The sequence below is a fragment of the Meleagris gallopavo genome, chromosome 2 (genome assembly GCF_000146605.3).
Source record: "Meleagris gallopavo isolate NT-WF06-2002-E0010 breed Aviagen turkey brand Nicholas breeding stock chromosome 2, Turkey_5.1, whole genome shotgun sequence".
In the NCBI taxonomy this organism is placed as follows: domain Eukaryota; kingdom Metazoa; phylum Chordata; class Aves; order Galliformes; family Phasianidae; genus Meleagris; species Meleagris gallopavo.
Window position 1 is genome coordinate 58,214,724 of NC_015012.2, and position 63,956 is coordinate 58,278,679.

A 63,956-nucleotide genomic window follows, 5' to 3' on the forward strand; every position below is an offset into this window, starting at 1 on the left:
GGGCCCGGCCGCTTCTCCGCAGGCACGGCCCATTCCGCACCTGTGCTGGTGAACCTGCAGCTTGGGTGGGTGTGCAGGCACAAAACAGGAGCTGGCAGGCAGTGTTTACGGGGCAGAGTGGAGAATGTCGCTTCTCACTCAAGGCAACTTGGGGTTAGGTGTCTCAGCAGGCCACAGCAGCATTAGTGCGGTACCTGTGTACATACCTTCTAGGTACCCTTCTGCACACACCCTTCTATGTCTTGTGTTTCGAAGTACTCATCCATGGTTTGACCTCTCCCTTCCGATTCTCACTAACTCAGCCCTACTGTTTGATAAGAGAGAGGTGCACTGTTAGCTTTTTTTAATGGCCCTACTTGACAGCTTGCTCCAGGATTATAAATGTCTGTTTATTATCAGTTCCACATGGACTATGAGCTTACCAGTTGCCTGAAAGGTTCAGGGAATGCTTTGTTGGTCATTTCTCCAAGGAACATGGAAGTCTTCAGTAACATCAATAGTTGGAAAGTCTCTTTATGCTTAAAATTGCTAAAAATTAGCAGCTTGGCATAGGATGACCTGGATGTGTGTGGTGGACACCAAACAGAATAGGAGCCAGCAATGTTCCTTTGCTATGAAGAAGGCCAGTAGTACCCTGGGCTGTGTCAAGGCAATGTATTGCAAGCAGGTGGAGGAAGATCCCCTCTACCCAGCACCTGTGAGGTCACACCAGTAGGTCCTGTGCTGTGATCCCCCGCAGAAGAGATGTAGACATACTGGAGAAGATGCAGACTTCTGAGAAGGGCCATGAAGATAAGGAAGAGATTGGAGCACCTCTCCTGTGAGGAAAGGCTGAAAGATTTGAGACTGTTCAGCCTGGAGGCTAAACGGGGATTCAGGGATGATTTCATTAACATTTATGAATACCTGAAGAATGGGTGCAAAAGAGATAGAACCACTGCTATGATTCTTTGCAGTTGTTTCCAGCGGGCACTGAGAAATAAAATGAAATAGAGGAAGTTCCCACTGAAAATCAGGCAGCACTTCTGCGTTGTGTACGTGATGGAGCACTGACACAGGTTGTCCAGAGAAGCTGTGGTGTCTCCTCCACAGAGATCTTCAGAAGTTGCCTGTACATGATAATGGGCACAATCCTTTGAGTGTCTCTGCACGGCCAAGGATTTGAGCAGATGGACACTGAAGACTCCTCAGCCATCCTATGAAAGAACTCGTTTTCCATTATGACTTATACTTTATGTATAGATATATATATTGAAATTAGATTGTCTTTCATTCTAATGTGGTGATGGCTTTAAAATACAAGGACTTGAGAAGTCTGTAGCAGATTTTCTTGTGATTTTGTTCCCTTCCAAAATGTTACTACTCTGTTTTCTATTTCAGCTGAGTCTCATAATCAAACAGCCACTACAATTTCCAGGTTAAACAAAAATTGTAAAGATTTAGCATTTATTTAACATTTATAGAATTACTGCTATTACAGCTCCCAGCATGTTAAAGATCTGGGCAAGAGTGATTGCATATGCCTGTCATCACCTTCTGAACCACATTCTGGCATGGTGTCATCTTGAGCATTTCTGCACTAATTATTCACTTAGTGACAGAGAAAAGGAAAAAGCAAATGGGGCTGTGGCTATCAAACTTTTGAGTCTACAATAAGATTCTCCTTTTTTTCCATTAATACAGCATCTCAATCTATGAAACTAATTAACATACATATTTAAGAACTTTGACATCTATAAAAAAATGTAAATTTGAGATTGTCTGATAACTTTAAAAGACTCATAGAAACTAGAATAGCAGAAATAGCAGTTTTATTCATTGAATGTGATTTTTATAACTAGTGCAACAAAAGACAGTTACAACCTCTCTTTTTTTCCTGTAAAAATTAAAAGATATTGCAGTCATATGGTTTTCAGTTAAAATCTTCTTTTCCATTTCCAAACACTCTGGCAGGATTTTTTTTCGGTATGTTTGGACAATTAAAAGTTCTTGGCTAATTTTAAAGAATTAAAAATTCATTTTTCATCTTTTTTTTGTGTATTTTTCTGATTGCCTTTAAGAGTAAGTCAAGTAGAAATCTTTCTTGTACTGTGTAAGTCATCAACTCAAAAGTTCCAGCAACACAGGTTGTGCACTGGTGATTCAATGGAAATGATATATAACTAAATCACAGACAAAAATGTGGGTTTTTTTCCATCTAAAGAAGGGCTTTACTGCAGTTGCAGCTAACTCTCAAATCATTCATTGAGTAGCAATCCATTGACAAACTGTTTTTCTATGTACAAATATTTGTGAACACCCCCAATTTTATCATTTCTTTCTATATGTTGTATACATTTCTATATATTGTATGTATTCTATACAAACATTTGAGGTACTTCAGGCTAAGCATGGAAAATAATTAACCTGTGTAGAAAATAATTAACCCACCAGTGAGAAGAATGCTCATCTCAGCTGACTGGCAGTGTGTCTAAGGTACACTATACAAGAATGGAAAGGAACACCAAATATGATTAAGTTTTGACATAAATGAAATCACATGGGAAGTCTTTTCTGATGAATACTAGGAGAACAGATGGAACATTTCAAATGCTAAGCCTTCAGGAATCTACAGTTACTTCACTGCTTCAGAAGGAGATTGTGAAATACTGGTCAATACAGTTTTAATAAATATTTGACAAAATATATAACTGTAAAATTAATTAATTTCAATTGTTACTAAAATTGCAAATCTGAATTCCAAAAGACTTGGCTGTGACTTTTTCAGTTGACACAGGAAGCTTCAGAGGGAGCCAGGATTCCCAGCAGCCAGCACAAGTGTTGAGCAATTCATCTCCTCACCAAGTGTAAGGGGAGAACCTCATTAAAAACAGCCGTAGAATCAAAGAATCACCAAGGTTGCAAAAGATCTTCAAGACCATCTAGTCCAACTGTCCACCTACCACCAATATTTCCACACTAAACCACATCTGTTAGTACAACATCTAAACGTTTCTTGAACAGTTCTAGGGAAGATTACTCAACCACATCCCTAGACAACCCATTCCAGTGCCTCACCACTCTTTTGGAGAAAAAACTTTTCCTAATACCCAACTTGAACCTCAACTTGAGGCCATTGCCTCTAGTCCTATCATTAGTTATGCTAGAGAAGAAGCTGACTTCCCTTCAGATAATTGTGGAGAGCCTTGTGTTTCCAGGCCTCATCTGCAAAGGAATTCATCAGAGCAAGACAATTTTAATTTTTCCTCCAACCATGAGCTGCATCAGGGAAGAAAAGCGAACACAAACAATGCAGTGAGAGGCAAAGGCAAACACAGGAGTTCTACACGCTGCTACATACCAGTGTTCATGACATTTGCTGCTTGCATTTTTTATCTGGATGGGGTTGACAGTGGATGCCTCTTCAAAAGACTGCAGCAAACACCAAGTACCCATGAAGTCTCAGCTTGAACCCATTTTGTGAGCAGTCTGTAGCACAAAGGACATGCAGCTGGGTGGCAAGGTGTGCGCGGGGCACCTCATTACATAAGCAGACTACACCTGGGCTCCAGCCAGGGTACAGGGACCCTTCCTGAACTCTCAGTAGGCCGCAGGTTTAGCCTGTGGGCTAAGCAGTACCATGATGTGAGGCTGCCTGTAATAATCTGTGCTGGCTCAGTCTTGACACTTAAATTATAGCACGAAGCCCCTCCCAGTGGGTGGTTGCATCTGTGAGCTTCTTGTTGCTTTATCTAATCCTCAGAAAAATTTCTGTAGCTGCAAAAAAGACCAGAAACTCCAGATCAAGGACTTGCTTGTTAAAGATTATTACGTCTCAATGTAATGCTGGACTCTGCCCTTATGCGTGCTAGTGAAGCTGTGTTTCTCAGCTTCCCCCTATAAGGACTTCTCTGGCATTCTTGTATGAGACTGCCCTGTAAACTGTTCTGAGAAGCAACAAGCAAATCAAACTGACATAGTTTCTGAGTTGTCATTCTTGGGAGTTTTATTTAGTGCTCAAAGTAGGTATCCAACTTTACAAAAAAAAAAAAAAAGAAGAAGAAATCCCTACTAAATATAAATGAAACAGGAGCTTTCTTTTATTGTATCAGGCAGCAATGATTCAGTTGAAATCAGAAATCCCATAGCATTTATGGACACATTAAGCCATGTAGACTGTTCTGTGCTTTTCAGATTTGCATCTGTAAAACCAGCATGAACTTTGGCTGAACAAAGACACAATTACATGGTAAAATTTCAGGACTCAAATTGTCTCAGAATCTGAATTTTCTATCATGATATCTCTTTAATGGGATTTAAAAAAAAAAAATTAGCTTTTTGTAACTGCTTATTTCAGAAACTCTTAATTTTGCTCTCCAAAATGTCCCTTTTTTGATAACTACAAAAATAATATTTGCAAATAACTGCCCACTTTTTTGGCTGTTTTACTGTATTGAAGAAAAATAAAATCTGAGATAATAAACTGATCGCTAGTATTTTCTGTAACACTGAAAAATTGGGTAATCCTGCCCACTTAGTTTGTCTTAGTTTGGCATAGATTATTGCAAATTTAGTAACTGTTAATCCAATAGCTGTTATTGCAGGCAACAACACAAGCAATGGAAAACCTTTACTGTAGCCATTGTATTTGCTTTGCAGCAATTGTGTGTCTAAGCAACATAAAAATGTTCTTGATTTTAGAAAAAAGTGGCTTTATGGTGTAAAATCTTGACAGTGACAATAGTAGGCAGTCTTCAATGGGATGCACCAGTAATAACCTATGGAAATATCCAGAAGATGTTTGAATACTTTAACGCTACCCAGGCAAAAATTAATTGCAAGGCAGTTATGCTGTTATTATCAGACTAATCTCACCAGCAAGAATGGTTTTACTGTTGCTGGCCATGTCTAGGAGGTCTGCATATGCAAGCATATCACTTTTGGGAAGAAGACTTTTGTGGGTACATGGGAAAAATTGCAAGAAGTTTACAAACTAGAAGGAATAAAAATAACAATACTGTACTGGAGTAATTAGTCCAGCAGTTTCCTGAAGACCTGCCAGGTTAATTCAGGGCTTCTTCTAGTGAAAGCAGTGTTTATGAATCTGAGAGGAGTGTAGAGCCTTGATTGTTTGGCAATGACTCTCAGCAGTTTTGTATGTACAATAGTAGCCACTGCAACTAGCTGGAAATTTAAAGAAAATAGAAGATTCTTTCACAAGTTAAATGTTGTGTAACTAATAAAAATATATAAATAATTACAAGCAGAACTTCTGTCCCTTTCATGTTATCCTATGCATGATATAGACAAGCTACAAACTTCTTTCAGTTTCTGCCTAAAAATCAATATCTTTTAAGATATCTAGAAAATCAGTGAATCAGGAAACCATATAGAAAGATCACTGTGAAATCTCATTGACATTTTCTCCTTTGAATATGTTAAGTGTATTCTTAGGGCCCAGCTGCATGACTCAAAATCACATTGAGAAATCCCCTTATAGAAGAGAAGGCTCCAGGGAGACCTCATTATGGTACTTGAAGGGAGTGTATAAAGGAGGGGCAACAGCTGTTTACATGGGTGGATAATGAGATAATGACAGGATAAGGGGAAATGATTTTAGACTAAGACAGAGGAGATTTAGGTTAGATATTAGGAGGAAGTTTTTTTACCCAGAAGGTGGAACAGGTTTCCCAAGGAGGTTGTGGATGCCCCATCCCTGGAAGCATTCAAGGCCAGGGTGGATGTGGCGCTGGACAGCCTGCTCTGGTGATTGGTGACCCTGCCTATGGCACAGGGTTGAAACTGGATGATTTTTGAGGTCTTTTTTTCAACCCAGGCCACTGTATGATTCGATGATCTCATTGATATTTGATAGTGAACAGCAAAGCTCAATACAAACAGGAAAGGGGAAAATAAACAAATAAATAAATCAGCTTTCAAAACAAATGCACAAGTGGAGGCAGGGATTTGAAAAAGTGCCTAAGGAATTTAGGAATGCACACCCTGCATCTCCAGGCAGATTTGTATTCCTAAATCACTTTGAAATCCAGCATTACTTCATGCTAAGAGCACAACAACTGTATTAAGTCAGCTTCAACAGCAGTCAGAGATCTGCAGCTGAGAATAATTTTGAGCCAGAGGAAAGTTCTCCTGCTAAATACTATTTAAAAATGCTTTTTCATCATGTCTAGCCACTTTCTGAACACATACAAACATGTGGCATGTACTTCATTCTGCACTATGAAGTTTTACTGTTTCATTTTTGAAGAAAAACTCAATTTATTGTTTATTGTCATCATGCAAAATTATGTAGTCTAATGTAATTTCACAAAATTCTATGCCCTGTGGAGTAACGTTATGATTCAGGTGCTGCATGTCTCCTTTTCAGCAGCTACACTACTGGCATTCGTAACCCTTTTACTGGAAGCAAGTGCGTGGAATGCAAAGTTTGCAATTCGCTGCTGGAACAGCATCTATTTCATACGGACAAAAAGTGCCATCAAAACAAGACTGAAAAATTATCTTTCAGAAAGTACCCGGAAGGAAACTTTAAGACACGCTGTGCTGAATTATCGTTAAAAAAAAAGAAAAAGGGGGGGGAGGGGAGGAGGAAAAAAAACAAGAAAATACAGAAAACTTTTTGTGATTTTCATAATGCAAGTTGTTCCGGTGCTTAATGGCCTACAAATGATTCAGGAACTTGATGCACACTTAAGGAAACATCTGGTATTGAAAAATACAATGTTACAAAGAAACCTCACAAACAATTTTAAAAGTACCTGTAAAGATAATGAGAAAATTACCATTTGTTACAGTTAATTGTTTAAGGGGACAAAAAAAAAGCATAAGGGAGAAAAAGGCTTGACAAGGATAATGCTAAGCCCAAATGGAAAAATTGAGAGAGAAAACTCAAAGAGGAGAGGAGAGAGGAGGGTAGCAGAGGGGAGAGGAGAGTTCTACGTGTTTTTAATGCTGTAGATGCTGTTTCTCGATCATCTGAATTTCAGTGCTGTACATGTAAGCATTGAATCAGAACAAAACACCTAATGAAAACGTTTTGTTGTTGGGATCAAATTTCCTTTCCATAAATGGACATTTATAAAGCTTCCAAGTAAGTTGGTTAGCTGTGGGTTTTCTGTGCTCCAGAATAACACCAGTACCACCAACAAATGCTCGTTGACTGGACATCTGGTTTTGCAATCCTGACAGATCTGTAGAAGAGCACATGTGAAAGCTTAAACACTGTTTAAAAACGGCATCTGTACAAGAATTTTAATAAACCATGAGCTCTTAATAATCTCTAAATAGACTGACTAGAATGTTTTGGGGGTTTTTCTAAGAAGACAGTAACTATTTTTTGATGCAAATAAGCAACAAAATTTAGGGTTTTATGTGTTGTTACTGTCAGGAATAAATGTGTTTCATTACACTGCCACGTCAGCCTGAGTTTCTCTCTGGTCCACATCTTGCTTACTCTTTATGTTTCTGTTCTTCTGGCTTGCTGCACAGACAAAAAACAGGGAAACTCTGTCTCTTGTTCATTCTTGTCTCCAAAATGAGTCTACATCTAAGCAGAGGTGATCACCACCTGAGCTCACCCCAATTCTTCAACTCTACTTTGTCACACAGCTAACCTGTGGTTCTTCCTCTTGGAATTCCACAACCGAATACTACGCAGGGAAACTCATGGAGAGCACCTTAGTATTTTGGGGGGGCTCCATGGTTTGCCTCCTTTGCATTCATGAAAACAGATCTTTAGATATATTTATAAAAAGCTTAACAGGATGCACAACATTGTCTCTGGTAAAACTGCTTCGGAGTGTCAGAATGAGACCATTTTCTGGGACATGGCCTAGGCTAGAAGCCAGCCAGGAAAGGGAAATTATGCAATTCTATTATTTTTTAAAAAATCTTTCAGGATCTCAAATATGCAGTTAGATGTTCTAGAGCAGTGCATTGCACCTACCTCTCTTTTTGAGAATAAGCTTGAAATCTTTAGCAGAGTTCCTACTGCTAAAACTCATCTACTTTATCTGGCATAGACGCAGACATCTCCAAGAGACTTCCCAAAAAATTCTCCAGAGTTATGTGTCAGAAAAAATATCTAGTTCAGACTAGTGAAGAATGCCAGGAAGTACATTCTTCCAAGTTTGAACCAAAGCCTATGCAAGGTTCCTTCTAATTCTGAGAAGTAGAGCTTACTTTATAAGACTCCATATCATTCGTTTTTGTTTTTGTTTTTGTTTTTTTGTTTTTTGTTTTTTGTTTTTTCATATATCTATCTTAAACCAGTTCTGCAATTCCCTGGATATGCACAAGCAGATTATTTTAAGGTGTCAGAGACACTATTTTCCTTCCATGATAGGTTTCCTTGCCTACTCTTCGTTGTCTCCAGACTCTCAGTAGTTCAGCACTTAAAAGAAAGTTTGTGTCACGCAGTAAATCTTGGCTAAGCATCACTCACTGTAGAACACATAATGTGAAGACTCTGAGTGCAAGTGACAGGTGACCATATGAGGTCTCTGTGCTAGGACTAAGAAGCTGGAAAAGAGGAATGTATCTCAAATGATAAAGGTATAAAATTTGTGTAGCAAATAACTTGTCCAACAGAAAAGCTTAAAAGTTCACTATTTTTCTAATCATTTGTCTTTTTGTAAGAAGATATGAAGGCAAAAATAAATACATTTAGAGTCAACTCTAGTGGGGATGTTTCTTTGTACTGTCACCATCTAAAAACTAATACTTCCAAACAAGCCGAACTATGTATTTTAAAGGATGTTCAATTGACTCAACCAGGATGTTAGTGGTGTCTAAAAGTCATTTTATCTTCACTCAGAAAGAAACATGATATATTTTTAGTGAAGATTTATTTGTGTTTGGGTGTTTCTTTTCATGGAAAGTTCCAAGGGCTCTGTGTACAAGATTCCTTGGACACATAGTTTACAAGTTATTGGTAAATCAGATTATCTCATTCTAACCATTTCAACTTCTGCAGAATAGCTTGTCTTTAGAAGGTACCTTCCTATAATGCTTTGAGAGTGTAATTCACCACTGGGACCTTGCACTTGGTCACCCTTGTACTTACTCTTTCCTTGAATTCATAGAGCAAGCATCCGAAAATCAGTGAGGGTTGTCATTATGAAGATGGCAGAGCATTTATGTTAAGGCTCTTCTTTATTAGTTACCACTTGTCTAGTGTCAATAATGATTATAGTGTTCAGTGGCAACAAGTTCACTGATAGCAATGCCTTGTGAGATACAGTTAACCAGTCATCTAACAGCTAGGCAAGATCTTCACATATATTCAACCTGAAGTCATGTTTTAAATCTGGCCAACTTAAAAGAAGATCCAGAGATTACTTTGAATTGCTCTGCATATAGGACAGAGATTGGGCAAGCAATTTCATATGATGTGTTTTAATAGACAATCAGAAGTTATTTACTGCATTTTTCTGACTTAGCAATCTACCCTGCCCCCTGCGCTTTTGAAAAAAAAATATGCAAATAATTAGGAAAAAAGAAAAATTTTGGGCATATATCCATGTTCTTCTCAGTATTTTTAGAGAACAGTGGGAGTATCTAATGAGATTCTGTTGAAAATCTAATCTGCATTTACGGAATCCCATTAATCATCATAGACTATTTTAGACTAGTCACAGTTTCTTTTCCTAGTGCCTCACAGAGACCTTTCTCAGGCTTTTGGAACAATTCTTTATAACTAAATTTCCCCAGTGAGGGTCGAAGATATTGACTAACGTAGTGAATGGAGCCAGAGCCTCATACCTGTCCCATTTCAAGACTTGCTTCTCTCTAGCATGAAGAAATCCAACTCAGTAGCTCTGAGACCAATGTGGAGGATTGACCTGATAAGAAGGCCTACTTATACAGGATAAAATTGACACCTGGGGCTTCCACCATGGCCTGGTCTCTCATCAAAACCACCAGCCCCAGAAATACAATTGGCACTGGATAAGAAGGTATAATATTAGGTGAATCCCAAGCACCAGTGACCAGTTCCAGCAAAGCCAACTGTCCTCTGTTCAGACTGTACTTTGTCAAAATCCACTTGTACTTTGCTCATCTCATAGTTTGTTTACAAACAAAAACATATATGCTAGCAAATATTACTGTTGTGTGGCTTCTCCACTGGAAGCTAAATTATAATGGAATAGGATGAAAAGATGCAAGAAAAGTATTACTGTGTTCCTTTCTGCATATTATCTTAAAGTCTCAAAGTACATGCCAGACATCTGTCTTGTTAGACAGCAGCGAGAGATAAGCAAGCATTAATTGTACTCTGTGAACTACATAAATACTGAGCATTTGCAAGGCTTCTATGAAACATATTTGGAACAGTCTTTTTACAAAAGCAACAAGGCAGTAAATCTAGTTATTCTTCCCCTTTACAATGTAAAAATTCAAAGCTCCAGCATATAAGTTTTAGCTTATACATCAGGTCAAGCATGTAGAGCAGTTTACCTCTGATGTTCTTCACAAGGTCACTGGTAGATAACTGAGAGGTGAACAGAAAAGCAGAAAGCTATGTGGGTTTTTTTTCAACTATTATAGAAGTGTGCAAGCTCTCCTACAGACATGCTTTGCAACTGCCCAGCATCCCAGTATAACAGCTGGGTACCCTTCAGTAACTAGTGAAAAAATGCTGCTGATGAATAGTGACCAACAGCCGCATGCTGCAAGCACAACTACAAAGAAGCAGGGACTCACTTGTTATGATAGTCACATAATAGTCACTTAGTCAGTCAGCTCTCACACTAGATGATTTGAAATGATTTCCTTTGGTCTCCTGCTTTTCATCTCCATCTTCTGACTGACTCTGCTTTTAGTGAATATAAGTGGGTATGACCTGCAGGATAGCTTCTTCACAATTAAAGCTTCTGAGCACATTCAGTAACTACCACCACCTCCATCACGTGTCTGGGCTTTTTGCAGCCAGGCGGATTCACCACAGCCTCTGTATATGTTCCTATTAGTACTTATCTTATGAGGAGTTAGGATGTGATTGTGGAAAAGAAATTGAGGACAACTGCATGGGTTTCTGGACGAGCTGAAGAGGAAATTCATGGCAGAAATACTGTGCTGGAAATAAATTTCCTATCCTTGGAGAATTTTTAGGACTTCAGGCATTCTCACAGTCTGCACCAGCTCATAGCCATCTTTCAAATGAGGAGAGCAGTCAAATGGAAAAAAAGCAAGGCAGGTAGCAGATTGGTTGTTGAGACACTCAAGTTGTACAAAATCTAGCATCAAGTTTGTGCCTACAAGCTGGTCCAAACTACGGATTTTGTCATTTCAGCCATCAGTGCAGTGATGTGGCTGTCAGCTGTGATTCAGTGAGTTCAAGTTGTTTGCCTGCTCAAAGGAATCCTGAAAAAGGAGTCACAGGTATGTTATGTCAGCACCCAACCTTACTCTGAAAATTGTTTGGCTGGCAAGGCTGTGTTGGGATGCCACTTAAAGCAAAGTCAGACTCTGCAAAATGATTTAATTTCAGTGAGCTTACTAATTTAGGACAACAACAACATATAAAAGAACTAAGTTTTATTAGCTTCTACTGACCAACTCTATCTGTGCCCTTTTTCCCTAACTAGTCAAAGGCACTTTGTACAGGTATTTTCTCTGGCTAAGCATGAAATCTCCTGTCATCACATTTCAGAGAGACTCTCTTTGCACACAGTTTTTAGAGATGCTGTGCAAGTCACTAAATTCAATACTATAAGGAGACATTTATGAGCTGCATTGCAACTCCAACCTTGAAATTAAGGACACTCTCTCATCCTATCGCTCCAACTTTTCCTTCAGTCATTCACAAACATACTTTCTATCTCACAAACACAGCTGAAGGAAATCAAGAAGGAAACAGTATTCCTATCCAAGTGCTCAGAAGGATAATTCACATGCAATGAAGGCAGAAAGACAGTTTGAGCTGAAGTGGCAGCACGAGCAGTATTCACAGAAATCCTGGCAGCGTGGATACTTTTTTTTTAATTGCAATAAATTCAGATGAATTTCTCAAGTTTCTGGCCATCAGAAATCTTTATGTTATCTCCATTAATATCCTTGAGCTCTGTTTGGTAAGTCAAAATATCACATTAACTTTTTATGGTAAAAATGCTTTTTTACTCAATCATTATTCATTGAGGAAAAGAACACAGATCCAATCTGAGTCACTGAGGCAGCTCCCTGCTTTCACGGGTAATTTTGTAATTCAATCTGATTCATATATTGACTAAGCTCTTTCTTGTTTTTTTTCCTTGCAACTTCCAGAGAGTAGCTGTTCCAAAAGCTTACTGGTGAGAACCTTTCTTCTGATTTCCAGCTGGAATCTACTGCTAGTAAATTTGTATATAATTTTAATTACCAACATTGTTCTGTAGCATAGATAGTTCTTCTTTTCGTTACTCTGCTCTTCGTCACTATCACTCCTAGAAAAAATGGTTTATACCCTTTCTGTTTATGCATTTCCTCTGCTTAACAAGTCAAGCTTTTAAAAATATTTTATTGTTTAATAAGTCGTAAAAGTAAGAAAGAATGCAAGGACTTTATTTTCCATATCATAGCCAGGGTCTTCCTTTGCTTCAGTTCTAAATGAAGTCACCTCTTCACTAACTGGAATTACAATGTTCCCTTACAGTTTGAAGTCACCTTCACCTACTAAATAGCAACAAAAATCTATTATCACTGTGCATTAGCAAGTCTTGCATTGGCTCTGCTGTGTCTTTACTTACAACACTTACTTCTGGAGATCATGAGGACAAACATTTAACAGGCTGCTTAGCTTCTGACAACTACAAGCAGTACAGGATGGGGAGATGCCACCAATGACAGTCATGCAATTTTCCAGGCTGCTCTCTATCCATTCTCTGTCCAGTCTGTATTTGTGCTGGGATAAACATCAATGAACATGGAACATCTCATTTGTTTGAAAAGTGGTATGTAGAAGTTGAAAGCAATTTACAAATGACACTGAGCAATTAAAACACAGATGGATTATCAGAGGCCAAAGGAAATCACTGTTTTCTTCAGTATAACCTCAAACCTCAGTAAACAATCAAAAATGTCACACAGGAAAGTCCCTGGGCATAAATAACATACTGGTGTGCCATGTCCCAGATATCATTATCCCATGCTATAGCTGTCCAGAATGCTGTGCCACTTCATCAACAAGAAGTAGACTGTGGATTCAGTGATTCATAAAACAGAAGTCTTATCCAGAACATACAAAGCTTGTCAGTATTATTTTTCTCTGCAGTTGCTTTGCATCCATTACAGTATATAAACCTATTATAGAAAATACAAAATAATTCTCATGAAGAAATAAGATTTTTCTTACATCAGGCTTCATAAAGCTCCTAAGATATTCCAGAAATCAAACATTTTGACATCTCCTGTTGACTTTTATATCATTCATCAGTTGTGTTTCACTGGGATCAGATTTTCACAGCAATCAATCAGAATCACAGAATCACAGAATCACAGAACGGCCAGGGTTGGAAGGGATCTCAAGGATCATGAATCTCCAACTCCCTTGCCACAGGCAGAGCCACCAAGCTCCCCATTTAATACTAGACCAGGTTGGCCATCTAATCTGGCCTTGAACACCTCCAGAGATGGGGCATCCACAACCTCTCCAGGCAGCCTGTTCCAGCACCTCACCACTCTCTCTGTAAAGAACTTTCCCCTGACATCCAACCTAAATCTTCCCTCCCTCAATTTAAAACCATTTCCCCTTGTCCTGCTGTTATCTACCCTTTCAAAGAGTTGATTTCCCTCCTGTTTGTAGGCTCCCTTTAGGTATTGAAAGGCTGCAATGAAGTCACCCCATAGCCTTCTTTTCTCCAGGCTGAACAAGCCCAGCTCCCTGTCTTCATAGGGGAGGTGCTCCAATCCTCTGATCATCTTCATGGCTCTCCTCTGGACCCTCTCCAACAGCTCTTGGTCTTTCTTGTACTGGGAGCTCTAGACTTGGACACAGTACTCCAGATGGGTCTTTATGAGGGCAGAGTAGAGAGGGACAATCACCTCCCTGTCCCTGCTGGCCACCCCTCTTCTGATGGAGCCCAGGATACCATTTGCTTTCCGAGCTGCAAGAGCACACTGCTGGCTCATATTCAGTTTTTCATCCATCAGGATCCCCAGGTCCTTCTCTGCAGGGCTGAATACAATGCTTGCACTGAGTTGTTATCTCTGAAAAAGAGCTTCCACAACTACACTAACAGCAAGTAATGATTTCTGCCTTCTACCTCTAACTATACACAGCTTGTCTTGTGCAAGACACAAAAATCTTTTATTCCATTTTAATTTCTGTCTCTAGAAAGATTTCACATGCCTCTGTACAGGTATTCTAGTACATAGTAGACTTTAATAATTACAGCATTTGAGAGTTCTGACAATATTTTCACTGGGTTGTTTATCTTCTCTTCTGCTTGTAAGGAACATTTTAAAAGAAGGACCGTATACTTCTGTAACACATATACTACGTAAACATAGAAGTTTCATAGTACTTCTCATACAGTGACATTTACTTGTAAGTAACCATCATTCTTTGATAGAAGCCTCGCTGCCTCCTCTTTACTCATCTCCCAACTGATGGTGGTCAGTTTGTTGTCACTCCTTGTGGCTGTGACTTTAGGAGTGGAGATTATGGGCAATTAGTTGCAGCCAGGCTAACAGAAGCATGTTTGATACTCCAGGCAGAAATTGAAAGTTGTCAGCAAAGTTTTATTTCATAAATAAGGATGCCTTTTTAAAAAATAGTAGAACATATAATCTACATTTCCTAAGGGTATGCTGCTAAAACTAAGTGCTGCTTGTAAGATTAACTGAAATACCACAAAAACTGTGATCTAACGTATAATGGTGGAAAGAAAATGAGCCAGGATTTCTCATTCTGTGGAAATAATTTAATTAAGAACAGTTTGAAATCACCTTTCCCCTAAGTCTGCAGACCTTCTCCCTTGTAACTAGAAACTGACCTGAAATGCTTGGTAGTGCTATGGAAATATCAGGTATCCATAACCAAAAAAAACCCTAAGAAGAATTTGAACTGTCTAGTAGAAAAGATGTGGGCAATGTCCCTTAGTAAAGACTGAAAAGCAAGGCTGCAAACGAATCCTTTTGCAACATGCTGCTGCATAAAAAATATGTTCCTAGATACAGAAAATGCAAAAATTTGCCTAAAAGAGAATATAAATTTATAAGAAGGTAAGACCAGCAATCAATTCTGAAGCACCTTTGGCATGCACGGCTGATGGGAATATCCTTCAAATGTTCTTGAGAGAAAAGAAATGCTATTGACAGCTGTAGTTTTGTGGTTAGACACAAATCCATCAGCTTTTTTTTTCCCCTGAAAACAAAAAGCAATGGAAAAAACAAACAAACAAAACACCAAGAGGAACAGCTGAATGAATGGAAATTACATTCACTGGCTTGCTCACAAAGCAAAAGGAGCATTCTGAGAACTTCATTTTCTCAGCAATTCCCCATCCATGTTCTTTCATTCCCTAGAGAGCTGACTGTTATTTCTGAGCTTTAAGACAGTATTGTGTGTCATGTTCTGCATGTGTTTGTAAGAGAAGAGCAGGGAGGTTCAGGTTCCCAGAGCTATTATAAGGAGTATTTTGTTGGTCAAATGGAGCTGTTTATATTTTCATCTGACTGACACAGCTCAATTTGTGCTGGTAAACGTTAAATTGTCTTCATATGCACTGAAATCCTTCTGAATGACTACGGATAACCTGCTTGGAACCTACTGAGCAAAATACAAGTGGCTAACAGGCAAAATTAGGAAAAAAGCTGGGATGTTTTCTTTTAAGGAAATGGAAAAGCTTTTGTTTAGAAAGCTGTGAACAAAGTGAGGACACCGAGCAATAACTCGTTTCTCTTCAGCCGCACAGCAGGCTACTGCCTGGCACATCTGTTGCCAGGTCTCCTTCATGTGTATTCAAAAGTAATTTGGGTCATTGGCCGAAGACTCCACCAACTTCATGTCTGGGTGATTCCAAACCCCAAAATGCCCTATATCATACACCTGGCTGATAAAAAAAATCATGTTTTTCCCACCAAATTTTGTTTTTCTGAGGACAGCAATGTTATTTGATCACTGCTCCAGGGTCTAAGAAGGCTTCAGATTTCCTGCTCCTTCCAGACTATGATAGTAACGAAGGTTATCCCAGCTGTCTCCAGGGCAAGGAAGTGCTGCAGGGTTGAGGGGAGGCAGGTGCCTTTTCTTCTCCCATGACATCAGATCTGGATGCACAACAGATTTCCCACCTCCTCATTGACAGCAATCCAAAGGGGCAGGGACTCCTGTGCTGCACAGGAGTTACACAGTTAGGATGGAAAAAATCTATACTTATAAACACAGCTTTATGTTTCAAATATAAAAAAATATCCCATTACCCTATGTGCTGACACTGAGACACTGCAGGAGCACTGTGGGAGGTACTCTGAAAAACACAGCCCTGACTATTTTCCTTGAGGGAGATTGGCCAAGAAAGGAGTCAAGAGCGTTCTGTGCCATTTAAATGTCTGCATGTGACTTTGAAGGTGGCCTTCAGGGAGGTACTGACTAAAAGCCAGCAGACTCTTTAATAAATATCAAGGAGAAAGAAAAAAAAGTATTTTATATGGTGACAGTCTCTGAGAGCCAGGACGTAGAGCAGGGGAAACACCGTAGCCTTTGTTGAAGTGTTTGTTAAGCTTTTCCTTGCCCTGGCTGTGATTTTCTGGATTTTCTGGAGCCAAGTTGGCTGTGTTGCCCTTGCTTGTTCTCATTCACTATCACCCTGCCTTGCTGCAGCAACAACACTAGCTACATGTAGGGCCACATTTCTATATTTGCTCACAGGTTTTGTTCTAATACTGAAAATAAAAAGCAGCAGAAGAAAAGTAAACCACCAAATCCTCCCAAGTTCAGATTTTCAATGGCAATGGGAATGTTTAGTTCCTCTGCTCCCATAGTGGACTATGGAAAATCACGTTACAGATTTAACAGCTTTACTTCACACACATAAGTCAGCAATGAGAACTGGGTCTCAGCAATATCTGTTTTTATAGACAGCAGAATAATTTACATCTGTTCCACTCCAGCTTGATAATTAGATCTCTTAAAACTGGATGAAAGATACAGAAACAAAGGGCTTGTCATTTTTGGAAAGTTAGACCTACATCCCCCAGGAAAGAGGGCAAGTTTGAAACTTTCAGAAACAATATTGTTCCTTAGTTCACAGAACACACAGAGTTGCTATCCAAGGAGAAGACTGTTTTTAAGAGTAAAGTAAATATTTGCTGTATGCTGGTTTTAGTGTTAGTATCAATTTTTTGTTCCTCGTAGTGTTTCTGTGTTTTAATCTCTGCCTTGGTTAAAACAAATATATAAATCAGTTGTATAGATACATTATGTAGACCCCTACTTTGTCCTGCTTTCCTAAATTATGCCCATAGAGCATGACCTAAGTAGACTTCTGACAATATCATGCAGTTTCACAGCCTTTAAACTGCAAGATGGAATTTATTTCCTCCTACTCATTCACTGCTTTTGTAATGCTGTTAGAATGGGGCAGCACAACCAGGCTGTGACGGTCTTGAAATATAAGCAGCTTGAATATTATTTGAACTAATTTTTTTTTTTAAGATCAAATCACTGTGTTGCAGTTTGCAGCTTTCGTGGCATATGAATACTGTGTGAGGCAGCAATTAATTCCCATCTCCATGAAAATTGCAGAATTAATTCTTTTAGAAAAAGGAGAAGATCTACAAAATAATTTTGAATGAGCAAACATAATATTCATATGCCCGTAGTATGGAATGTTTTCTTATGAACTGGCAAAGGTTGTATTTTTTTATAAATTACTATCGATGGATAAGGCATTTCACTTACTTTCAAGTTCAAACAAAATGGCTTTTGCAAGCTTTTAACTCATTAAAATTTTTAAGGTCTGTGAAGCCTAAGCATCAATGATTTTCCCTTGCAGGTTTGAAGGTCTGCGTTTTCTCCCATGTGCAGCACTTTGCATGATGGAAGGGTGTTACAGAGGGCCAAATATATCTCCCTTCTTCATCATCATTCTACCAGCCTGATGTAAAGCTTGTTGAAGTCATTAGAAATCATAGAGGATTTTGAAATATTTTTTTTTGAAATATTTTTTTGAAGCAAGACAGTGAATTCATTATTTAGGTCCAGTACCTGTTGTGTGTGAGAAAATTGATAAAATTAATTTTCAGAAGTTTGGGTAATCTTTAATGACAATATTCCATTACTAATGTCACTACAGATAGACATAACTGAGACCTAACTGTCCATAAAGCCTGGAATTTTGCTTTCGTGATTGAACTAGAGTGGTCTGAAGCTTGTATCTGCCTTGGCTGGTGAGACAGTGGTTAATCTGGATTTAAACATATCAACTGACAACAATGTTACATCAAACTAGTTCTATTTAAACTGCTAATGCAGACATACCAAATATCGTTAACTTAAGAAAGTCTGTTTCTTTTCACCTCACAAATGTGCTCTATGACTCTAGGATAGTTACACTACATACCTCAATCATCATGGGTTATCTAGATTCATTCAGAATATGATTTACAGTGGAGTGAAAAATCAGTTGCAGTCTTCATTGTAGTTTAATAACAGCAGTCTCTGAATTGGTTGGACAGACCTAGATGTCTATGAATTGCTGAATGAAGTACAATTCCATATTAAAGATGGCGTAATGACTTAACCAAAAAGCTGGATTTTCAACTTGGTCCCAGATCTTGACATATTATTATTATTTTTTTTTTTTTATTGGCTTCTAAAACTTCTTTTAAGGATACATATTCAGTCTAGAATTAATTACAAATTGAAACACTCTTAACATGTTTCTTTAAAACTGCCCCATTGAGCCTATAAATCAGACAAATGGTCAATCACATACTGTTACTCACACCTGTATTTAGCAGCACTTTCAGTGAAGAAAATTAGCTCAAAATGCAAGTAATTCTGTAATAGCAGGATCTGGGAATTTCCACTGCCTTGTTCCATTTACTATCACACAGCATTAATTTGTGCACATTGCAGTCTGAGGTAGAGATTCTCTATCCATAATGTCACTGCAGAAAGGAACAATGATTATTTGTTGCATGTCACCATAATTTTGTGCTCTAGTCTCAGATTTAACTCTTTAAAAATAAACACAAATATCTTGTTATTGCTTGGAAGTCTACTCTGTAAATACAGATAGTAAATTGTAAATACAGATAGACATCCAGATAAAACCCTTCTGGCCAGAGCATTTCTTTTACCTTTTCTTGTTCTTTAAGATTTCTAAAGGGTAAAGAATGCACAGATCAATTGCACTAATTTCACTTCAGCTCTTACTAGTGTAATTCCACTTACTAACATGAGTGGAAAAGGCAGCGGATGATCATAGAAGATATTTTCATTACATATAGACTTTGTGTCAGTCTGAATGTTTTTTAAGTACATGGCAGTATCCATGTGGATTAATAGATGAGAAAAAGCAATTCAGAACATTCCAGAGCATACAAGCACGAGATAACCTTAACTTCACTGATAAACTCAAGGAAAAAAACACAAAAATTCCTCCCAAAGTGTTTCATTTTCCAATTCTATTATAGGAACATTTTCTACACAGTTGATGATTCTGGCATTACTACCATAAAATATGTTCCTGTTACAGTTTTTTGTTGTTGTTTTTCAAACCATTAAAATTCTATCTGTTTAGAAAATGTGGCTAAATAATGACACATGTTACACATGTTCATGCTACAGGCATTGGGTTGTTGGGGGTTTTTTTCACCATTCATTAACATTAAAATATTCTCTATTTTGAAAATTTGGCTTAGCAAGATGACTTAAGTAACTTCAGTTAATTTTTATTCAGTTTATACAAAACACTTGTCTGAAAGAACAGGAATGTGAAAAAAAAAAAGGAAAGAAATTGGCTGTGCATTGTGTCTTTTCTTGATGAGGTGCTGTAGTTACATTTCCCTCATATTTACTAAGGTAAAAGTTAAATCACTTTGATTTTCTTCCTTCCAAATAATGGCACTTTTTAAACAGAAATTCAGTTGATTTCAGTCTCAAATGTCGGCAAAAATGTCTTCAGCTGTAAGATCTCGGAGACAGATTCCTGTCTTTCCTGGTAAAAGTCAAGTCCAGTTAGCAGCTCCACATCCCGAACACGAGAGGAATGGGCCTGAACTCTTTCTTCAACCCATTCAGAAGGCGACCTGTTATCCTGCCAAAGCAAACAAGAACAATGTGCAAGCACTGGTTATTGTCGAGCAAAACCACCAAACAAGAGAGTGGCTTTCATGGCTTTAAATGACTTCAGTTTATAGAACTTTTTGGGGGGGGATTTCTTAGACATCTTTGCAGCCTTTTATTTAAATATGCAAATGGATGTCCCAGAATCTTTCATCTCCAGAGTAGCACAGAATTAAAACCATGCTGAAATGGCAAGTAGGACTTTCGACTACTTTAACTGCTTTCTGCCTAATTTTTTATATATGTGGAACAAAGGACTGAAGAAATTCCTCTAACTACTTTGAAAAAAGAAACACTTTAAGACCACTAAGACCAAGTTTGTAGCCTTCCATAGAGATGTCTCATCAAATGACCGGCTACGCTGCTGTTGTCAGCTCTTCTCACTCTCCTCTCAGGTGACAATATTTTCAAGTTTTCTAATCAAGCTCTCATTTCTTCAAACAACTCATATGTTTCCTGCTACCTTTTCTGGAGCTTCATCCCTAGTTATTAATTCATTCTCGGCTCATGGGAATGAATCAGTTAAATATTTAGACATCTAAAGATTTTCCAGATAATTGTATCACACTATGAAAATCAGTTCACAAAGCTCATTTGCACACAGAAATATAAAACTATACTTACAGCACAGCTTTCAGTATTGTCAGGTCGATGAGGAATGATGAAGGACAAGGCATCCAAGGAGCCTATACAGTTCAGTGGAGTATAGGACGTGTTCTTGCAGCTGGTCAGAATCACAAAGTAATGGGTTGGGACAGGGATTTGTGTGTTGTTTACATGCCTATAAAATAAACACTAGTTAAGAAATTTATTTAGATATCAACTATAAAAACCATTGATGCTGCTACTATTTTATAAAACCCATCTTAGCATAGATCTTTCACTATTTTATCACTTTTTTTCTTTTTTTTTTAATTTAAATTAACACCTGAAGGGACTCACAGTCTCGGTATGCGTTTCATGAACAGCCAAACATGCATGGATTAGTCTTTTTGCCACAAGCACTGTTTTCAATGTGAAAATGACAGAATTAGCTCAGCAGTCTATTTTGCCAAAGTCAGAGATCTCTACATCTGGATGGTGCACGATAAGGATGTCACGTGTGCCCTTCATTACATTAAGAATTACCACGCTAAACTAAACAGGAGAAGAGAGAAAAGATGAGCCTCAGGTTCTTGTCAGCAAGCAATGCCAAAATGATGACTTGTGACTATGTGACATATATACCAGTTTAGGATTCCTAATTCAGAACTTATTTGCTTCCATTTATTGGTTATTCTGTTGACATGGCCACTTTTGTGTATAAACTTATGAGGAGCTTCCTGAGTTTGCTGCATTTCTCCAAAATTTAACCAAACACCATCAGTGAAGCCATTATTCTGCTTAGTATGACTGACTAACATGCTGAATAAAACATGCTTGTTCAAAACTGTAGACAAAATTATGTGGTTGACTGGGTATTACAGCTTTCTGCTTGGAAGGAAGTTCCAGTCTCTCCTCCCTTACAGCCTCCTACTTCGTGGCAGAGTTGATTTTCCCATTCTCAAACCATTTTTGACAGATGTGGTATTAAGTCTAGCCTTGAATAAAACATTTCCAATGACAGATTCAGCAGTGCAGATTTCCCAGCAGTTGTCTACTGCTCAAGTGTTCTTACTGTCAAAAGACATATTCCCTATATTTGGCACAATTCAAATTGTTTGCTCTTATTCTGTTTTATTTGTTTGTTTTGTTTTTCCTCCTCCTGTCACCATTCACTAGCATAAATATTTGCTCTTTATATTTCTACTTCACAGAATTCTGCTTTACATAAGTCTTCCTTTAGCCCTATTTCTACACACTTTTGAATTTTTAAATGTGTTTTGTTATGCTATCAAAGCTCATTAAAAGCTATCTACAACTTGTTGGACCTCCAACTGCATAAGCTATGTAAAAATACCACTTAGGAATATTTTGTGTTACTTGCCCAGTGATATGATTCAGTGAATGCATCCAAGACACAAAACTGATCTTTGGTAAAACAGTTTGAGAAAACTGGGAGAAATTACAAACAGCTGAGACTACAGCAAGACAATTGTTCTTAGACGCACCTTCTGTTATTTACATATTCTCCCTGTGTTTGTGCTACAGAGGCCGAAAAATGTAGACATTATCTTGGGGAACAAATTACTGGCCTGCATCTGTGCAAATGTAGATTGCTACACATATAACTTCAATTTATTTTTTTTCTCTCTTTACTGGAACTTCAGTTTCTATAGTACTACTTCTGTTTGCAAGGTAATTTGCTATTATTGTATGAGTAACAGTGGATTTATCATTATAAAGGGAAGACTCAATTCTCCTTGAAACTTGCTTCTTTGTTCTTCATGAAAATATCTTGTTTGTGTATAGCAGGAAATAACTCATCATTTGAATTTTCCATGTACTTACTGTGTAATTTCATCAAGAGTATCAAAATGGCCATCATAATTGTAATCGAACACTGGTCCACTCATAACATTTACTCCATTCCTTTCTTTAGCATACTTCTGAAGAAGTACGTCATGGAAATAGTCCCATATGTCTGCAAATGAAAGAAAATACAAGCATATTTAATTTAAAATCAGTTACTTCACCACTAAGAAAAGAAGAAAAAAAAGGAACACTGAGCCTTTTTATTACTTATCTGTAACACAAAAAATTTTAAACAAAAATGCCTGTAAAAACAACTCCTTACACACAGTTTGGTTTTCATTAGAAAGTACGGACTGTACTCTCTCACCTTCTAAAGAGTAATGGTAAATACACCTGTGCAAGCTCCTGCACTGCCATAGCAAATGCATTTGATCTGAAGATAAAGATGCAATTCTGAAGCTGAGAGGCCATATATTTCTGGCCTATCTGCTATCACCCACAACTGCCAATTGATAGAATCCAAGATAATGGCTTTGAATAAGAAATATTTACCACCTGAGGGCCAGTCTAGCTCTACAGCACTCACATAAAATATCACTGGCAATTTAGCTTATTTTAAAACGTTATTTGAGCAAATACAACTTGCATGTTCTAAGCTAATGAAACTGAATAGTTATGAAGGCAAAACAAACAAACAAACAAAAAAAAAACATGAGTTTGGAGGGCTGGTAGGTTAATCTTATTGATTTATCTCTTGTTTTGGTCTAAGGTAAATTGTTTACAAACTTGTCTTCCCTTGAGACCTTGCAAAAGGAAAGAAAAGGTGTCATTTTCTTTCATCTTGAGCCTTTCACCAATAGGATCTTGTCATATGTATTCCACAGCTAGCATTTCATGTCATGACAACATGTAGGAAATAAGAGAAAATTCAAATGAAAATAGGTATACCTAAGTAAAGGCCAGACAGGATTATAAACATTAAAAAAAAATAGCTTACATAAGTGCATTTAAAATATTATAAATCTAATTTTTAAAGCTTTGTATACATTTGCACGAGACCTGGATATACTGAAGGCTAAAAATTAATGCTTTTAAGCCCTCGTCACAGCTATACAAAATCCAGAGCTACATTCACAGGCAATTAATCAAATTTAACCAAAATTTTGGATCCTACCTCTAAAAGCTCTATACATGGGAACAATATTGCTGGTGAGTAAGGCATCATATTGTTCAAGTGCAGATGAATTGAAATCTATGTAAAAGAGCAAAGTATACATTAATGAGATACTAGACAAAGACAAATCTGATACATATATCACTATAAATTGCAAGTACGTGTCATTCAATCATTATACATTTCATATACATATACATATAACATTTAAATTTCCTTCTATTCTGAAGAAAACAGAACATTCCCTGCTCAATGCAGGGAGTTGGACTAGGTGACCTTGGGGCTTCCTTCCAACTAAAATGATTCTATGATACTAAGCATGTGAAACCATATACAAATACATTTATGTCTGAAGCATATTGTGCTAGACTTCCATCATAATTATGACAAACACCAATGACAGTTAAACAAGAAATTTTCTTACATTTAATACCCCACAGAATAATTTTATTTGTTCACAGAGTAGGAACCATTAGAGCATAATATCCCTGTATTTATTGCTATTATAACTTCCAGGCTATTCTACTTTCATGTGATTAACTTTCTTTTAATTTCCTTTCCCTATGAAGTTAGTTCCCCAGAAAAAAAAGTATCTTCTGAAATATAACAAATGGTGCAGTACCTTTGTGATATGCTGGCTAAGGCTCTGTGCAAGGATTATCTGATTTCTATCAGTTTGTAATTAAATGGACATCTAAGCATGGTTGTATAATCCTTCTGCATATTTAGTATCTTCAAATTTTTTACATAGTCTATTCAATGCAGTCATTATCAAATTTGGCAATTGGAAAGGAATATTCATACAGGGAAAGACAGACAGCCTTTCATTCCAACCATTTACACCTTTCAAACCTGTTATCACAATCAAGCTGTTCCATTTTTTAAAGAAAAACCTAAATGCTCTAAGCCAAAAATATTTAGATGCAAGGAGCTGTTGTCTAGCTTTTGGTGAGTCTACAAACACTGGAAACATTTTTCTGCCCAACATGCTGATCCGAAGAAGTTTGCTTTCGTGTTTGGTTATATGTTTAAACATAAACCCACATCCAGCTGATTAAGACTTTCTAAACTCCAGCTATAAAAAGAACAGTGCTCACTGGGAGGGTAGAGGAAACCATAGGTCAAGTCCAGCCCTTCTGGGTAGTTGGAACAATTTTGGCTATGAGCAACGGGGATTCTAACATCAGCCCGCAGACAGTCTGAAACAGTGGGAGGAAGAGAAGATGTGCTTTCCTGTGAAAAGGGAAAAAAAGAAAAAGTATTACACCCACGGTTGTGGTTAACATAATGCTCCGTATGTTTTTAACTCTCTCAAATGGCCTTCATTGAATCTTCTGTTTTCATAATGAATCAGGTCAGGGTAAGCAATGGATGCTGATGTTCTCTGCCTTGTGTTTTTCCTCCTTTTCTGTTTTTAGGTAATTCCCTAAAATCTTCACGCAGCATGTAAAACTATAGCAGAAAGAGTAAAGTTTCACCTTAGGCAAAAACAAATGACAACTTTGGGTCATTCATCCCTTTTATGAAAATACAAACTTGATATCACATCCCGCTGAGAAGCAGTGAATATATAAAGATGACAATATCACCACGTTGTATTATCTGAGAACTCTGTCTTGATAATAAGAATCCGTGTTTCTGAAGAATTAAATAAAACCAGGGTAAATTTTACTGGCTAGCTTCACTAACTTCCACTGAGATTCGATAACATACACACAACCTAAGAATTGATAAAAAGTGATGCTGATCAGTATAACTGTTTCTAAAACATTATATTTTACAATAGCATCATATAAAATACCAGAACGTGTTCTGTATGTAATTGTGTTTTCTTTTTCATACTCAATTACCTGTTCTTTAATTTCTTTGTATTTTTACAGAAGTTAAACTCTCAGATTGAATTTTAGAACATTGCCCATTTTGATTGGTTCCAATAATAAAAAAAAAAATGGAAAGATCCTCTTGTGCCTCTTTGTAAGCCTTGTTTTAAATTTATTCTTTCATGTTCTTTCTATAGGAAACATGCATCATTGCATTAGTCTGCTTTTCAGAAATAAAGGCCTCAGTTGCATGATATCCACCAGTCTTTAACCAGAATTCCTCCTGAATGAATATTTTCAATCCACATTATTACACATTTATGAATTATAGTAATATCTGATAACCTACAGGCTTAGTCACAGTGTATGCAGTCCATAGTGGCATCCAGATATCATGACTGTATCCACTCACATACTGATGATGGGGAAGGAGGCAGTAGATATTTTCCTTCTGAAGAACTTGAGGTCTTCCATATGGCAAATTATATGAAGTTGCATTCTTTACTATAATTAAAAAAATATTTATTCATTCTCCTATAACATTTCTGATGGAACCAAGGTTTAAGGAAACAGAGAAAAGAGACAAAGAAAAATGTAAATTAAAGCATTAATAAATACAAATAGAAGTGACAATAAACACAAGTACATACTTTTAAGTTCGTAGCTCAGTAGAAAGAAGTGTATAAAATAGTTTTCATTCAAAGAAGTCAACATAGTATGACATCAGACATTCAAATTCTCATTTCTTTGTAATTTCATATATAAAACTTTGGAACTCAGTGAGTTCCAATTATCAGTGAAGTGAGTTCCAGTTATCAGTGAAGTGAGAACTATATCATATTGGGCTGGGAAATTTTGTAATGCCCCATAAAATTTCCAAAAGCTCCACAAAAAAAAAGTACCATGTGAGTTTTCACCAAAGAAAAGCTTGGGGTAGCAAAGTGGCAAAAAAGTTATGGCAATACAGTCCAGAAGTACACATGCTTTCCACTGAAACCTGTATAATTTTTCCCAATATTTTAATTGGATTCAGATTTAGCTCTTCCACACAAATGTTACTACAAAGCATCAATTACTATCTTTTATAGAAATGCAAAGAAACAAGGAAAAAAAGTTAAATTTCCGACTTGGCTCTCCTATTTCACATTAAATTGTAGTTAACATCGCCAAAGTTTCCACTGAAACCAATAAAATACAATCTAAAATAGTCATAAATTTAAAAATGTTGCTGTCCTTTTCATCTGTAACTACTTACTTTCATCTGTGGTGAGATTTAACCTCTCATTAATTACTGAAGCATTTGTCACCTGTAAAATATTATAGAATCCTTCAGAATGATTCTGCTGTTTACAAAATTAAAAGAGAACACACTTGACAAACATGATTAAAATATTCCCAAACTCTTACTTACACCCCTGCATGTGCATCCCAGTTCATCTATTGGAGTCAGATGGGAAACCGGACATGAAACAGGAGATGACTCTTCTTTTGCATATGAAGGGCTGTAAAAAGGTTTTTTTAGCAGATGATTTAAGCTACCATGTGTGCCATTGTTTGGTGCTGGTGTAATATGCAGCAGATCTGTTGGAAAATTTGAAAATTTGAAACATATTTTAAAGCTATTTTAAAGCTAAAATGATAGTTTTAACACGGAATCTCTGCAATTATATCCATTTTCTATGCATTTCTTCTAAATATAGAAAAAATAGCCTATTCAATTATTGAAACTATTGAGTTAATTATTATCATCATGCAGTTTTCTAGATAAAAAGGTTTACTGATATCTCCCACTGCATCTCTGTATTTGAATACTATTCACACAATTTTATACATTGCCATAACATTCATAAGGTTCTTCGATTTTATGCAGAGTACAAACTTGTTTGCAAATCATCACATTATGAAGTATATTAGCTTACTGCATTTTTGTGTGATCCTTTCTGAGGCTTATACTTCCTAACTGCTCACTGCCAGGGCTACAGTCATCCATCTCAAGATACAAGAGTTGTAACCCCCTACAAGGTTCGTAGCAGAAAATGGTTCTAGAGGTACCATCTCAACAGCAAGCCCAAGTGGCAGGAGCACTTCTCTGTTGTTCTTTATTGGACTCCTGCAATCAGGACAACATCCAAAGCAGAACAAGTTCTGGCAGTTAATGTTTCAGCATAGAGAAGGCAAGATGTCATGGCTTCTGCATTTTCTATTAAAAACCTTGCTTCTGGATAAGTTCATTATAGTTTTAGTTACCCTTTTATTAGCTCTCAGAGCACCTGTTTTTGAAAACACTGTTGGCTTATTGTTTTAAGCACTAGATGCTTTCTACTCACCACACATAAGGTTGTAAACCTCTATGTTTTCAAAAGCATCCACTTCTGTTTTTTCTTTAAAGCTTGGGCCATATCCTAGGAATATAGCCTGGATTGTAATAAAACAAAAGTTGTTATATAAAGAAACTCAAATTAAAAAGTAATTCATTTGTACTTTATTTGAACAGGGACACTGTTATAAAAGTTACAAAACAGGACTGCTCTGATCAAGAAGGCAAAATTTTGCCCGTTGCGTATAACTTGAAGAAGAATTGTTTTATTATCTGTTTTTTTTCTTTAACATTTTCATCTATATTTATGAAAATTATCTTTTGATGTGTTTCAAATTCACTTTTTTTCATAGTTTCATTGCAACAGCTGGTAAAAGTTTCAAGAAATGTAGAGTTATGGCACTCACACATCCCATTTAAAGGCTAACATCAAGCCATAAATAAAAGGGTTGGTTTTGTGGTGTTTTTTTTTTGTTTTGTTTTGTTTGTTTAAATGTATGTTACATTAGCAAAAGTCTTTGGGTAGCTTAGGAACCTATATTAGGTACCTACAGCAAGCAGCAGGGAACTGGGGAGACCCATCTCTCAAGCTTTGCAGAGACCTAAGTCAGTATCACCGATGGTACATGGCGGTACTGGGCAGCCCCTGCTGGGGTCCGCAAGCATTTTGACAGAGCACTAATACAACCTTCAGTCTCACATTAGTTTCTGTTAATTTATAAGCCTCCTGAGCTGCTTACCATGAAACACTGGAAAAATGACTAAACAGGACAATGATTTGTTTTAAAATAATATTCCTATGTTCTCATAGTAGGAAAAGAATCCTAAATTGATTTTAAAATACAACATAAAGACATTACTACTTTGAAAAATCATGTTTACTCAGTTATCGTGTTACCACCGTAAGACTATGATTACTGTTTCCAGAATTTTAACTTTTTTACCATGCAAACATTGAGCACGGTTCTTACTGGTATATAAACATGGTTTTAATACAGTTGTGAATGTCTGGAAGACTCTGGTTACTAAACACAGAATATGGGACAAGAAGTGGCACGCTCAACCTTGCTTAAGGAAAGTACATTAAGAAAAGTATCCTCTGAAGCTCAAAAGCCCAAGACTTCGATAATTTTTCACTGTAACCAGAAGTGAAAATGAGACAAAACTTCAATACAAGCTATACTAATACACAAGTTATACAAAAATGACTTTTTTTGCTCTGATAACATGTGCAGTGCTTGTAAGACAAGCAGAAAAAAATTAGATTATGCTAATTTGAGCACGCAGGCCTTCAGATGCTCTACTGAATTCCCAGAGCTTATGGAGCTGTTTCAGTCTTTGCTTAAGTAGAAAAGGAAAGAATTTATTGTTCCATATCTGAATAAGGATGCTTGATTTAATAGCTCCATGGAGTTAAGGTGAGACAAAATAAGTTTTACTACAGAGTCCAAAGTGCCAAGACATGTACGCATTGATGAAAAGCAATAGAAATCTGTGTATCTAGTATGTGTTCACAGTTTACATGTCTGGATGACATATAAGAAAAAGCACACTGCAAAAAGTCTCACATATTATCCTGGTTCATCTAGCACATTTTGATTTTCTACATGAGAAGATGCAAGACCTGAATTGAAATCATCTTATATCAGAAGATGCAAGACCTGAATTGAAATCATCTTACCTCCATACTTTTAAATTCATTGTCATAACCATGGTTACCCTGATCACAAAATGTGTAACTGTTGTCCCTAAGGAGAAACCATCATACACTGTAAATTAAGATGGCATAAATAAAGTTAGCTAATAATTATCAATCCAAATCACAGACCCTGTATAATGTTATTAGAACTGACTCTGAAATAATATTGCACTACTTCTGTTCATCCTGTGCTCAAGACTACATAGATCTCTCTGTCTGGTAATGCAGATTGTGATGAAAAGAAACATATTGTATCCTATACAGCTACTGAATCAATGTTTAAAAAGAAGAAGAAGAAGAAGAAGAAGAAGAAGAAGAAGAAGGAGAAGAAATGCCCATTTTTGAACTGAGACCTTTTCATGTCAAGAACTTTCAGAATAGTGTGATCTATGTAGAAAGAATTCTTCAGTTATATTCTGTGGTATCAAAATTTTAATATAAAAATCATAATGGGAAAACTCAGCTGTTATTAAAAAACTGCAAGGGATTATGCCTTACAAGGGAATGCTATTTCATCATATATTTTCAAGGCTGAAGGAGATAACTGTATTTGTGAGGGGGTTACAGAATTAATAATGTGCCAAAATAGTCTGACTTATGATGACTAACACTTGCTTAAATTTACCCGTTGCTGAGATACATGGAAAAATAAAGAGATAGTCATTCTATATTGATTCAACACACTTGTCATGCCCATGTATCCTGTTTTCAGAGGCACCAGGACATCAGTGAAAAGTTGAATATGAGGGATGTATCAGTGAGGGAAATGAAAAGGAAAAGAACATAATGATAAAAATGTTGGTACCTCACAGCCAGCCACTGTCGATCCACCAAAAGATGAACTTTATCAATACGAATGTTGTTAGCATAATGGAATCGTTTTGGTAAGTTAGGTGTCAGATAAGGCTTAAAATGTTGAGGTGACCTTTTGCACTGTATGACAGAAGAAAATCCAGTAGTGAATTTCATGCAGTATCAAAAATACACCATAATACGCGTAATACACATCATTATTATCACAAACATCCTAGTGACAGGAATATAAGTACAAAACACATTATTCGGAGTGTGCTTCTTCAATAACCTGCAGATCCCATTTCTGGCCCAAGAGGCAACAGAATGAAAAGTGACTTATTCTGGAACTGAAATACATTACTATAATATTTATTTATAATATTTATTGCTATAACGGTTAGCACACCAGTATTGTGGTAAAGGTAAATACTAAGACTGAAAGACAGTTAGTAGTAATGCTCACTCTATATGTCTGTACTAATGCCACTTTGTTATGTAAGTTCACAACCAAGAGGAGAATGTTCCCTAGCAGCTAATGATTTTCTGCCATCTTCTATCACTACACCATTCAATAAATAACAAAGAAAACCAAGTATAGATAACATAGTACAGTCTAGAGTTTTAGCTGGAAGATTGAACAGGTGATGTCTAGTGCTCAACTGTTAGATAAAGACTCACAGGCATGCCATTGTGAGTCTACTGACAGCAAAACAACATGCTGCAACAATTTAACTGTATGTGGTTATCAGGAACCACTCCAGCAGCCAGAAATCATCACAGTGATGTTTCAGAGACATCAATCCAGTTCACTAATCCAGCACTGGGGCAACACTGAACACTGAAAACGTCAAGTGAAGAGCTGCTAGCAAGTTATTTAAGCCAAAGAAATGGATGTATTTTATCCCACAGACAATATACAAGATTACAGCATGTTTGGACTCTGATCTGACATCACCTTTAAGTCCTAGGATTGTATGCTCTGCATAGAAGGACATCAACGTGTGAAATGAAAGTAAATGTCCCTAGTAGTAAGCTAAGAAACATAGTGGGAAATGAAAAATAAGGATTCAGCAATTCTGCTGGCTCAGGAGAAGAGATCATTCTGCAAACAATACTCTAATTAAAGAGAAAAATAGAGGAAAATGACTTCAGTAATATACAATACACAATTCCCTTCTGTGTCCAAAACCTTCCTCCTAACAACTTGAAATAAAAAAATACAGAAGCAGTAAGTACAAACTGACATGGGAAGAGGAAATCTCCTCATACCAGGTTATTTTTAGAAGACAGAGATGCTACACCTCTCCTCATAACTATTACAGGTAGCAGTTTCAACCAGGGAAGAGAATATGCGAAATCTGCTGTTGCCTTTACAGAATGCTCTTTGGTATGAAATGCTCCATATCAGTGGGCTAGACAATGTAACACTGAAAAGGCTCCTTCTCATCATGTTCCTACTTCCATGCGTGCCTTGTATGCTGAGGAACAAAGGGTGTGTTCTAAGGTATTCAGAATCAACAAGAATTTAACCAGGAAAGTTTACTGCTCTTTGGACTTCAGGTGGCTCACAAAAGCTACAGGTAGCATACTTTCAGCATTCAGTTTTTCAGCAGGTTACAGGAAGACCTCTAGTGGTGCTTTATCAGAAATATACCCAGCTGAGATAGCCCAGTATTTTTTCAAGCTGAGTAGTTTTTCCAAAAGCATCAGAACATCTGCCTACTGCTTGGACTAGGACTAGTCACAAAATAGAAAACATTGGCACTGAAGGAAAGAAAAGATAGAGACTTATTTTTATGCTTAACTCACTGTAAATGATAAATGTAAAGAAATACAAGGCAACAAGTTTCTTAAATGAGTCCGAGTTTGTACATCACACTCACCCTATATGTATTAATGTATTAATCTTGAATTAAAAAAAAAAAAGTGACTACTAGGAAAATGTATTAAAATATTTACTTACTGTGAGGTTTTTAACAATTCCTTCTGAGTCAACTGTTATAAAGGAAAGATGGATTGATATACATTAAGATAGTTCCGCATGGTTTAGCCCATTCACTTTTCACATTTTAGAAGAGCAACTTCAGTTATAAACATCAGCTTTCTGAAAAATGAATCTGGACACTTTACAAAGGAAAATTCTTTCAGAAACAGTAAGACCATTAATAGAAATGATTCAACAATTATAAGGAGATTAAGTCACATTAAAAAAACAACATTATTCACTCCATTGGACTACTCAGAATACCTTGTTCCTGTCTGATTTAGACTGCAACTTATGCCAAGGAAAGTCTGCTTTATGTTTATTTATTTCCTGTCATACTGCTTGTGCAATCCCAGGATTGGTCCACACTTACAAGTATAATAGTTCTGCGGAACGACTCTTGCTCGAATGCGAGCTGCAGGCCCAGCATATATGTAGAAATTAATCTCATTGAAGTAATCAGTCATGTATTCTAATTGGCTGCAGTAGGTCATATCCATCCCTAAAGAATACAGAAACAGTTACTTTTCTAGATACAGTAAAGTGAATTACAAAATTAACTTTAAGTAATAAGTACATATATTATACAGCAAAAGAAAACAATGACTCAGTGAAGAGAAATACTGAGAAACAAAATGATATACATTACCATGATCAGCTAAAACAATGAGGTTTACACAGTTGTGTAGGTTTCTCTGTTTAAGCCCCTCCATTAGCATTCCCAGCGTTTGATCTGCTAGCTGTAAAGCTTTGATTACCTGTGAGAGAAACAAGCTTCCTTAGAACCTTTCATTTTTACTGATTAAAAGTTATCACTTAACGCAAACATGAAAGTCTGAAAAAAGCATGTTTTACTGTTAGCTTTCATGTTATTAATATTGCTTCTTTTCTTTCACTCCAGTGCAATTCGCCATCCCTTCTAGAGTACAAGTGTGCCCACTACTCCACCACAGGATTTCCTATACTAAATACATTTTTTTTTAAAATCTATTGATTTTTTTTCTATTACCTTGACTTTAAAGTTTGTTAATTGAAAAAAAAAAAAGTTAACATGTTCAGATCAAATTTTCCATACTCTCAATTTATATAAAATGTCATATTTATAGCATTACACCTAATTTTTTGTAATATGACAATGCCATTGTATTAACAATAAGCAGCATTTTGAAAATATTTACATACACATGTTACTTATTAGACCAGTGTAGCATCTAAGTCCCTTTAAGCTTCCTGCAGAATATCACTGGCAACCACTGAAATGACATGTAAGAAATCCAGCACAACCCACCTTGCAGAACTTTACAGAGAATGGTTCTTCTCTAACTGCCACAGCTGACTTATTGTCTTCTTTGAAGTGCAAACAGTAAGGACAAGACCTGGCTGAGTCTGAACAATTGCATGCTTTTTGTTCCCCTAGCTGCACTCTCGAATTTCTTGCACGCATGGACAATACACACACATATACAATTACGCATGCAGTCATAGATTGTGTGCCTTTTGTGAACAAAGAGAAATTCACTTTCTAAATTTAGAGAGACTAAAACTATCCTACAAAGATGAGTTTTTCCATCCCTGCCCACCACAGCAAGGCCATCTGTGGAAGACTATTTTCAAAGATATTGCACAAAAGGATTCCAGGAGGGAGCTGTTACGGTAAATCCTAGGCTCCTTAAAAATGTAACACCTTCTGTGCATGCAAGTAAAAAGGAAACACTGCAAAACAAGAAACACTAAGTAGATGTAGAAAGTAAACAGAAGACAGTTCTGAGAATTTGATAGGCTACATGCTTCCAAATATCACTTGCTGATAAAATTAAAGTTCAGTTTAAATACACGCAGCTTGAAACTTAATATTATTTCTAACAGTATGTTCAGCAATGATTTTCTGCCAATCTCTTATGATTTCAGTAGTGTGTATGAGCCAAAGTAGCTGTAATCCAAACAGCGTGCTCAATCACAAACAAAAATAAAATGGAATGAAAACTCACATAAAAATCATGGTAATTTTTGATCTAGAATCCTTTCCAAGTTGATAAATTGGATAAGTTCTTAGTACACATACATCTTTAGTGATATTTAGTCTGGTAAAAACAAAAAAGCTACTTACACCACCACTAACTGGTCCAAATGAGTGTCCAGAAGAATCTGGTTCTTCGATATACAAAGTGTAGAAATCAGGCCTTGAGTTACAAATAAATAAAAAAGGAATACTATGAAAACTTGGAGACATAATTACAAAAGAATACTTTCATTTTAAAAAGAAATGAAAGGAAATATGTACAGAATTATAAATAAATACAATTTACTTATAAGGTTCCTGCTCAAGCCTTGACAACAGCAACAAAAATATACAGCAAATAGTCATCTACATTACTGTGAGTTTTGTAGTTAACCAACATGAATTATTTGAAATTACATTTTCAGAAACTGTATCCAGAAAACACTCCTTAGAACTTCAAAATCTTAGAATAGAAAAATCAAGCTGTTCCTTGAGATATAAATGGGAACTACCTCCAAAATTACCTCAATCTGCTTAAGTGATGAGGCTCTAGAGTGTACCTCCTAACTGCATACATATGAGGAATCTGGTAACAAATGATGATATAAAAGATTTTCACTTCAGTTTACTTATCACGTGGTAATTTATCACTCCAAATATAAAAAGCAGTGATTCTTCATCTGACGTTATTTCATTTAACTTGTGCAACAGGCTGTACTTATAGAAAAGGCTTAAGTTCAGCAAATTCTCACTTGAGATGATGAGGAAGATTCCACGTTTCACAAATACCAACAGAAAGCTCAGCTGCCAAGTATTAAAATCTTTCTAAGCTGTATTCTCACAAACCATTGGAATACTGCTGTTACCTCTCAGATTTGGTTTTATCAAGCCATTTTAGTATTCCTGAAATTCTCTCTTCATACGTAACTGAACTGAAAAAAAAAAAAAGATAGTATATCAACAAGTCCTTTCTGATTTGTCCTTCTAATTCCAAATAACACAGATACAGAACACAGCCTGTATGGTAAAGACAATGATTTGGATTGCAAGAATGACGTATTGCATTTACTGATAAAACAGATAGACCCTGATACTGAAAACAAAAATATGGATGGGATTATTTATATGTTTAAAATTAAATACATGCAAAAAAGGAATTTTCAAGTTCAGAAAAACCTGAAATACAAGTCAGAATATTTTTTCATTCTTTCCACCACGTCTAGACCTTGGACTTTCATATTTTAAAAGCAAGCAATGTCCCCACAAAAATCTTCATGAGGTCATGCCCTGTCTCCTGTGAAGGAGTTTACTCATTTAATATCTCTACTTTTCCACAAAGTCATGCCAAGCTTCATGTTAATAAACTATAGTACTCAGCTGTTTTCTGAGTACTGATCCTAGATATCACAGCCAAACATTTGTTATCTGTTCATACTTATAATTACATGCTTACTTTAAATTTACATAGTAATTGTGAAGAATCATCATTTACTAAAATAACTATAAAAATTTTGAAATCATTTGCTGCTATCAATGTCTTCCATGAGAAAAAAAATTGCTATGAAGGTTATTACTGTATTTTCATGCATGTAACCTGAGAATTAGCAGCAGTGTGCACCTTATCACACTTTCAAGCAAAATCAGAGGGAATTTGTCTACAGCCCATCTTCCTTCAGTGGCTTCCCTATACAGAGGTCTTACTTCAACAAGTTTCTGCCTTCTATAAGCTCACGCCATTGCTTCTGAGTTACTTAGGGTTTAGGTTTGTGGAAAGCTTATTCTGAAGTAGGAGAACTTGTGAAGGGTTAGATATTATGTGGAAATTTTTTGTGTTAAAATGTGGCAGTCTTTATAATAACACAGAAGTGGCTACATCATTGGAGGCTTCCTAGTGGGAAATTAGTGGTTTGCAGTTGGCTGGAACATATCGTGAGAGGATAACATACATACAATAATCTTTGCCTTTCTTATTGTGAATAGCCTAAAATTTAACTGTTAATGGTAGTTCCACGGTAAAATCATAAGTATGTAACAGGGAACTTGTCACTCAGACTGATGTTTAAAAAATCTTGTACTTTATTTCCTTCAGCTGTTATGGATTTTTGTAGTAATTTAAGGCAATTTACCATAATCCTTATAAAAACTTACCCATTGTATAAATAGAAAAAGTTGGGGTATGTTCCATTAATTGGAACATCAGAGCCTGGCCAGAAGAAGGTGCCTGCTTTCAGACCTTGGTACATTGCTGTCAGCCATATCTACAGATAAAGATAAAAACAAACAATTTTATGGCATTTACACCACTGGAGGACCTCAGATGACCAGAGTCAAAATACTGAAATGGCTTAGGAATATGGGCTACAGGCATACATTTCCCTTTCTCCTTTCATACATCATGCTACTGCCCAACAAACACATCTGATTTGAAGTTTGTTTCTTATGTACATAGTCTGAAAAAAAAAAATTGTAGCACAGGAGTCAACATGTTGCCATTTCTTGGGAATTCTCAGTGTAGAAAAGATGTCATATAGATATTTTCATAGGTGACAACAGGCAGTGACCTTCTATCCAATGACACATTCAGTGGAGTGGACAAGTGAATCCACCGGAATGGATCATGATCATGGAAGATATGATTTCTAGTTATGTGATTTTATTGTAAAAAGGTGTATTTCTATTCATGTCACAGAGCCCAGCTACAGTTCTGTTAGGAGGCTGACTGAATCCTTCAGGAAACAGTAGCAGTAAAACCTGGCCACTATAATATACTAGAAACATCATTACACAGATACTATATATAAGTATATATTAGACTACAAGTGGATATATATATTTAACTCTCTTTTTCTGTCCCTATATATATACATATATATGTATGTATATTAAACAGATATGTTACACAGATACTACATGTGTTTATATTTTTTCTATCTTTGTGCTGCTTGATATTTCTTGTAAATGAATAGCATTATAATCACAGGTGCTTCTTTGATGAAATGGGCTGAAATTTACACATAAATACTCATTTTGATGGAAATGAAGTTCTTGGTTATTCTATCCCTTTCTTTTACATGCCTGGACATTGAAAGCATTTTTGTTATGTTGTTTTTGTTGCTGTTGCTGATTGCTTGTTTTATAAAATGATGTATTCTGGAAGTCGATTTGTAGATTTCATTCTTTAGTTAGTTGTCAAAAAATAACCAACCAAACTCTACACAATAAAACCCTATCAAATTTACTGAGGTTTTCAATATTTGGCAACAAAGAAGTCCAAGTCTGCAGATATTCTGTTCTAAAACCATCCATTATGAAAAGGATAAGTGGTGGTTTAAGTTTCAGTGTTAACATTTTAGGAGTTCTTCTATCTTTACAAAAAGTGAACTGTTTCATAGTCAGCCTACAATATGAAGGCTACATGACATTTACTGTGTACTGCAAATATATCACACAACTTTGCATTTTGTTCTCTTTTTGTTTTATTTAACAACATGGCATATGAGCCACTAGACATAGAGAAATAACATAAATAGAAGCAAACTTACTGGCTGACCCTTCCACCATGAAGGCTGAAATTTTTCTGTGCTTGAAAGTGAGAAATGCTGGTTTAAATCTACATCATACATGTTGTTATCAATAATACCATGAGATTCTGGATACAATCCCTGCAAAATGAAAAGAAACAAGTAAAAACCTATGAACCTGAAAATAAAATACAACTTAAATTACGTTGCAGTGTGGTCTGATGATTACTTTATGGCTGTTTTATCACAGAAACAGAACATACTTTATAACTCCCATAGAATATCACATTCCTACTAGAGAATTCAGTGTGCCTTTCAAGTTCCCTTTTAGTTTCCCTGTTGTCTTCACAGCCCAGTTAAAAGCTGATCTGCTGTAGATTAAGTCACATGGCTACGTATCAGCTGCCAAACCTATCCCAGCACAGACACTCATCAAATGTCAGTGCCCTCATCCATACTCATCTGTATCCACTTAGAATGGCAAGGGCCAGGAATAACTGGTTCACAGACCAGAATATGGTAACATACAGACATAACCACATAGCCAATATTTATTTCCCTATACACAGTATCTGTCTCTCACTTCTATATCTTGACTTCCCATGCCATTAGTCATTAGATGAGTTAATTCCCCGGCACCACAGGATTCTTTCTGTGTTGTCTAGATAAAAACAAGTAAAAATAACAAACTCTCACTTACTGTGACAATAGTATAGTGGTTTGGAAATGTTTTTGTGGGGTAAGCAGCTCTCATGTATTTTGAATGTGTGCCACATGTTTCTGCAACAGATAACAATTAATATAGATTTCCTTATATATATATATATTTTTTTTTCTCCAATTGAAAACTAACAGTTTTAAAGACAGGAAAAAATTACAATAGTTAATTGCTGGGTTGCTATGCTATCAGAGGGAAAATTTGATTTCAAAATATGACACATACATTCTCATGTTTCCTTGTAAGGTAGGTCTACACTGTGATCACTTTCATGGTGTATATATTCTGTAACAATTTGCTTAATTAGCTCCCCTGAAAATGCAAGCTTAGGTTGATAGAGAGGGAATATTTTATGTTAAAAATCAGTTTTACAGTCTTCCTTTCACAAAGAAAGGAATTTCTCTTTACTACTCCCTGTAGATTTCTAAGAATGTTAAGCATGAGTGGGCATAAGTAAATACCGACTACTGACTACAACTACTCCTGAATTAGAACTGTTCTTGTTTGAAAGGATTTCTTGGATACATATACCTCACATGGTTTTCATGCCCTTTGTCACACTGACATTTCCTTTGAGTATGTTTCAAAAGACTGGAGTTGAACACTGATTTCCCCATGCATAATTTCTTCACTGATTAGGATTTTTTCCACTGTCAGAATGACAGCAAAAAATAAAGTATTTGCACAATTAATCATTAGCAGATTGCTTCAAGTTCAAGCTTCTGCATAACTCTCCTTATCTACAAACAAGATTGTTTACTAATTGCTAAAATGTAATACACTGTAACAACGGCATGAACTTTTCAAATAAGCACAGTAGAAAAAGAATAGAATATGTTCAAAATAGAGACGAATGCTGTCAATCCAGATAGTAACCTTAAAAAGAGCATCTTTGAGGGACACTTCCCAAAAACCCAATGCAGTTCCTTATCAGTAGGAAGTTTTAATAGAGTACAGAGAATGAATGAAATCCAGCTCTGGAACTATTTTTCAGCTTTAAAGTGCATTTGAATATATGTTTCAAACTACTTGTTTAATAAAAAGCTGTAGGCCAATATTAATTGCCTTGTTAAAAAAAAAAAAAAGTCATGTTTTCTGTGCACTCAGATACAAGAATTAGTGTAGAATATGAAATACTGTAAGTATACAACTGATGATAGAGACCTGATTGGGATCTTATTGTTGAGAAACAGTTGTGAACAACATAGCAGCAAAAGGAACTAGAAAGGCTATGTGCAGACTTCTAAAGAAAAGATACAAAGCACTCCAGGTAACTTACTGAGTTTTTCAATATTTGGCAGCAAAGAACTCCAAGTTTGCAGATATTCTGCTCTAAAACCATCCATTGAGAAAAGGATAAGTGGTGGCAGATCAAATCTACAAGAAAATATCACTTTTTGATCAGTAAGAAGTTTGGAGAATTGATGACTTGTTAAAGTCATTAACAAATTCTGTTTTTTATAAGCAGAATCTAGAACACCCATGTACTTCCCAGAGTTAATATCACGGTGAGAGATAAACAAACAGTGTAAATACACAATTCTCCTGAAAAGAAAACAGTAGAGGGATAAAATACAAGCTACTCAGTAAGTATAGAACCTAAGAAAATAAGTTGTTTGGTTCTTTTTCATCTTTTAATTACACACATAAATCTACAGACTAGGATCCAGATTCAAGCCCAGAGTATAGAACAACCAAAGCACCTCTGAACATACTAATGAGTTGGATACAGTCTCTTGTCTCTTTATGCATCTCAGGATAGCTGCACAAAGGACTGTGAAAACACAGCAATCACCCAGTAGGCAGCAAGGCTCAGGTGGCCTGAGGGGAACGTAATCTCCTTGAGATGCCAGATTTGAGGTAATCTCTTGCCTTACAGCATTTGCTTTGTGAAAACATTATCGAGTAGTTCAAGTTCTTCGTGGTTTAAATCTTTCAAGCTTCCCAGCTCTCATTGAACACTTTCTCACTCTATGTGCAATGACAAATTGTACTAAGCTAAAAGAATGCAGCTACCATGACTTTATTAAGACATTATGTAAAGAATAAGGATTAAAAAGCCTCAGATCTTAGCTCAAATGACAGGTAGATAAAAAATGCAGAAATAGAAAATTATCTCCCAAACAGTCTTTCAATTCTTGCTGTAAAAATTCTAATTAGAAAGTGCTACCTGTGAAAAAACCTAAGTTATTAGAAATACTATCTTCTAACCAGTCTGAAAGGACTCAAAAATACATTAGCAGATATAAAATGATAGTGTTATAGCATTTTTCTTCATAATTCAAAGAGAAAATATTCTGTAGGATCAAGTAGTCTAGTTTTGCGATTCAGTCTATTAAACATCATTATATGTTGCAAGGTCACATTAGCAACATATAAAGACTACAATTAAATGAGAAATGTAGTTTGAAATAGATTTCACTATACAAAATATCTCAAAAAAGCCCAACTAATTGTAATTCATAGGAAAGGTTTGCTGTATAAACCTGGAAAACACTGAGAGACAATATCTATTAATTAAGTGCAGTGACTCTGCATGAATTTTTTTGAGTAATACCTTAAGTTATAACAAAAAAACCAAAAAAGGTTGTATTTTCACAATATCACAAGAAACAAACTGTCCCACTTATTTTCTCATTCACAGTGCTCTTTTCAAAACAGTAAAGCATATTGGCATCAACAGTTTGTATAAAAAACACTTTGTATAAAGCAGCTTCTTGAGTGGAGCCCGAACCAAAATGGAGCTCCATACAGCAGTGTTGTTTACAGCACGTAAGTCTTCCTCCACATAAAGTTTCCAAGCTCTTGCCTATGAAACTCTGTGAACTCGAGAAGTTATCTGTTAACCTAAGAAGTGCATTTTTGTACTGCTCTGGGAGGCGCATGCAAGAACACTTGAACTTTAGAAAGAAGATACACTTCTAAAGGTATTATTGCTGTAATATAGTGTGCCAGTAAAATAGATAACAATGATAACATCAAAGATACTGTAACTGAACCAGAAAATAATTCGTTTCATTTTAAGAACAACTTTTAAACTATGTTTCTGGCTAGTCTATACCTAAGATGTCCATCTGTAATAAATATCTATATAAAATAACTACAGGTGGGCATCAAATTTTCTGTGTTCCAGATTTTGCAGACATAATGCTACATTCATTGCTTCCTTTTTATCTACACTATCAGAGATACTATGTCAGCAACCTTAAATGGACCATGAACAATTTGTGCTACATGAATCCTGAATTAACTCTAATAGGTTTTCCTATTATAATCTGGATTCAAACTCTGTACTCTGCTCTAACTTGTAAATGATAAATGAATCTGCAACAAAATGACAAAGGTTTTAGAAAGAACATTGCTAGTCACAGTCCACTTCTACAGAACATCCCTATAGGAAGGATCTTATTCTCAGTAAACTTTCTGTTTTTCTAACCTCTTAAAAACCTCCTTCAGCTGACTGGAGTATTTCTGAGCATTGTGTTTTTATTTGTTAAAAAGATTAAAAAAAATAATCCTACCCAGCTGGACACTGAGGAGTTTCAAGTGAAATACATGGTTCTTCTACCCAAGGTATTTCACCTAAGAGGACAAAAGAAAGTATTGAGTTAGCATTAAAAATAATAATAATACAAACAAATAGAACAAAAAGTTTCCTGGATGATCCTTTTAGAGAACTTCCTGGAACTTCTTCTGTTTCAATACAGAATTAATGTAAACTAGGGCTAAAATACCTTTAGAAATCATTTAATGCAACATATTAGGCCTTGAAACACTGAGTACACAAACAAGATGGAGGAGAAATGACTATGAAAACTTAACCTCTAAGTTTTACCTATCTTAAAATGGAGAATACTTAACTTGCATTCAGGATACACACGGGAATATTGCTTTCTTTTTTTGCAGATTCCACTTACACATTTAGTGATTGACTACCGGGGCTTTCATTAGCTTTTTCCCCCCACTTTTGTTTAAAGAACACAAGTTCTTCAGTCTTCCCACAAGGACACTGGCTTCTGCCTTTCAAGTCATTGTTCTGTTTTCCCTTGAATATTCTCCACTGCTTCACATTTACACTCATTCATAATAACAATCTGCCCACCTCTTTGGAAGAAATAAGAAATGTTCATAAGAGCAGAAACAAGAAACATATGGGGAAAAAAAAGAAAAATATATATACGTATATAAAAGAAGCAGTGGCTGTTAAAGTTTTTAGCTTAACACAGAGAGTTTCTCTCCCAGTAAGCAGCCAAAGGAGGGAATGTACAGTGATTTTAATCAGGTCAGCACTTGCCACTCAAACAAATTAGCATTTATTTGAACTCTTGACTATTTTTAGTTTCTCTCTGCATTTAGGTGACAGATATACATAGGTCACTCAGCTTCAAAAAACTATTTTTCAGCAGTCACCACCATTATCTATGCATTTTTGCCGGTGATAAACAAGACCCTGCATGCCGGGTTCATAAAGATCTACAGAAGCAGAAGTGACCCACTGTTTCACAACCACTACGACAGTGTCATTGCCAGGAAAATGTTGCCTACTCAATCCATCTTTCAGCAACCCAAACAAATGAAATCAGAGTGCACCAAATCCAGACAATACAGTGGGTGTAGTAGGACAGTCCATCTACGACTGCCAATGTGCTCCATCGTCTCCAAAATGACATTGCCATGTTAAAAGAGAAAGGTGGTCTTCTTCTCTGGCCTGACTCTGGAAGTTTGAGCCTTCAGCTTAGTCAGCATTATGGTGTAATGGTAAGAACTGAAGGTTTGTCTGGGTTCCAGGAGATCCAGAAGGATTAAGCTCTTTCCTATCCCAAAAGACATCACTATACTCAGAGAGAACTGCATCTTGTATCTTTTCTTTGATGAGGAATTCATGTCACCACTCCATGGACCACCGTTCTGACTCTGTCGTGTAGTGGTGACACTATGTCTCAACACTTGGTAATGATGCAACTCAAGAAACTGTTACCAACTGCCTCATATTGGTTCAATTGGTCCTGACAAACTTGCATATGGTATTCTTTCAGCTCCTGTGCAAGCATTTGTGTGAGTCTGGCACAAACTCTGTGATACTCTAATGTTGCCACCATCATTTCCAATGCACTGAAGCTGATATTCAGCTATGTACACAGTTCCCTGGTAATTCACCAATTCACACAGATGAGCTAATTGAGACATTCTTCATTTCATGATGTGACAGCCGTGCATGGCCATTTGGATTGTGGCTTGTTTTTCACATCACTGTTGCCACTGCAGAAACGTGCCACTCACAACTTCACTGTACTCAAATTACTGCTTGGTCTCTGCAAACATTCAGAAATTAATAAGCAGCTGAACAGGATGGGGAGAGAAGTGTTAGAGCTTGCACAAAAGGGTAACTGATCTAGGTGTTCCTGCTCTGGCAAAGGGATTGGACGAGATGACCTTTCAAGGTCCTTTCCAATCCCTGATATTCTGTGATTCTGTGAAGTATCGATGAATGCCAATGGGTGCCATTTTTTCCACATGGAGGAATTCAGTAACACATCTTTGTTTCATACTCACTTCCATGTCAGACTGCCCCTCTGCTGCCATCTGTCACGGCAACAAAATGTAATGGAACACTGGTGGGAAGGTTCAACCTCTACTGCCATACCACCAACATCCACCTCTGATGTCATAGGCCAACATACTAAAATAGGATGTCATAGAAGCTCTCACAATATTGCAGAAGCTGCCTGCAGTCTCTGCCATCTAAACATATGCAGGAATTCTGACAACAGGTATGTGTTTTAAGTCAGCAGTATACTCTGCAGATATCATTCCTATAATCCAAATTTACCAATGTTTTAGACAGGGTCTGTATGACACAACCACATATGTTCAAAGATATTCAGTTAAGAAATCCCATCTGAAAATTAATTTTCAATGAAATGAATGGGAAATTTTAATTAAATATCTTCAGATTCCATGGAGTTTGAAGTAAAAAACATGTATTCAACTATTTTTGAAAATAAAATCCAAACAACCACAACAACCAACAACCACCAAATTTGGTTTGTTCCTGCAACATTCTTATGAATGACACACATCTCACATTTCTCTCCAGAAATCCTCTTCTCCCTCTTCAGATATATCATTTTTTTTTTCATTTCAAAACATCTTCATTTTCCAAAATGCAACTATAAGGCTCTAACCTTGAGAAACAAATATATCTATCTTTATATTTTCAGTGTTTGCCCAACTATTTATTTCACATGATCTTTGATTTACCTTTGCAAACAGTATTGTAGTTTACACAGCAGTCATTTTCCTGCAGACAGTCATCAGAACAAGAACAATAACTTCCAGGTAATCTTGTCTCACCACAACGGAAATTAGTGCAACTCCAGGATCGAGCTGAAAAGTGGAAAAAAGAGATATTACATCACAAGTTGATGTAAACTTGTGTTAAACTCATATTAACATCTCCTACCTGAGTAACTTGAAAGCTTTATCTGAGATGAAAACACAACACTTCTTTTAACACATTAATACCATTTTTGTTGTCACTGAATGGTAATAGCAAATCATAGAATAAACCATTTTAGAAATGCGTTCTCAAAGCCATCTTGTTCAATGCCTTCCACGCTTTTCCTGGAAGATCTCAAAATAAATAAATAAATAAACCCATGGAAGAGAAAAAGAAGGCAGTAGATCTTTTTTTCCCCTTCTCTTGTGCACAATCTGCAGCAGAGGGCAAAAAAGTTCTAAGGAGGGAAGAAACAGGCAGAAAGTGATAAATATGAAGAAAATCCCAAGATGCTGCCAAGAGAGTATACAGAGTAACTGGAAAAGAATCTGGATTTAATGCAGAAACAGATAAATTTCCCAGAGGAATACTGTAATCCTGATTCTGCTAATTACTCCTGAGTGATCCTCTGGCCTTATGAGAATACATTTCATGGGGAACACGCATTAATTTTCAAAAGGACAAGAGGTGGCACAAAAGCATCATTTCAGTCGACTAGTCAAAGAAAACCTGTGTTTCCACTCATCCATGGCTTAATCTGGACCAGGAAACATTCACTGCAAATACTCTGGTTATCCAAGGGAGCTGGCTGTGCTGTACTGCCTTGCTCTCTGCTACACTGCTTTATGCTCTAATGTGATATGTGAAACCCATACAAAATTACTTGAACAAATATTTTTGCCTATAAGGCATGCATCTTCATAGCAAAGAAATGAGATAATTTGAAAAAGATCCAGAAAGATTTCTTGTCACGTAGGCTAAGGACCTCTAACAATCTAACAATCAGAGAATGCAGCATTCTCTGAACACCACTAACTTCCTCCCTCCCCCGATCATCATGTGGCAAGCAAGCCTCAAAGCTTTTTATCAGATGGCTTCCCATATTCCTGTGCAAATAAGAGAATTGGTCTTTCTTCAGTTAGTACTATACAACAAAAGAAAACAGTATAGAAACCAATGAGCATTGCCTCTAAGTGAACATACTTGGCTCCACGCAGGCATCTTCATAGTCCCAGCAGCAGTCCTGACGCTCCTTGCAGCCGCTATCACACTGGCAGCCTGCCACCTCTTTCCGATAGGGCTCGTTGCATTTGTGCCTGCAGCTGACTGCAACAAGAAGACAGGGACTCTTAGTGCCCAGGCTGCAAGACAGCCCTGTCCCAGTTGGATCAGCTAAAGAGATCGTAGATGCAAACTGAAAAGGTGCTGAATGATTTCCCAAAACAATGTCCTGAGTCAGTTTCCACTGCAGTCGCTGGTGCACAGATTGGACCAAGCAACGTGAGAGCTGCAGAAGGTCTTTGAGATGCAAAAGGTCCTGGTTTTTGTTTCAAGTGTGCTCACCTAGGGTTTCTGGCACAGCTGTTTCTGCATCCTACTCGGCCACATGTATCTCCCCAGCTTGTTGCTGAGTCCAGGACACAGAGAAACCCAGAGGGCTGGGCAAGGCTATAAGTTTTAGTACACTCAGGAGCCTGACCATCTCCCTTCCACTTAACTGGGACAAAGTGCCTAAAAATCCTGCAGGCTTGATTGTTTTGACTGAAAGAAAGAAAAAGGTCCAAAGGAAGGGCCTCACACAGGAAACTGAAATGTGCAATTAGTTCCTCACCACAGCTCTGACACCTCCACGCAGGGAGCAAGAGCTCTGACACTTCCAAGGACAACTTCGAATCTCAAAATATCACCTGAAGCTCCTCTTGAGTCATTAAGAGCCTTGCATCTGTGATCTCTGTACTGGAGAATAATGCCTGAAACAATCTAAGCATCTACATTTCCAGTTTTGTCATCCATCCATAGAATTACATAGAAATACATATAAGTGCTTAGACCTGCTAGTAGAATTCTGTAATAGTTGCCAAAAGGTTTGTGCTTGTGCAAGGTGTGCTGCCTATAAAAAATAAGGCTTTAATATCCACTGTGTATGAATCATGTGGAACTAAGAATTTTCTTTTTTCAAGCTAGTCAGCTTTTTTCACATGTAGAAAGCTCTGAAGTCGCACTTTGCTCTTTACGTTCATACATCAACAAAAACTGTCCATGCAACCAAGCTGTGCAAGTAATTAAAATAATGAACGAACACATGTAATGATCATAAATGGATATTTCAAGATATTTCTTAAGTAGATCTGGTTATAAAAGTAGAAAATAAAGTTAGGCAGGCCCTATTTAGAATTGCTCTGTAATGTCTGCAGAGATATCAAAGTTTTCATTTTGCACCATCTTCCCCTTTCCATTCACTTACTACGACTGTGACCAAGTTCCTTAGGTAAATGTCAGTGAAGATTCACATGGAGGTATCTATGTAAAAAATAATTACAGTTCCATCTTGTTCAGCTAGAGATTGAAAGATCTTCAAAAGAGTTAGAAGCTGATGAGTAAGTAGATATAAAAGTTTGATACACGTTGATTAGAAATGAAAAAGACACTGTGCATCCTTGAACTCCTCCAGTATGAGACTGGTATTGTCTTGACTCTGAAGGAAGTGTTTCAATTCACTAGGTGATGTTTGTTTGTCCTAATGTTGCTTGACTCCTTAATATACTATTCTGCATTTTTTTTTAATTAAGTAATATCATTTCATCAAATCAAAACATCCCTTTTTACCATAGCTTTCCATAAATATAAGTGTTCAAAGAAAATTCATGACAAATTTTAGCCACCTCAACTATGCCAAATGCACTCTAAGTATGTTGACAGTGGTTCCACCATCTCTTCTACAAAACACATCGCTTAAATAACTGTAAAGTGTTACACATGACAAGATACATCCTATTTCAATTTTCATAGAAACTTTATTAAGATAAAATTTCCAAAGTTGTTGTGAAGCAAGTTTAACACTTGTAGAGTGAGAAGTGAGACATGCAGTGGTTTAGGATAGGTTTTTTCAAGCATAGATTATGTGTACAGGATTTATACAATCCAACTCAAAAAATACAAGAACTTTAGGTGGCAACTTTTCACTGAATATTTATATTACATTACAAAAGAGCCTTCACTGAAAGCCTTTACCAGATCTAGCTTCAGTGGTAATTACACTAAAAGTATCATAAACATACCTTGCTCCTGGGCTCCACGGTTTAATCCCAGTCCCAGACCTAGTCCCAGAGATACAACCACCAAAGCACTTAGCAGAACCTGCCACACAGACACACAAAAATTCATAGTTCATAATAAGCTTTTATGTTTACTAGCAATTATAATAGGAGAGGTGCAGAAACAATAATCTTGTGAACTGCTTGCAAGGCAACGCCTAAATACTGTACCTCTAACCTATGGTTGGTCCCATCTTGTGACTGGGAAAGTCTTTGCAGGGGAAAAAATAGCAGGAAGTAGCAAATACATTTATATATTTTTCAAATTCTTGATCTATGCAAAGAGAAAGAAGTCCCTATCTTTCACAAACCAATATTCCTTTTTTATTCCTTCTGTATTTCCCTGAAATGCTTACAAGGATTTCTTATAAGGCTCAGCTATTCTGAAGATGTAAATGCCAAATTCTCACCACAAGACATTTTCTCTTAATGGATAAGACACTGTAACAGTGATGTGAGAGGAAACAAGAAATATACAAGTAGTCCGAGAAAACTCCCTAAAAGAAAGTCATATAACATTTGGGAGACTGGGAAAGCACTGTGGAAGCCTGTAGCAGCTTAACAGATGCTCCAGATACACTGGCTGGGACAGCAAAAAAGGACAACCCTCTCAGACTGTATCACAGTGCATCCACTTTTCAGTAAGGTAATGATGGGAAAGAAAATGCTTGTCAGAGAAAAGCACCATCAAGCAATCCACTCTGTTTCCGGCTTTTGTCTCAGTTTACTTCTGTTTCCTGCCTCTTCCAGCATCCACCAGGCATTAGCAAATGGTTGAACTGAGACTATGGAAATTACAAAGAGCTGATAAAAACTGCATGAGTGAGCAGGATATAAGCAAGCATAGATATGCCATGTTGTTACTGTTTACCCATCTCTGCTCACAGAAGAACCCTGGGCTCTATGTTACTGCTCATTCTGTCCCAACATCTCACCAAGTGGCAGTGGTGGGGAGCGATGCCCAGGCCTCTGCTGAGGGGTGGGTATACATTTTGGGCATAAAGCAGGTCCAGTGGAACACATGCTAAGTACACACTATTCCTTCCCATGAACCGGGGAGATCACCCTTACTTGCTCCCTATTGCTCACTCCCTGGTCTTTGGAGAGGACGAATATCCCAACAGTAGGAATGGAAATGGAATTGGTGAGAGAACTGGATAAAAGAGACAGGTGGGAAAAGTGGTGTTGCTCAAAGCATCAGAAAAGGCAGGGTGAAAACTCTTGAAGAGACTCTTACCTGGACCTAGGTGTGAAGGCCACAGTTATGTGCCACATCCAGCTAGGCGGGATTGAGAACCACACCTGGGCCAGAACACTTGCTACTTCTGGAAAGAGAGCACATTGCCCTCAGGGGACTGTCCTGGGTTTTGTTGTCTGAATGCGGAACAGCCCCTGTGTTTAAGGATGCTTCTCAGTTTATCCTTCCAAGTAACTCTTGAAAGCACCATTTATTTTGCACCTTATTTAGGCAAACTTCTGACATTCTCTCCTGGTTAAATTATTTTTATTGAAGATTTAAACAGAAAAATTAAATTAAAGAGAAAACAGAAAAAGTCTGTTTTCACTTCTTTTCCTCAGCTCCCTATATTTCTCTCATATGCTGTGCAATACTTGAACAATGAAGCATTAGATAGGAAGTCTTATTATGTGAATCTGTTCTGATGATCTGATGATGAAAAGTATCACAACTTGTCTCTCTTTTTCATATGTATATACATTCAAGATTTGTTTCACTTGTGGTCAAAAACAGAAGCCAAAAATGTGTATCAGCTCCAACAAAAGGTCTCAAAAATGTATAAAAAGCCCTACACAGTATTTTTTATAAAGCAGCTGTGTGACTCTCAATGCCTTGGGGAAGAGGAAAAGAACTGGCACAATACTTAAGATGTGAGGTTGACAACACCAGATGAAACAGTTCATTCATCTTTTCCTATGCTTCAGAAGAGTTTTTCATCACTGCCTTTCCTACATACTTTTTTATAGATGACGAGTCTGAACACACAACAAATGAAGCAAAAAGTAACTGGGGCTGCTTTGCCCACAGACGCACCCATTTTAAACAAACATATAAAATAATGATTGAAACACCACCTGCTGTGCAAATTGTCAGTTTGTCATAGTAAAGCAAAAAGTGTACTTTGTTGCCAGGAAAAAAAGTTTTGACAGAGCTGAAGCCTCTTGATAAGTACCACAAGAACTTCAGAAATCTGCCAGAGAAGTTCATGCCTTCATGCTGCAAAACTTCACCACTTATCACGCTGCCCTGAATTATTAAATTAATATAAGGAAACCAGTAAAACTGCTGTGAATTTGAAAATTGCTAAAGCAATTCTTACAGTTCTGAAAGGAAAAAAAGGAGTCGCCGCCCTGAAGAGCAGTGCCTACTTACACCACAGATGATCTTGTATTTCTGGAGTGTTTTTTTCTTCACATAATCCATTGGTTGTAAAATCACCTCATCCAAATGTCCACTTTGATGCATGTCAATTTCGCTGTTTGGATCCATTCTGCTGACGCCTGCTCCCAGCTGCACACACACTGTTCTCTCACTCCACAGCTGGCTTGGCTGCAACTGAGAGGCTGCTCGTGCTTCAAGTGTGTATGTACTTTGTTCACAGGATTTTATCGAAGTCCTAACTTTTGCTCTGGTGATAGGCTTGCAGGAAGCCAAAGTAAGCAGGAAAGCTACCAAGCAAGGTCAAAGGTTGAAAAGAAGCATTTGAGTACAGAGAATATCAGCCACATTTCAAGATAAAGATGGCATTAAATAAACTGTAGATTAAAAATAATATGTTGCTAAGCAATATCTTGCGAATATGACTACTTGAGTATTTGGTTAAAAGCCCATCACAGAGTACTTGCTGCTTCCAAAGAAAGCAATACTTAAGCAGATGGTTTTATAGCTCCTGCTGTGGTCATAACTATGCTTTGAGCTTCCTTCCCTTATTGGACAGGGCTTTGGGCAACCTGATCTAATGGGTGGCAACCTGCCCATGGCAGGGGTTTTGAACTGAATGGTCCCTTTGGATCAGGATATAAGATTTAACATTGCATTGTACTTCTCTCCTTTCCCTTGCCCCAGCACGGATGTATCCAAGGGCTGCAGTCCCCTTAGGGGTGTACTTGCTGCAGCATGGAAGTACACACAAGCCGCACACCCTCTGACTTGAGGCACTGTAGCTCTAGCCTATCCAGTACAGCAGCACAGGAAGAACAGCACTGCCCTGACAATATGCCAGCCCAGGGGCAAAGCATTTGCTGCTATCAAAACGTTCCCAGGCACAGCAAAGTAAGTTATAAGGCATAGAGCAAACAGCAACCACTAACAAGCACTGGACTCTAATATACTGCAAAGTAAGCAAGATCCCTGGCAAGAACAGAAGCCTGCCAATTAATAGCTAGATCGCAGAAACACAGAATGACTGAGATTGGAAGGTACCCCTTGGGATTATCTACTCCAATCCCCCTGCCACAATCACTGTCCTCTAGATCATATTGCCCAGGATCATGTACAGGTGTGTTTCAAATACCTCCAGAGAAGCAGACCCCACAGCCTCTCTTGGCAGCATATTCAGGGCTTTGTTACTCTCACAGTGAAGTCTTTTCTTATGTGCAGATGGAACTTCCTAAATTTCAGGTTGAGCCCCTTGCCTCTTGGCCCCATTCTATTGATACTCTTCCTTCTGATATTTGTACAGATTAATAAGATCCCCTCTCAGCCTTCTTTTTTCCAGGCTAAAGAGGCCTAGCTCTCTCAGTCTTCCCTCATGAGAGAGATGTTCCAGCTCCTTAATCATCTCTGTAACCCCATGTTGGACTCACTCTAGGAGCTCCATGTTGTTTTCAACAGCTGTAACAGCTACAAATTTGGTCTAGAACATCCCAATCAAATTTGTTCTTATTTTGAATGTCTCTAGTCCCACCCTGGGTGCCAAAAAGTACTCTTGTGGGTTAACCCCAGTAGACAGCCAAGCCCCACTCTTTCCCAGTGGGATGGAGGACAGAATAATAATGGCAAAAGGAAAAAAAGTTTTAAAGGTGAGTTAAAAGCAGTTTAATAGGTAAAAGAAAGCTGCATGCACAAGCAGAGCACAAGGAATTTATTCAACTACTTCCCATCAGCAGGCAGATGTTCAGGTATTTCCAGGAAAGAATGGTGTTATCACACCCGTATGGGTACTTAAGGGTACTTAAGACTACAAAGAACTAGACAGGCTTTATTTATCTTTATTAATGAAAATACACCTTCATACTCATTCCTAATCCATCTTCTAAAATGAATGGCATTCACATAGGGGGAAAAAAGAGAAGAAAGAAGAAAAAGACAAAGCTTAATCATTTATCTCACAAATATTTGCAGGTAATCTGTCTCAAATCAGTTTGAATAAAAAGGAAAATTAAAAACTCACTGAATCTAGAATGCAGAGATCCTGAAAGGGAAGCCAAAAGGGGAAGTTTCATACCCAAAAAGCACCATGTAGTCACATCTGTTGTTCTGAAACACCGCAGCATGCATTACTGTTGCCTACAGATTAATTTTATTAATAAAAAAGGTGAGAGCAATAATAATCTAGATCAAGCAACTGAAGTCTACTAGGTGCCGAAAAAATGGGCTATTGAATAAGTGAATGCTAATATTACCTGGAAAAAAAAAGAATACCTTAATCCTTTTTCTTTATTGTTCATTTCTTTTGTAAATCATTTTAGCCTGGTCTGTCTCAGTAGTAAAACCAGCACTATAACACTATAAAAATAAATTATAGACCAATCCACTGCTTTGAATGGATATAAAACTTTCCTACTGTACTGGTATAACAATTCTATAATGCTACTTTTCGTAGTATTCGCTTACTTTTTAAAAATATTTGAAGTAATTTTGTAAAGTATGTTTCTTTTTAAGTCGTTGAGATAAGAGGGTCATTTCTTTCTCATGCAAATATTTCTTTTCTTCCTTGTTTGGTAAGGCTTACAGGCCCAGTATTACCTAACATGCAGAATTCTCCAGGGTTTCATTCCTTGGCAAAAACACCTAGGCATAATCCCAGCCCTTAAGATCTGTACAGTTGTTCCTCTTTGACATTTGGGTCCCCGACACAAGGTATTACTTAAAACTGAGTTGCGTAAGTAACAGCCCTGGCTTGGGCCTCAGATCTATCTCAGGGACTAGATTCTTTGCCATTGGTAGGATCATATGTATTGCAGTCTCACTAACATAAGATCTGGATGGATGAGCGTGGTGGTTTCACATCGATGGGCAGCTCAGCTCCACTTCCCACTCCTCAACAGAACAGGGGAGAAAATATGATGAAAAAAACTCATTACATGGCTAAGATAAGGACAGGGAGAAAATTCACTATTTACCATCACAGGGAAAACAGACTCAGCATAGGTAGATTAATATATTGCCTATTGGTAACACAGCAGAGCTTTTAGCAAACTAAAAAGCAAATTAAAAAGACCCCTTCCATCCACTCTCATCTATCTCCTTGCACTGAGTGGTGCAAGGGAATTGGGAATGGAGGCTGCAGTCACTCCATAATGCTTTGTCTCTGCCGCTCCTTCATGGTCACTCTGCTTCTGCTTCAATGCGGGGTCCCTTCCACAGGATGCCATCCTTTCTCAACTAATCCCACATGGGCTTCCCACAGGCTGCAGTTCTTCAAGCACTGCTCCAACACATCTCCTTACCATGGTGCTCGTTCTTCAGAAGCAGACTACTCAAGTATAGGTCTCCACAGACAGCAGCTCCTCAAGCCCTCCTGCCCCATCAGGGGCTCCTCCAACTCAGGCCCTGCTCCTGTGGGGCCCTCTATAGACTTCAGGCCTCATCCACTGCTATGCGTGGGCTCCTCCATAGCTTCACCTGGAGACCAGCTCTGTGTGGTGCTCGTGGGCTGCAAGGAGACAGCTTGCTCCACCATGAGCAATTACTGGGCTGCAGGGAACTGCTGCTCCAGCCTGGAGCACTTGGATACCAACAACTGGTCTATCATGAAACTCTCTAAAACTTAAATTGGAGTGTTAGAAAGCTGGCATTCTTTATTGTAATCAGAGCTAGATGCATGGGGGTTGAGCTCCACCTGTCATGCATACCTTGCACAAAAGATGTTCAGCTTAAACACATTACTTGTGTTACATACACAGAGGTTTTCCCAGAGGTACGTACATATTCAATACTTGCTTTCACAATGGATTCCAAGCAGAACTTCCTTATCTACTTGGTACAAAGACTTAACAGAACTCTCTTTATCTGTTTAGTACAAATACACAGACTCTTCCTGTTGTCTAAACAAACTACAGGGTCATCCATCAAGGGACTTACTGAGCTTAATCACAGTTTGCATCACCTCCTGTCCTCCTGCACCAACCCTGGGAGCTGCTGGGCTGTTTCTCTCACATTTCTCACTCACGTCTCCCAGTTGCTGTTGTACAGCCTCTTTCCCCTTTCTTCAGTTTGTTTTCCCAAACAAACTTTCTTGTTTCTTATGGCTGAGCTCTGCCCAGCAGCAGGTCCCTGTTGGAACAGCTGGAGCTGGCTTTCATCTGATGTGAGGCAGCACTGGTCCCTGCTCGCAGAGGACATCTCTGCAGTTCCTACTGCTTTGGCACACGAACCCAGTACGATGAGGGGTTAATTCATGAGCTAAGTCACTGCTGGGACATCTTAGGGAGTTGAGACTACTTTGTAATCCAATTTTAAAGATAAAAGCGGGCCTGGTACATCTTAGGGCTGCAGCTGTGGTTGGGAACTGGTGTTAGCCTATGAGCTAGCAGTAAGGATCCTCAAGGCATAAAATGCACTACACCACCTCCCAAGGGCTCCATTTCCCATCCTGTAATGGGAATGGATTTTGAGTTTGACAAAGAATTGCGACAGGTAACACTCCTGAGTGCCACTTGGTTAAAGACCAGCCAGTCTACCCACAGTGCGCAAGAACTGCTCCTACGCGTTGCTCTGACAGAATTAACAGAAATTTCGGTGCAGGGATGCAGCGCAGAACCTCAAAGCCAGCAACCAACCACAACACACGCAGAGACGCACAGCCACACACTGCTCTGCGCGCAGGCGCTGCGCCCGCCCGCCCGCCCCGTCGGAACTCCGTGACCGCCGGAAGGCGGGAACTTCCGGCGGAGGGGGCGTCCTGCGCCTCCGTGTCCGTCTAACGGGGGCTCGGCCGGTGGGACAATGGCGGTCCCTATGGTGCCCATGGAAACGCAGCTGCAGAGCATCTTTGAAGAGGTGGTGGTAAGTGTGTCCCGGACGCGTCGCGGCCTTTCTGGGCTGCTCGGCCGGCATCCCGCAGCGGGACCTGCGCTTTCGGGTCGTGTGCGGCGATCGGCGGAGCCCCGGAGCGCGGTGCGGAAATGATTCCTTAGAGCAGAAGTTCCTCCTCTGCGCGGTTCTGTAAGGCGCTTGGGGCTGTGCGGAATGGTGCTGGGCATGAAGTAGGGGCAGCTTCCGAGGAGGAAGAAGCCATCTGCGCTGCGGAAGGGGAGGAAGACGAGCTTATAAGGAGAAGAAGATGAGCAGAGCCAGAAGTTAATTAATTAGCGAAGCAACCCCGTTGGCAATTTCTTAGTGGATTTGGGTAGTTCGTGGATATTAGTGAGTGTTGTGGCCAGAAATACTGGGGTGGCATTGGGTAAGGATGTCCTGAACAGGAGCTTGATTGATACGTATGTCTGCTAGAGCAATGCAACTGAAAATCGCAGAATCATAGAATGGTTTGGGTTGGAAGGGACCTTTAAGATCATCTAGTTCTATCCCCCTGCTGTAGGCAGGGACATCTCCTAGACCAGCTTGCTCAAAGCCCCATCAAGCCTGGCCTTGAATGCTTTCAGGGAGGAGGGCTTCCACAGCCTCTTTGTTCCAGTGTCTCATCACCCCACGGTAAAGAATTTATCTGTAATATTTTGTCTAAGTCTACCATCTTCCAGTTTAAAGCCATTTCCCCTTGTCCCATTGCTATCTGCCCTTATAAAAAGTCCTTCTCCACTCCCCAGCTGATGTGAAAATGGTGGTTTTCAGGAGTTGGATCACTGAGGTTTTCTCTCTGTGTGTGCATTATAAAATGCAAATGTAGGATATACTTTTTCTTTAAATGAAAGAGTGCTTTTTGTTCACACTTGATGATTTGTTTTGTTCTTGACATTGTCATTCATGTTCTGTTTTCACATGTTTAACACCATGATATGACTGTGTGGTCACTGCCTTTTTTTTTTTTTTAGTAGTATTTTTTTGCTTGAAGTTGTTAGGGGACAACAACAAACTCTTAAGCTTTCCTTGCATTTGGAGCTGAGAAAATATCAAGTTGTCATATTCACTGCTCCTATTACTGACTGAATGGATGGCAGTGAAACTTAAGTTTCCGTGCACAGTGGATGAATATCACATTCTCTTGAAATTTGGAAAGGATCACCAAAAATGCCTTTATTTTTCATACATTCTTTATTTCTTCTGTGTAATAATGAAAATGCATAGTGGTTACCAGTCACATCTGAGTGTAATACAAAATTTCTATAGAAAGCAAAAGGAACTATAGGGTACTATTTTAAAGAATTTTGCCTATGCATTAGGATAATGCTGTAGAAACTTAATTTCTAAGTGTGAAGGAAGAGCTATAGTTACAGAATTGAACAATTTTTCCAACCTTGGGGCATACAATAATCTCTAGGTGTTTATAGGGAGGGGAAGAGAGGAGCCTTAGTCTGGATCCTCAATGCAAGCAACCTCAATGTTGAGACTCTAGCATAACAGAAGAAATGCATCTGCTTCTGATACAGTCCTGAAACAATAGAATTTTTTTTCTTCTGTGTTGTTGCATCCTGGTAGTGAGACACTCAGAGAGAGCCTCTTCACAGTAACTCACTCTGAGTTTTTCTCTTGCAGAAAACTGAGGTAATAGAAGAAGCTTTTCCTGGGTGAGTGTAAATGTTAGTTTGTTTTTGTGACTTTCTGCGTATTTTTCTATTTGTGCTCTTCCTTTGGTGTAGCGCTAATAACCAATTTTCTTCTTTGAATTAGTATGTTTATGGACACTCCTGAAGATGAGAGAACGAAACTGGTCAGCTGCCTGAGTGCTTTTAGGCAGTTCTGGAGCAGTCTTTCCCAGGTTAAGATCTCATTTTTTTCTTCAACATACTTTTGGGGGGCAGTGGAGGGGAAGATGGGGGTGTAGTAAAACCTTGAGTAATAGGCGACTACTTCAGGTATAAGGTCTGTTTCTAGTCATTCAGAATCTGATTTTAGATACAACATAGTAAAGAATATTTGCAAGAAAATTATTAGTTTTGACCTTAAGGAGTCTATATAATTTTTTTAGGAAAAGTTGGTTTGCATTTCTAATAAAGATAACCAACTGGAAATGTAACAGTAAGAAATAAGTTGTTTGTTACAAGATTTTTGGTGGAAGTGAGAAAGTAGGAAAAAAGAAAGTTCAAAAATTACCTTCTGAAAGTTAGATAGGCATTCTTTCTGAAATGCACTCATCTTCATTTTCAGTGAATTTGATTGTAACTCTGAAGAATAATATGAAGCAATTTTATTTTAATCTATTCTTTGCTAATTCACATAAAAAAAAAAAAGGCTATAGAAAAGTGTGTCTTCAATGGAAAATGTTTCCAGTATTATATCAAATAACTTGTAAGGAAAACTGGATGTTGGACAACTGGACTTCTAGCTTGTTAAATCCTGTTCTTATATCCTGTCGGTTTCATTTCTTCATAATGGGACTTTTATATGAATTTTATTACCTGTTTTACTACTTGTAAATGCACTATTTCTCCCCTCTGCTGCTTTTTCAGGAATCCCATGAGCAGTGTGTCCAGTGGATTGTAAGATTCATTCATAGTCAGCACAGTCCTAAAAGAATTTCTTTTCTTTATGACTGTTTAGCAATGGCAGTTGAAAGTGGACTTTTACCACCCAGGTAAGCTAAAATGCAGTGAGTCCAATACATGGAAGTTGTAGCGTTGGAGGGTGTTCTGTGAGATTGTTTTTGAAGTATTGCTGGAGAGCACGTGCTTATTATCTGCCATTTATTCCTGCGTTGTCTTCTGCTAGGATGGTTTGTGAGTCTCTGATAAACTCTGATACACTTGAATGGGAAAGGACACAGTTGTGGGCACTGACATTTAAGTTGATCCGGAAGATCATTGGAGGTGTGGACTACAAGGTATCTTCCCAGATTTAATGCTTTTTCATAAATAAATTTTATCATAATAGGTAATCTTGTACAGATATTCAACCCTTCCTTCTCTCCTTTTCTTTTTTACTACGCTGTCATTTTCCATATCTTTATTAGTTATAAACTAAGTAACCCTAAGGCAATTGCTTAAGTGGTACACGTAGAAATGTATTACTATCAAGCAGTAAAGCCAAAGTTTTTGCATCTCCCCTTCCTCTTATTACTATGTACAAAAAGGGTCCTGAAAACTTAGTCTTTAGCAAGGCACAAATCCAACACAAGTGGCAGAAGACCAAGTATGTCTTGCAGAGTACCACCTCACCAGTGCTAGTAGGCTTGTTAGAGCAAAAACCATAATTCACAGGGTTGGTCTTTAGGCAATCTACATAAGCTCATTGATTGTCTCTGGATGCTCATAAGAATTGTAACGGTGATTATTCTCATCTGGGGTATGCTGAAGTTTTGAAATTCCAGAAGGAGTTTAATGTCATGAACATTCACATTCTTACTATCAGTGTGCCTTCTAACACTTAAAAAAAAAAAAACCAACTGATTTTGCTGAAAATGCTGTCTGACCACATTGATTATGTAATCTTTCTGCCAGAAATAAAGAATGTCAAGGAATATTAATGTTGTTTGCTTTCTTCTAGGGTGTACGTGATCTGTTGAAAGTGATCCTAGAGAAAATCTTAACAATTCCCAACACTGTGAGCTCAGCTGTTGTGCAGCAGCTTTTAGCAGCAAGAGAGGTAGTTATCTGAATTTTGTATACCACTATGAAGGGAGACAGGCCTCATTCTTTTGCCACTCATCAGTATTCAATACCCAGGGTGACTTTCTTTGAGAGTTGGTATAGATCACCAGCAAAGGCATGTTTTTTGTGCTCTAATTGTTTCTGTAATTGTGTTTTATACCTCATATAAGGAGCTTTTGGGGGATGCTGTAGGTAAGAAAGAGTCAGATCTCATGTTTGACTTACTGAGGTAAGCTGAATGAGAGAAGATACTAAGATTACCTTCCTTCTTTTTTCTTAGTGAGTGAAAGTACTACTTTTTTTCAGTGTTATGTAGGCAGGCGTAAAGGCATGGATTTAGTTGGGTTTAAACAAAGGTAGCTTGTGCTAGTACAATTAAAAACAGCTTTTAATCTAATGTAGTATCAGAGTATTACTTAAGAAAAAGTGTATTAATTTTACTGATAGATATTCTATGGGCTACCTCAGGCTAGTATATAGTCTGCATCTTTGTTTGTCTTATTCATAGGCTTTTTACACTGATATATTTTTCTACTTACAGGTGGTAGCCTACATTTTAGAAAGAAATGCATGTTTGTTACCTGCCTACTTTGCAGTTACAGAAATCAGAAAACTATATCCTGAAGGAAAACTTCCACACTGGGTAATGCTGAGATCTAAAATCGTGCAATTGGTTTTCATAGAGCAAAACTCTAAATCTTGTCTTTTTTTGTTTTAATCAAACATAAGGAGATTTAAAAATCTCTAGTTATTTTAGTAGATTTCTGTTTATCTTACTAAAATGTATAAACATTTTTAGTCTTAAATATTCCTTATCAGTATATGCAACTTAAACTCTTAACCTATTTTTGTTCCTCTTCTCACCCAGTTACTAGGTAATTTAGTGTCGGATTTTGTGGATACCTTCAGACCTACAGCAAGAATAAATTCCATTTGTGGTAAGGGAATGACTTCAAAAGAAGTTAACTATTTCATTTCATATGACAAAATTCTGTTGTATTTGTTTCATGTAGTATACTTCCTTTTGTCAGTTTTAGGGGTCCCTTCTCTTCAGTTTTTGTATTTTGACTATGAGTTGATAGTGAAAGTATACTTTTGTTACGTAAACAGCCAATTAATTTCTAACTAGAATAGACTGTGGGAAAATCGTAACTTTTCTATGTGTAAGGATTTTGAGCAACTGCAGGTTCACTGGTATGTTAGCTATAGAATATTTTCTTATTTCAATTTCCAGTGGACTACCTGTAGCTCTCAGCCTCCTCCCTATTCTTACAGACAAATAGGGATGTGTAAGCATTTCTTTTCTACTTGAGTACTACTTTTTTTCTTCCATGAAAAAAAAGCTCACCTTAATTCGTTGCTAGAAATAGGCAGAGTAAAGTTTGGCTGTTTTAATTGTGATGCATCTTGCTGTTTTCTTTGCAAAAAATAAAAATACCTTCTATTTACTTGAAATGATGGCTGCATTATTTCGTAGCTTCAAGAAGTTTTATTGCAACCAAACTTATTCAATGACAAGATTAAAGATGTGAGATCATCTATATTGTCCTCAGGCATTTTGTTTCCAAAGCATGTAGTTATTCTACATATTAAAAAAAAAAATTGTTGAATGGAATATAGAAATATTTATATTTGTTTTATGTGACAATAGTATGGTGAGTTTGCATAACAGAAGCCACAGAATTTGAATTGACAGTGCAATTTAGGTCAAAGTTAAGGCACCTAAATACTTAGGTGGACAAGGAGTTCAGCTCAGATACTTCTGCTTAAGCAACTGAAATAAATCCCAGGTGTCTTTTCTAGACTCCTTCTAAATTTACTTACAAAAAAACTTGTTGGTGTGCAGTCTGAATCACACTGGACTCCACTGACTTAATTGGCTAGATCTTCACTGACTGTAACTGGAGCATGGACACTTAGAATTGACTAAGCTCATCTTGTGTAGATACTTGCCTGCATCATCTTAGGGGATGAAAGAAGGAAAATGAAAATAATAGGTTGTATATTTATGTTAGTAATGCAAATTTTGGGGAAAGGGTTAGTTAACCAAAATTTAATCTCTAGTCCAAACAGTAGCATTAGAGTAGTCTTTGAGCAAACTGGAAGCTCTTTTGGCACAGAAGTTGCTCCTCTCAGAGTATGGAATAAGTTTTATTTTGTTTGTTTGTTTTTATGGTTTGCCACACAATATGAAGTGCTATAATTTTTTTCCCATGGGAATTAGTGTCAATTATTGCAAATACTTTGCATTTTCTGTGTACTCAGTCTGAATAGATGGGGGTTTAATTCCTTAGATATTCTATTAGCTGAAAAGTTGAACTTCCAATTGAAAGAGTATTCAACCTCAAACAATGCCATGCTAAAAAGACTTAAACTGTAGAAGTTTAAGGAGAGCGTAAAAGTGGCTGAGGCCACTTTTTAGAATTCATTCATTTTAGAATTCATAATGTTTCATTGCATATAGGTCGCTGTAGTCTTCTTCCTGTGGTAAATAACTCAGGTGCTATGTGTAACTCATGGAAACTGGATCCTACAACTCTTCGTTTTCCTTTGAAAGGTCTCTTACCATATGATAAGGTATGCCTTACTAATCTTCTAAAACATATAATATTCAAGAAATACAAAGGTTTCATATCATAAGGAGAAAAAGAAGTACAGTGGAGGATACTCTACTGTTAAAGCCAAGCTAACGTTGCAGTTAGTTATAGATGTTTTTGCTGTGATATGTATTTTAATCTTTATGTGGGTTACCTTCAAAGTAGCACGTGGTGTAATTGCTGCACAGGATGCTGAAGAAAGACATTTGATGTTCTTTGTCAGTGTATGCATGTGGGAGTAAGCAAGACTAGAGAGTTAAAGTTAGTTTAGCAAGGAGGAGATGGGGAGGGGAGAGGGGGGGGGAAGGGGGAAATAGTTTCTTCTTTTCTGTACTCTTTGCTATTCCATAGGAAAGATTATTTTACAATTCAAATGTAAGTTAGCTTAGACAAACTTAAAACTCTGGAGTGTGAAACAGTGCCATACTGAAAGAACTGAGACTGCAGCATCTCAAGGCTGTTTTCAAAATGCATGCTGTTAGTTAAAGAACATCTTTCTATTTGACCCCCATAACCCCAGCTCTGGGGAGTAGTGGTTACTTCCTCCTTTCTTTTGGGTATCAGAAGAAAGATTTGCACAGATAAATCTGCATGGGTAAAATGCTCACTGCTGTGTTGCTTAATTCAGTCAAACGAGATAATGTTAACCGTAGTCTTGAGGCAATATATGTTTGTATGTGTTTGCTTTTTTTTCTTTTTTTGAAGGATCTGTTTGAGCCACAGACTGCTTTGTTGAGATATGTTCTGGAACAGCCGTATTCAAGGGATATGGTCTGCAATATGCTAGGTCTGAATAAGCAGGTACTGTACTGTGCTGTAACGTGTGATTAAATTCTGCATAGAATCTGCACTATTCTTTTTCTCTTTTCTTTGCTATAGCTAACTAAGCAAAACAGTTTAGGTCCAGAGAGTGATTTTATTTTTATTTTTTTAGTTTTTTTTATTTTTAGTTTTTAGTTTTTGATGAGATCATATTAGGTTAATTGGACACTGTTGTTCCTATCATTTGTATATTGCTTTAAGAATGTTAAATTGAAAAATAGAGATTTAAAATATGATTTTTTTTTTGCATTGCTTTTTTTTCCTATAAGGCCAGCCTCAAGTACACCTTTGACAGACAGTAGGAGAGTGCTAGCTCAAAAATAAGAAACGGTTATTGTTCACATCACTTTTCAAAACATTGTATTTTGTTATATTGGCGTGTTATAGTACTAGAGAAATGGAAATCTGTGCTTTTGTTTTGTTCTTTGTTTTTTTTTCTTTTTATATCTTAGAACTGGGAGGGCTTAGTCTGACTTGGGGATCCTTGAGGCTGGCCTCATAGTCACTGTTTTGTCTTTTCTTTTTTTCTTCCTTTATTTTTGTTCTGTCCTGTCTTGTCCTGCCCATCCTCCAATGCTCTAGACCTTGAACATTGCTCAGGTATGTTCACAACCTTACTGTTGTATTGTGACTAACGATACGCTGGCCGCTTTGTAGCCACTGATTCCAGTTAGAGAATACATGTACAGTCAGGGCTTGAAATTGGCAGGACCATTAGCCAAGGGCAAATTCTCAATACATATCTCTGGATATTTGAGAGATGTAGCGTAAAATTGGCAGTCAGTGATCCTTTGATGCAAAGATTTTGATTGGAATGAACTTCTACCATTTCCTTTACCAGTCACAAGAACTTTTACTGCTGGAATTTTCAGATGAGTAGAGATTCATAGTTCAATATCTTTACTTCTGCAAGTGGAAAAACAGCCACTGCATCTGACAGTAAAATTTTAAACCTGCAAATACAATCGTTATTAAACAAAAAAAACAAAAACACCTAAGCTAAAAATTATAATAAGGAAAGGCTTTACTAGTTTGTTTCTATTAGGAACCCTCTGTAACAAACTTCCCAACAGGTAGTTATGATATTCTCCAAACTAGGTAAAAGAAAGTACTGAGAGAAGTAGTTCCTTTAAAATTTGCCTACTTGTGTTTTCTTTGGTTTCTGTTTTATTCTTTAAAAACAAACAAACAAACAAAAAAGAAAAATGACAAGCCTGAGAAAATCAAACAAGCAGACTTTGTTTGAAATTTAAGTATAGGTACTGTATTTACAGCTGATCCTTTGCTACAACAATTCCACTCCTATTCAAAA

At 37.4% G+C, this 63,956-nt stretch overlaps 2 protein-coding genes across 3 annotated transcripts; one reads left to right on the forward strand and one right to left on the reverse strand.

The window, feature by feature from the left end:
• Nucleotides 1-18,753: 18,753 nt before the first annotated feature.
• Nucleotides 18,754-50,890, reverse strand: LOC100544279 (venom phosphodiesterase 1). Its single transcript, XM_003204213.4, has 25 exons — nucleotides 50,674-50,890; nucleotides 48,249-48,327; nucleotides 46,174-46,296; nucleotides 44,952-45,077; nucleotides 42,212-42,272; nucleotides 39,970-40,067; nucleotides 38,673-38,752; nucleotides 37,994-38,113; nucleotides 36,600-36,709; nucleotides 35,318-35,383; nucleotides 34,560-34,632; nucleotides 33,102-33,210; nucleotides 32,826-32,954; nucleotides 32,432-32,463; nucleotides 30,479-30,606; nucleotides 29,656-29,722; nucleotides 27,985-28,072; nucleotides 27,069-27,238; nucleotides 26,913-26,964; nucleotides 26,007-26,161; nucleotides 24,935-25,070; nucleotides 23,838-23,915; nucleotides 22,700-22,832; nucleotides 20,894-21,050; nucleotides 18,754-20,240 (listed from the first exon to the last, which is right to left on the reverse strand). Exons 1-25 carry the CDS (start codon nucleotides 50,788-50,790, stop codon nucleotides 20,067-20,069), a joined length of 2,661 nt encoding a protein of 886 aa, XP_003204261.1. The 5' UTR covers nucleotides 50,791-50,890; the 3' UTR covers nucleotides 18,754-20,066.
• Nucleotides 50,891-55,373: 4,483 nt separating this feature from the next.
• Nucleotides 55,374-63,635, forward strand: LOC104909782 (mediator of RNA polymerase II transcription subunit 23-like). 2 transcript variants are annotated; one of them, XM_010707370.3, is made up of 11 exons: nucleotides 55,374-55,530; nucleotides 57,175-57,206; nucleotides 57,310-57,397; nucleotides 58,089-58,213; nucleotides 58,348-58,459; nucleotides 59,122-59,220; nucleotides 59,767-59,868; nucleotides 60,094-60,163; nucleotides 61,690-61,802; nucleotides 62,528-62,623; nucleotides 63,227-63,635. In XM_010707370.3, exons 1-11 carry the CDS (start codon nucleotides 55,471-55,473, stop codon nucleotides 63,299-63,301), a joined length of 972 nt encoding a protein of 323 aa, XP_010705672.1. In that variant the 5' UTR covers nucleotides 55,374-55,470; the 3' UTR covers nucleotides 63,302-63,635. The 2 variants fall into 2 exon arrangements, with proteins under 2 accessions (XP_010705672.1, XP_031408357.1); XM_031552497.1 differs by lacking the exon at nucleotides 55,374-55,530 and adding an exon at nucleotides 56,063-56,175.
• Nucleotides 63,636-63,956: the final 321 nt, after the last annotated feature.

What these genes read in the sequence shown, in the direction of transcription:
- LOC100544279 (XM_003204213.4), bottom strand. Translation starts at nt 50,790, where the DNA reads ATGGATCCAAACAGCGAAATTGACATGCATCAAAGTGGACATTTGGAT. An exon ending in TTTTTCTATTTATACAATGG is followed by an intron (nt 35,384 to 36,599) that starts GTAAGTTTTTAT and finishes TTTTTTTTTCAG; the next exon opens with TTCAGTTACGTATGAAGAGA. An exon ending in ACTCTTGATGAAATTACACA is followed by an intron (nt 21,051 to 22,699) that starts GTAAGTACATGG and finishes TTTATTTTATAG; the next exon opens with GCATGTAAACAACACACAAA.
- LOC104909782 (XM_010707370.3), top strand. Translation starts at nt 55,471, where the DNA reads ATGGCGGTCCCTATGGTGCCCATGGAAACGCAGCTGCAGAGCATCTTT. An exon ending in TCTGGAGCAGTCTTTCCCAG is followed by an intron (nt 57,398 to 58,088) that starts GTTAAGATCTCA and finishes CTGCTTTTTCAG; the next exon opens with GAATCCCATGAGCAGTGTGT. An exon ending in AAGGAAAACTTCCACACTGG is followed by an intron (nt 59,869 to 60,093) that starts GTAATGCTGAGA and finishes CTTCTCACCCAG; the next exon opens with TTACTAGGTAATTTAGTGTC.